The sequence below is a fragment of the Pseudophryne corroboree genome, chromosome 3, assembly GCF_028390025.1.
Source record: "Pseudophryne corroboree isolate aPseCor3 chromosome 3, aPseCor3.hap2, whole genome shotgun sequence".
In the NCBI taxonomy this organism is placed as follows: domain Eukaryota; kingdom Metazoa; phylum Chordata; class Amphibia; order Anura; family Myobatrachidae; genus Pseudophryne; species Pseudophryne corroboree.
This window is the reverse complement of record NC_086446.1, coordinates 768,320,020-768,380,967: the sequence shown is the minus strand read 5'-3', so window position 1 is coordinate 768,380,967 and position 60,948 is coordinate 768,320,020. Positions and strand designations below refer to the sequence as shown.

The 60,948-nt window shown below is 49.0% G+C and overlaps 1 protein-coding gene across 1 annotated transcript; it reads right to left on the bottom strand.

Annotated features, from left to right (window-relative positions):
• Positions 1-4,076: 4,076 nt before the first annotated feature.
• GPR162 (G protein-coupled receptor 162) lies at positions 4,077-37,474 on the bottom strand. Its single transcript, XM_063962465.1, has 4 exons — positions 35,464-37,474; positions 14,120-14,306; positions 10,857-11,041; positions 4,077-4,879 (listed from the first exon to the last, which is right to left on the bottom strand). The coding sequence occupies exons 1-4, from the start codon at positions 36,301-36,303 to the stop codon at positions 4,355-4,357; spliced, it is 1,737 nt and encodes a 578-aa protein (XP_063818535.1). The 5' UTR covers positions 36,304-37,474; the 3' UTR covers positions 4,077-4,354.
• Between the last annotated feature and the right edge of the window lie 23,474 nt (positions 37,475-60,948).

Genomic DNA, 60,948 nt, shown 5'->3' with positions numbered 1-60,948 from the left:
AATGACCCCCCATGTCCTGCTGCCAGTCCGCCTGCCCCCTCCGGCATCAACAATCCCCACTCCCTAGCCACTGCACACGGAATAAAAGCTGCTGCGGCCTCCGGCATAGATGCATATGAAAGCGGCGCAGCAGAAGTCTTTCATAGCCCTCCCTGCACCGCATACTCTCTGAGCCCCGGAGCCTCCTCTGCGTGTGATGTCACAGAAGTGCCTCCCCACCACAGCCGCGCACAGATCCCCAAAGGCCCTGACTCCACAACACAGCACCTGGCCTGCCAGCCTGGAAGCCCCGAGATGGCTAATGTAATGGATACAGTGGGTGATATCGCGGCGGGTAATGTCTGGACGGTGAATCAATGCAAAAGGTGACAGTGCTGTGCAGTGCAGTGTCACTGACACTGCACAGCACTCTCACCTTTTACATTGATTCAGCGAGTCAGTCAGTTCCGCCAGCCGCATTACAGGGAAATATACGCACTAAATAAACTACAGCTCCCAGCAACCCTTAGCACCGAAGCATTCAGGCGCTAAGGGCTCCTGGGAGCTGTAGTTTATTGAATTCCCTGTAATGCGGTGCGTTGCGACACTGGCGCTAACAATAGTGACTGGCTGCTGTGCGAGTCTCCGGGAGAGCCACTGCCAAAGCGAGGACAGCAGCCTAGCTGCTTCCAGGAGGAGAAGCAGGAGAATCATTACCCGCACCTCCCCCACTTGCAGTACCACGGGCCCCATCCGCGGCACCCGTGCACCCCCCCCCTTCTCTCCACAACCCACAGTGGCTCCGGACCCCCTCCCCCACCCACAGCACCCCTGCACCCGCCTCACCCTCGGTGGCTCCGGACCCCCACCCGCGGCACCCACCCCTCACCCACCACCGCACCAGCACCACCTCCACCCGCGGCCCCCCTCCCCCATCCGCGTGTCCCCCGCACCCCGCCACACCCCCAACCACAGCACCTACTAGGTGATTTATCAGGCCCTGCGTGCGCTGTTCACGCCGTTGCAAGGGGCTGCGACTCCTTAACCATCGCATGCCCTTTCTACGTGCAAAATTTAACCACTCCCACAATTATGATTGGAGGTAATACTCCATATAATACAACAATTGCATGCCACAAGGGCATGCAAGGGTTAAGGGGGCGTAGCCCCTCACGACGGTGTGAAGAGCGCCCGTAGGGCGCGATTAATCACCTAGTAAATAATAATAAATAAAAAAATAAAAATTTTTAGAAATAAATATAAAAAGTACAAAAATAGACTAATATATATAAAAAAAAGAAAGAAAAGAAATCCTGTGCACATACAGAGTAGCACTATATTAATGCCCCTTCCACCATATCAATGCCCCCCGTAGCAGTACTGCTTATACACATAATGCCCCCCAATAGCGGTGCCGCTTACACATAAACTGCCCCCAGTAACGGTAGCGCTTAAACACAAACTGACCCCTGTAGTGATGTCGCTTATACATGCCTCCAATAGTAGCGTCGCTTACACATAATGACCACACACACACACACACACACACACACACACACACACACACACACACACACACACACACACACACACACTCATTCTTTTTCTCTCTCTCTCTCTCTCTCCCTCATCTTAACCACCACAGGCTGGCAGGAGCTGTTGCAGATTCTCCTATAGTAGCAGCAGCCAGCCTAGCCTGGTCCCGTGTGGCCCCGCCCCTCTGTTTCAGTAGCTCCGCCCCCTTTTCATACCCCCCATTCTGACACTGTCACAGGAAGGGGGAGAGGATGCTGCAAGCTTCAATTGAAAACGTCCCTCCCAAAATGGTCACCACCTCAGAGGAGACGGTTATTAAAGATACTAGAGGAGGGACACTTACAATTGATGCTTGCAGCGTCCTCTCCCCCTTCCTGTGACAGTGTCAGAACTCGGGTAAGAAAAGGGGGCGGAGCAGAGCGGCGGACGGCGGAATGAGTGGCCTGGGCCCTCTCTTTTAGAGAGGCTGGGCCCGGGACTACTGTGCCCGCAGCACCCCCCGATGGCGGGCCTGCTGAGTACATATGCATGATTATATTTTCAGAGGGCCGACACTTCTGTATTTAAAATCCTTTTTTTTTATTGATTTTGTGTAAAATTCTAATTTTCTGAGATTTTGGATTTGGGGTTTTCTTAAGATGTAAGCCACAATCATCAAAATTATAACAAATAAAGGCTTGAAATATCTCACTTTGTATGTAATGAGTCTATATAATTAGTTTCACCTTTTAATTTGAATTATTGAAATAAATGAACTTTTGCACGATATTCTAATTTTCTGAGTTTCACCTGTATATGGTTATTATACTTAATAGTGTATACAGAAATATGATCACTCTTTTCCTTTAGTTCCACTTATTCTTTCTTTTTTCCCCTTTCTTAACATACTGAACATTACTTTAGCAGTAATTGCATAGAACTAATTATACAGCTATGTCCTCATACACATAACGTCTATACAGTGTGCCGTATGGCGTGAGATAGCGATTTTACTTTACATTTTGCATCTCATTGGTATCGCAGATGCAGCAAAGCACCACTCATGCTGCTTTCAGATCGCAAATGCCGGATCCCACCCGGTAAGAGAAACGTGTCCTTACCGGGTGGGATCCGGCATTTGCTCTGCTTTGCTGGCTTTTCGACCCGGCAATATACCGGGTCGGTTGCCATAGCAGCGGGGGGCGCAGCAGCAGCAGGGGCGGGGGTGGAGGCGGCGCTGGGAGATGAGCTCATCTCCTGCGCCGCCTCTCCCTATGCTGTGAATGGGAGCCGTGTCGCATCGGAACGGCTACCATTCACACTGCACCTGACCCTGTATTCAACCCGGTAATAACCCTTCTTTTTTACCTGGTTGAATTACCGGGTCAGGCGACCCGCTAATTCTGCAAAGTAGCTTTCACATCGCACACTGACCCGTGTCGACACGGCAATATGCCGTGTCGATACCGGGTTATTTGTGCGATATGAAAGGGGTACTAGAAACACCAGGCTGCGACTTTAACCGCACAGGACTTAAACACGTACAAAATCGCAGATAAAGCACTTAAAGCGGGATGTAATGACACCCGAATTCAGCGGCAGTGCGGGATTCCGGCCGAACACGGACGTTTTTTAAAAGGTGCAATTACTTACAAGGCAAAACCATGCCTCATAAATGATTGCCACTTAAAAAAAAAAGTCAGAGTTAGTCCGCATCTGGCCCTTGGCGTGAGAAAAAGCCGCCGTGGCTGCATTGTAGCACTTCTTACACAGATTCAGACGCAGCCGCACACAGATGTACAAGTGTCGCACATCAGATTAATCAACGTAATCTAGCAGTGTAGTTATGACGCTCACATATTTTTTATTTATGGGAATAAGACGCACATTTTGAGCAAGAAAAGATGCTTGAGTCACTCGGGACCTGGGGGGTCATTCCGAGTTGATCGCTAGCTGCATTAGTTCGCTGTGCAACGATGAGGCAAAAAAACGCACTTCTGTGCATGCGGCACAATGCGCACACGCGACGTACTATTACAACGACCGATGTAGTTTCACACAGGGTCTAGCGAAGCTTTTCAGTCGCACTGCTGGCCGCAGAGTGATTGACAGGAAGTGGGCGTTTCTGGGTGTCAACTGACCGTTTTCTGGGAGTGTTCGGAAAAACGCAGGCGTGGCTGGGCGAACACAGGGCGTGTTTGTGACGTCAAAACAGGAACTGAATGGTCTGAAGTGATCGCAAGCGCTGAGTAGGTTTTGAGCTACTCTGAAACTGCACAAAAAAATGTTGTAGCCGCTCTGTGATCCTTTCGTTCACACTTCTGCTAAGCTAAAATACACTCCCAGAGGGCGGAGGCATAGCGTTTGCACAGCTGCTAAAAACTGCTAGCGAGCGAACAACTCGGAATGACCCCCCTGGTGCAATAAGAGGGGCTATTTGCTGCGACTTGAGAAATATTGCATGAGGACACATCTGTAAAAATGTTTCGTTATCACACCTGTTTCATGCACTGCGTGCCCCTGTTTGCCTCAGTTTTTCGGCATCTTTATGCCACCGCTGTATCATGATCAAAAGACGCAGATTTTATAATCAAATCGCAATTTATTTTGTCATCTTTTGGCTAATTTTTCCAGTGTGTTTGTGGTGTGTCTATGGGGGGGCAAAGGGGTATCAGAGGAGGCGTGAGGGGTAGAGGCAGTGTCAGCTGAGTGGCCGCCTGAAGCCCTTTGCCCTCTCACAAACAGCAGGTTCGCCTGAGAAGAACATAATGAAAGGGAGGGTCCCCTACTTCCATTCAGGGGTAACTGATACAAAGGAGGTAAGTGTGAAAGACCCTGTACGCGCTCCATGGATTCTTCCTTACGAAGACACACCTTTGCACCCCCTTTCGGACAAAGAGGACCTACGGGTTTCAGTTGCGCCAAGTGGTGGGCTACAAAGAGATAGTCTTCGCTCTCCTACACCTGCCCACGCTGCCCCTCCTTCCAGTCCCTTCCGTGGGAGAGGAGAGGGCCTTTGGTTGGCGCGGACTCTGTGGGGTGTCCCAAGTGGTGAGGGGCAGGGGGTGTCATCAATAAATGCGGTGATTTCATCTCGGAAGAAGGAGTTGTGGGCCCCGCTCCCCATTCCCACAGACCCTCCCATGCCCCCTTGCAAAAACTGGTGCAAACTGCTTAGACCATAGTCTGGCTCTGCTCGTGGCGGGTGGTGCTGACTCCAGGGTGGTATGTCAGGGACCCGGTGAGGGGTGGAAGGGCTGCCTCCTCGCGACGATCCGGGCCCACCTCGTACATCATCTGAGGAAGACCACCTGAGCAAAAGGGGTGAGGTGCGAGGAGGGAATAGGTCAATTTCGTCATGTGACATCCTCCGGGAGAGAGGGGCCTGTGTAGAGAGTAACAAGGAGTCTGTTAAAGAACAAGTAAAGCTGCTATTTAATATATATTTATCAAATATCGATGTGATAAATATTTTTTGCCCACACTGACAACATAAAAAATTGAATATTTTCATGCAAACATACTAATGTGGTCTTTCTAAGAGACGAGCTTCTATAAGATTCCGTCCTGGCGAAGAGCTGGAAGAAGTGTGGGAGCATATAACGCTATCACACAAACTTCTGCTCTGGAAACTAACATTTGTGGGCTACATGGAAAAAGCAGCCAGTATTTACCCTGCACAGAAACAATAAAAATGTATTTACTCCTCTTGCAAGTAACTCTGTGTTCCAGACACAAAGTTACTCGCTTTTTTGGCTTTTCTTACAAACATGAATTCACTTATGTAGCCACCAGTGTGCTGGGGATCAGCTGCCATTATACTGTAGCATACCTCCCAACTTTGTCCTCCTATGAAGAGGGACAATCGCGCGGTGACGCACAGCGACACACAGCGTCTATTCACCGCTGCTCTGCTAAGCAGAGCAGCGAGTGCAGGAGCCTCCCAACTGCCCCCCCACCGCGGGACACTGCGGCCCGCGGGTGGGACAGCGGGACAGTCCCCAAAAAACGGGACTGTCCCGCGAAAATCGGGACAGTTGGGAGGTATGCTGTAGCACGCATCCTCCTTATTCTTCCCTACCAGTGTTTCTTCCGCAGTGGCGGATCTTGCCACGGGCAAGCAGGACTTTTGCCCGGGGCGCCGCCTTCCGGAGGGCGCCGGCGCCATCCGGAGGGCGCCGCACCATGGCAAGATCCTCCACTGTCAGTGTGCGCCCCAGCAGTGTCCCCCTGCTGTGCCCCCCTCCCGCTGTGAGAAGGGAACCAGACGCTATGCGTCTGGTTTCCCTTCGTGGCGCTGGTCCTCCCCCGCTCTGAAGGGAATCAGACGCTAAGCGTCTAGTTTCCCTTCATGGAGAGGACCTTTGGTGTGCGGTGCGCGATGACGTCATCGCGCACCGCACAGCATTGTGGCATAGACGCTAGGGGTCATAATTGACCTCTAGTGCCTATGCTGTGCTATGGGAGAGACGTCATGACTGACGTCTCTCCCATTGATCCGAGGAGAAGAGCGGCGCCGGTCTGCAGGGCCTGGAAACAGGAGCGGGGTACAGTAAGTATACTTTTTTTTTTTCCTTTTCTTCCAGCGGCGCTACAAATGGGGGGCGTGACTGACCACGCCCCATGTTAAGCCACACCCCTAACTTTTGCCCGGGGCGCCGCAAGGGCAAGAACCGGCCCTGTTCTTCCACGATGGGAGGAGAGTGATAATGTCATCACTGTGTTTTGCGTCGGCATCAGGGAGATGGCTAGACATCAGGGAGAAAACCATACTATCCCTTTACACCGGGATAATCATGATTTACACAGGTTCTGTGGCTGCCTGACATCAAACTGGCTTTTCACATGGTGTTAATCAGCCACAGAACCTGTGTTATTCATGACTGTCCTGGTTTAAAGGGATGGTATAAAAAGGCTAGATATATGCAACATTCACTGTTCTGCATACCTCCTGACTTTCTTTAGCTTTAGAATGAGACTTCTTCACACGCCTCAAAAAAGGGGACATGGCCTCACTGGAATGCATGGGGCATGTCCAGGTCCCCGGGAACTACTGGGCACAAGTTGGTGGTTGGGTCAAGGTGATGATGCAGTTGTGCCACCACGTTCCCCAAACAGCCCACCTATGTGCTGACCATGCATGCCCCCTAGGGGTAGAGCTGGCCTTCAGTGGGTTATCCATCGATGTTCACCAGCAATGGTACCATTGATGAATAACCTCAAAGATATAAAACCATCTATTAGGGAACCATTGATGGTTTGACCCACTGATGGTCATTCCTGCTTTACTATGTAATGGGCTGCGGACCAGTCAGTGAATTAGGGGTGGGGCTTCATTGGTGTTGGGGGGCAGAGCTTTGCTTTGGGTCCCAACACATTGTAAGAAAAAAAAAAAAAACGGGTTGTTCTTTTCTATCGATGGCAGGAAACCATCTGGTTCTCAACCCTCTATGGCAAACAGTGGCGGATCCAGGGGGGGGGGGGGGGGCACTCGGGCCCGTGCCCCCCCTGTCATTTGTGGCCCATTAAGTCTCAGGGCAGAGGATTTTTTTTTTTCATTTGTGCCGGCCCGGCCCCAGCAGGCTGTCAGCGCACGCTGATTTGACAGCTGCCGCTGGGACCAGAGCCGGCTCACGCCCACAGTGAGTGCAGCCCTACCTCCCTCCTCCTGTGACCAACAGGCAGCAGCGCACGGAGGCCGGGAGACGGAGCGGGCTGCAGGACAGGCTAAGGAGTCAGGCAGCGCGTAGTGGTGGACCCTGGACCGCGTGGACTGGATTTCACTTCCAGCCAGCCCAGGCTCCCCAGCGGCCACACAGAGAGGAGACAGAGGCGCCGATCGAAGCAGGCAGAGCCGCAGAGGCAGCAGCAGCAAGACGGAGACAGTGACTCACTGTGTATATCAGCCTGTCACAGTGAGTATGCTGTTTGCTGTATCGCGGCTGCCAGCCTGTGCCAGCTACCTTTAACGTGTGTGCGGCTGCTGCTGTGGCGGCGGGCACTAAGGGGGGGGCGATCCGGTCTATATGTAGTATATGGTGGTATGTGCCTCTCACACACTACCCCCACACCCTGCCCTTCACACGCTGCCTCCTGGCCCCTACCCCTCACACACTGCCTCCTGCACCCTGCCCCTCACACGCTGCCCCCTGCACCTCACACGCTGCCCCCTGCCCCTCACACGCTGCCCCCTGCACCCTGACCCTCTCACACTGCCCCCTGCCCCTCACACGCTGCCCCCTGCACCCTGACCCTCTCACACTGCCCCCTGCCCCTCACACGCTGCCCCCTGCACCCTGACCCTCTCACACTGCCCCCTGCCCCTCACACGCTTCCCCCTGCACCCTGCCTCTCACACACTGCCCCCTTCACCCTGCCCCTCACACGCTGCCCCCTGCACCTCACATGCTGCCCCTCACACGCTGCCCCCTGCCCCTTGTAGTGGGGACATACCCCATTTCTGGAAGCGCATGCACCGAAGCCACACGCAAATACACATGCCCCTTCCATGGTGCCCCCCCTATCATTTTCTTCTGGATCCGCCCCTGATGGCAAAAGTATTCAACATCGGTCATAGATCATCAATGATTTTAAATAATCTATGGTCAATGGCCATTCCTAAGGAGGGGGCAGCCAAGTCAGTAAGTATGAGCTGCGGCTGTGTTGTAGATGGGCACCATCATTATGCCCCTCCCCATAGCGGCAAAATGTCATGATTCGTGGGTCAACTGGGAGGGTGCGAGGTCAACATGTCGTGCTTCTAATTAAATTGTTTCATATTGGCTCTGCCCCCTCCCAGTTGGCCCACGAATCATGGGGCGGGGCTTAATAACACGGCTGCTGCTCTTGCCGTCTGTTGGGCGGGAGGGTACTGTGTAGGGCCTGATTTTGGCGCAGTTGCGATTGAGGCACGCGGTATCAGAAATGTCTTGGAAACGTGCTGGACGGTAACTGGAAGGCGGCTGTTAAGTTACACTGTTATAACACGACCATTTAATGGTCGTGTTATAACAGCAAATACAGAGTCTCAAAAGTGGGCGTCTCAGTCCTTGCACACTCGGGTGTACACCAGGGAAGGGCTTTCTAGCGGCATTAGCATAAAGACACAGGTGGGTGACGGCCCAAAGACACCTGCGTCCGCCTCTGAACCAGGCCGGTGGGGAGAGTTGGATACTTAGCGAGAGCCATCTCAGACCTTTGCCCTCTAGTGCATACACTATACATGGGGACACCTGCGGCACTAAATTCTGCTGAATGAACCTTTTCTGGCTTCACTTTCCCACTACAGCCTGATGCCTTGCCAGCCGCGCTGGACATATATTTTACATGAAGTGACAGCTGTACTGATCCCTTGCTGGTGTGGAGAACAGCTAAAGCTCACCCGAGGGGGACATATAGTGAGGAACATATACCGCCACTCTCTTTCCTCATAAAAAAAGAAATGACCCTTCTGAGGGGCATGCATCAGCCAAGACGCTGCAAACTGCAACTGTGAAGCACTTAACCTCTCTCTCTACTAGTGATAAAGCACAATGGAAAACGGTCCCCAAGCCCGATGTAACTGGCTAAGAATTATCGCAGCAGAGAACCTTTTTTTATAATATCATAAGTCTGAATGGGGATAAAATGGGAAGGACGCTGGTCCTGTAGCCACCGGGGAGCAATGATAGAAATTTCATATTAAACACCACTCCAGGCACCTTCACTGTCTAATTATGGGACCTCCATGCAGGGACAGGGCTTACGCCCTATCAGCTCCTGAGGCAAGGGGTGGGGGCTCGTTGAGGCTATTTGCGCAGCGGATGATAGGGGGTGAGTGATATAATGGCGGTATTATGTATCTGGGCTCTCCCCTTGATTGTGGCCCCTGGAAACAACCGCTTCCATTGCCTCCTGTAGTTATGCTACCGCCGCCATGATGGCATTATATTCCCTTACTTATAGTGTCATGATAAAAGGCTTGCATAACAGAATACAGGATGGATGGACTGGGATGTGCATCACGTGGGGCGACCTTCCTAATGAATGTAAAGGCCAGGATTGTGACAACAGTGCCATTCTCCATACTGTAGTATTCAGTGAGATCAAATAGGCGTCTACCGCTATCAATATCAGGCAATTACTGTCACATTCACAAACGCCACACAATGTTTCCGGACATAGAATAATTGTCTTCTGAGATGCGGCCAAAGCATTAGACTCTTTATCAGCCCAGGCAGAAATTTGGGTCTGGGCCTCACTTCTATAAATGGGCACAGAAGGTAAATGAATCTCTGGAGGCAAGCACTGAAGCCGCTAGACCCTTTTCAGTACCACTTGTCATGTCTATCAGCGGCCACACACATAGGAGAGAAGGCGGGAAATGTGTATGAGATAGCACTGTACACTGATGGCGTCCTGCTAGCTTTCTCACACCGACAGGCCTTATTACTGACCTCAGCACTCGCCTCAGGTTCAGCTGCTGCAATCTTTGATTTTCCTGTTTGCCCATGACCTAATCTAGTCAAGCACCAGGACTGGCGCATGTGCACAAGCGACGGCTTGAGTGTGCACGCGCAAACCCCCGGCTTCTATGAACTGCATCGGCTGCAGCCCATAGAAGCCGGATTGGGCTGACGATCAGGCAGGGAGTGGCTTCCTACAGGAAGTCATCTTTCTGCTAATCACAGCCCGGTCTGGCAGTCCCAGAGGGAGGAATCACCTCCCAATGGGACTGCCTGTCCTGCAGGTGACTGGCAGGTGGGACTTCCAATAGGAAGTCACAGCCAGTCACAGTTAAGCCAGGGCAGTCATAGACTGGAACCGGCTCAGATGAGTTCACTGAAATGGCGGATTTTACTGGGGAGGCTGCAGTCCATAGGTAAGATCTAAGACTGGTCCCATGCATTAATACCAACAGATTCACTCCCTATTCATATTCATGTATATGGCCTGCTTCTGCTCTGAATACAGTTAAATATTTTAGGCAAACTGCGCACACGATCAAGATCCAGGCCTATTATTTACACCACTCTTTATCTTATTTTCATGTAAACTTCCATCTCTCTCTCTCTCTCTCTCTGCACACAGTAATCTTCAATTAAAAATGATTGAAAACAAATGGTAATGACTATTACAAAATAAGTATTTGTATACTGATGAATCACCTCAGCAAGATGCAGATTTTTGGTAATATACCGCATGAACACTAGGGGGCAGCAGTCTGTATTCATAACTCTCAGTTTGCCGGGAGCACAGACAGCGGGGGGATTATGGGATGCAGCTGGGGCAGTAATGAGGATAGGCAGAGTAATTATTCTCTGTGACACACTGTTAGAGTATACTGACGTTGGGCCCATCGGTTACCATGGCAGTGACCTCACCTGGTGTCGGTGCACCTGTAGGTACTGGCTGCGATCGGTGGGTAATAGGATATGTCTGACAGGCAGGAATTTCCCATCTCTCAGGTCCCCTCCCAGGTAATGCGGAGGTCTCTTTATGGCAGCGCCATTGGAATCGAAGCGAACTTCGCACAGACGGCCATCTGCAAAGTCATCCCGGACGCTGTCTGTAGGGGGGTAAATGAACAGAATCACCATGGAGGTCACAGAGAAGGAGGGGGGCTGTAAGATTAAGGGGTGCATGGGCTCATGACATTGCCACGGAACCAGAATCAACTGGATCACACATAAAAGACGCTTACAGACACTAACACATAGATGTTTAACCATTTTACTGCCAGATTGTGCATGAATGATCTGCGCCAATTACCTAGGTATTCTAGGGTTCAGTATAAGTTACAGATGGACGGGATGCCGACGGTCAGTATACGGACAGCGGCATCCCATCCATCAGAATCCCGACAGCCCCCCATTTAGCCCCTTAACCCTCACCTTTTCCCTACCCTAACCCTTAACCTCCCTTGTGGGTGACTAACCCTCACCCTCCCCACTTGGTGCCTAACTCTCCCTGGTGGTGCCTAACCCTTACCCCCCCTTGTGGGTGCCTAACCCTAACCCTCCCTTGTGGGTGCCTAACCCTCCCTGGTGGTGCCTAACCCTAACCCTTCCCAGCGGCATCCCATCCATCAGAATTCCGGCAGCCCCCCATTTAGCCCCTTAACCCTCACCTTTTCCCTACCCTACCCCTTACCCTCCCTTGTGGGTGCCTAACCCTAACCCTCTCCGCTTGGTGCCTAACCCTTACCCTCCCTTGTGGGTGCCTAACCCTAACCCTCCCTTGTGTGTGCCTAACCCTAACCCTTCCCGGTGGTGCCTAACTCTAACCCTCTCCGCTTGGTGCCTAACCCTCCCTCGTGTGTGCCTAACCCTCCCCGGTGGTGCCTAACCCTAACCCTCCCTTGTTTGTGCCTAACCCTCACCCTCCCCACTTGGTGCCTAACCCTCCCTTGTAGGTGCCTAACCCTAACTCTCCCTTGTGGGTGCCTAACCCTAACCTTTCCCAGCGGCATCCCATCCATCCAATTCTGGCAGACCCCCATTTAGCCCCTTAACCCTCACCTTTTCCCTACCCTTACGCTCTCTTGTGGGTGCCTAACCTTTTCCCTACCCTAACCCTTACCCTCCCTTGTGGGTGCCTAACCCTAACCCTCCCCGGTGGTGCCTAACCCTAACCCTCCCTGGTGGTGCCTAACCCTAACCGTCCCCGGTGGTGCCTAACTCTAACCCTCTCCGCTTGGTGCCTAACCCTCCCTCGTGTGTGCCTAACCCTCCCAGGTGGTGCCTAACCCTCCCTTGTGTGTGCCTAACCCTAACCCTCCCCGGTGGTTCCTAACCCTCCCCAGTGGTGCCTAACCCTAACCCTCCCCACTTGGTGCCTAACCCTAACCCTCCCTTATGAGTGCCTAACCCTCCCCGTGGTGCCTAACCCTCCCCACTTGGTGCCTTACCCTCCCTTATGGGTGCCTAACCTTCCCCGGTGGTGCCTAACCCCAACCCTCCCATTCCCACTGCCTAAACCTAACCCTCCCCGCTTGGTGCCTAATCCTAACCTCCCCTTCTATGTGCCTAACCCTAACCTTCCCGTCCCTAACCCTAACCTTCCCATGCCTGCACCCTAAGCCTAACCCCCCTTCTGCTGCCTAAACCTAACCTTCACACCCCTCCCCCCGCGCCAGGACAGCAGCGCGTCCCGGCGTCAGGACGATCGGGATACCAGCTGTCGGTATTTTGATGCCGGTATCCCGTTTGGTACTAGTATTTCAATGCCAGGATTGTGTCCTCCCTCGGGATCCCGGCGTCGGTATATCCAAGTGAATGTTATTATGTAGCTCTCTTCAGAGCAATTAGAATGCTCTAAGGGACATTTTTGTATAGCTATATTTTCATTTATTGGGATTATAACTGTTTTAGAGTTTATTGGGATGACACAAAAGAATAAAGTGTAATGCACCATACTACAAACATGCTCTAGGTCGCACACTACAATGTATGCAAGTTATGTTTTACGGAATGATCCCCAGGGTAACATTTTACTTGCTGTTCAATTTTTATTTTGTATCAACGGCCTGGGTTAGCCTGAGTGTGGTATGGGTATGGGTCATTAGGTTGACAGTCATTAGGTCGACCTAATGACTGTCGACCTAATAATGACTGTCGACCTAATGACCCATATTAGGTCGACAGTCAGGTCAAGATGAAAAAATGTCGACATGTTTTTTGAAACTTTTTTTGGTGCCGTTTTCTTCGTAAGGTGACGGGGAACCCCAATTAGTGCACTGTGTCCCCTCGCTTCACTCGCCATGCTTCGGGCAAGGTGCCTCACTCCGCTACCGCTGCGATCGGCACAGGTTACCATTCCCAATCGTAGTCCACGTGGATCGTAAAGCATGAAAATGTTTAAAAAATTAAAACAAAACGTTCAAAATGCATGTCGACCTTTTTCCATGTTGACCGAGTCAACCTAGTGACCATGTCAACCAATAGTGGTCGACCTAATGACTGTGGACCTAATCACCGTATCCCATAATAAATCTGCAGAAACTAGTTAGACAGTCAATAGGTCACCCCATATGGTTGACAGGATTAAAAGGTCGCCTGCAAAAAAAGTCGACTGTGTCGGGTACAAAAGGTCAACAGGGTCCAAAGGTTGACATAGAAATAGTCAACACAAAAAAAGGTCGACACAAGATGCCTAAATGCGTCCATTTCACGGTCTGTGACCACGATTAGTGCCGACGTAATGCTCGTCAAGCTTCGGGTGAGGTGGTTCGCTACGCTTGCCACTGGTTACTATTCCCAGTTGTATCCCACGTGGATGAAACAAAAGTTGGAAACAAATTAAAAGGAGCAGATACTTTTGCAGTGGAAGCCGCGCCGCCAAGATGGGGCGACCATGACACATTCAGCAACGCGTTTCCACTCTGCGATGACACAACATTTACACGGGGTTAATATACACAACAGGGCTTGCACCACGTTCCCACGAACTTGGCCGTTCCCCTCTAAGTATTGGGTCCAAAAGTTCTCATGGTGGCCAAACCCACATCTGTGATGCCCTGGAGGAGAAGCAGCGCCAGTGGAGACTGTACAACTCTATAAGCGCCTGGAACGTGCACAGACATACAGTATGAGAATAGTGGCATTTATCTAGAACCTGGGCACCAATCCCAAGCCCCACGTCTCACCTTCATCCCCGCTGTCGGACAACATGGAGGCGCAGTGCTCCCACACAGTGCGCAGGTCAGCGCGGTAACGGGCACAGGACCAGATGAATGATGGAAGGAGCAGGGTCTGTGCCATGGAACACCACAGCACACATAGGACCATCCAGGGTGGGGCGCTGTCGTAGCGGAGACTGACAAAACTCACCACCTGCAACACAAGAACATTTGTCACCTATGTCTATCTGGTGGCACTTTCCACTGGAAATCCGCTCTTACAATATATATATACAGAGAGGGATGTTTCTTTTAACTAAAATATCCCATCCATTCACATGTATGAGAATTGGGACTAAAGGGGGGTACTCACGGGAGAGATGTGTGCTGAACGATCTTAACACAGACCGCTCAGCACACATCTCTCACCCCGCTCAGCACAGCGCGATGTGCTGAGCGAGGGGGAAAGCCGACGGGGGCCGCTCACTTCACACAACGGTGAAGTGAGCGACCCGCTAGATCAGGCATGTCCAAACTGCGGCCCTCCAGCTGTTGTAAAACTACATATCCCAGCATGCCCAAACACAGTTTTGCTGTCAGAGAATGCTAAAGCTGTGTCAGGGCATGTTGGGATGTGTAGTTTCTCAACAGCTGGAGGGCCACAGTTTGGACATGCCTGCGCTAGATTGAGCCTGCATGCAGCTCAATCTAGCATCGGCGATAGCGATGCGCGGGGCCGCGCATCGCTATCGCTGGAGGGCATACACACGGCAGATCCGTGCTTAAAATCTAAGCAATCTAGCAAGATTGCTTAGATTTTAAGCACGGATCTCTCCGTGTGTACCCCCCTTTAGGGCTGCGAGGGGGATGGGTGGTGCAGAACAGCATAGTGGGGGATGGGGCCAGACTGTATGGTGGTCCAATATACATACTAGTAACATATATGACAAGTTTTAATGTCTCTATAAAGGGCCCGTTTATAAAACTAATATTTGAGGCTTATTATCAGGGTCGGACTGGCCCACAGGGGTACCAGGTAACCACCGGTAGGCCCCACTGCCTGAGTGCCCACTCCTTCCTCGAGGGATCAGGTTCCAGACTGTGCACTTGTATTATACATGGTAGATATGTTGCATTACACTGCACTAAACCATTGTGTATTTCAAGCCTCTGTGTAGGCTGGCCACACCCCCTTTGTAGGCTGGCCACACCCCTAAGTATGGGCCCCTATCACTGCATTCCCCCGGTGGGCCCTTCATGGCCCAGTCCGATACTGCTTATTATTATCCGATACCTGTAGCGATCCCTCCGTTCCCTCCAGCAGCCGCAAGCCCCATAGGTTTCTATGGGGATACGGTGCTGCCAGATTTACCAAGCAGAGGGCCCCCACCGCTAACGGCATCTGAAAATGGCATTAGTCTGTTGTAGCCTATGGGCTACACATTGCATAATTACTTTAATTAGCCATGAGAGGGTTCCCACGTAACTCTCCCTGGCATTGGCGGCCTGCATGCGTGGTCAGCGGGACTGCGCATACGCAGTACTCCAACTGCCACTCCGAGCACAACGCAGGGACGAGCTCCTGCGGCTGCTGTTTGCATACTGCAATGCGATCTTGGGTGCTATTATCACACACAGATGGCATTGCAAATGCAATACTTGATAAATGGACCCATAAATCTGGAAGATCTGTCTTGAAAATAGCCAATAATGTAACAGAATAAAGAACATCTCTATAGAATACTGAGTGACTATTTTATAACTTAATAAATTCTACTACAAGATTTTTTTTTTTTTTTTAGATTTTAAAGTTTTCGGGTCATGTTAATCAGGTAGACGATATGACATAAGGGCCCTCATTCCGAGTTGATCGCTCACTAGCTATTTTTAGCAGCCGTGCAAACGCATAGTCGCCGCCCACGGGGGAGTGTATTTTCGCTTTGCAAGTGTGCGAATGCCTGTGCAGCCGAGCGGCCCGAAAAAGTTTTTTTGCAGTTTTCTGAGTAGCTCTGGACTTACTCACTTCAGTCTTTTTGGTCCCGGAATTGACGTCAGATACCCGCCCTGCAAACGTTTGGACACGACTGCGTTTTTCCAAACACTCCCAGAAAACTGTCAGTTGACACCTATAAACTCCCACTTCCTGTCAATCACCTTGCGAGCATCTGTGCGAATGGAATCGTCGCTAGAAGCAGTGCAAAACAACGATGCTCTTTGTACCCGTACACCGCGCGTGCGCTTGCACCCCATACGCATGCGTAGTTTTGCCATTTTTTTAAATGATCGCTACGCAGCGAACATCAGCAGCGAGTGATCAACTCGGAATGACCCCCATGGTACAGTGTTATCATTACTACCAAACTGCTGTGCAGTGTTACGCTGGGTTGGGCATTTGACGTGGTAAAGTTATTGCTAGATGAACAACAGTAGTTTTCAACTCCAACTCTCCAGGACCCCTAATAGTTCATCCCAACTATAAAAGAAGTCCGCTTCAATTGGGAAAGTGGGGGAAGGGGCATCTTAAAGTCGACAAAATCTCTAACGTACACTCTTTCATAATATACAATAGACAGGAGGAAAGTGGCTTTATGTGTCTTGTAGTAAAGGATAACTCCACTGAAAGCTTAAAAAATTGGTTGAGAGATAAATAAAATATGAAAAATCTTGTTTGCCTTCACTTTCCCCAGGAAGCTTATATTGGGAGGACAACGACAACTCTACAAGCAGCTTAATAAAATCTCTGTATTGCAGAGAGGATCCTCAGCCCACTAGGGAAATGCAGGAAGGGTTTCCAGTTGCTAGGAATCCCCCCCCCCCCCTTCCCAGAAAGCAGCTTAAAGCATGACCACAATAACAGTAGAAAATATATTGCAATCTAACAACATACAGTAGCAGCTCTCCGATCAAGTCTGGTATGCGTGAATTTGAGCACTCAATCAGCGCACCAGGCCAGAGAGACCAGAGAGCAGTTGCCAGCAAGAAAAGACGGGCGTCTTACCATGAGGTGGGAGAATGTGCACAATGTATGATGATTTCAACATTCCATATGTCAATATTCTGCATGTCAATATATCATACTCAACCTATGTCATGTGGTTATGACGTGTGATCTCTTTTTATGAAGCTAGAATTATATGGCAGCAGTAATAACAGTGGCACTTAAACATTACGGTCTTCTAACGATGTAAAGTGCATATGCAGTTTTATTTATAGCAGATGGAAAATAATGTAATGAATTATATTTTGAATAACATAGAAAAAAACAAGTGACACACGTAACTAGCAAATCTACTGGGAGTTCTGCCAGAAATACAATGGTTCTCAGTTTGTCCTATATTTAAGGGCTTAAATGAAACATTTCACCTGACGTGCATTATGCAGGACGCACAGCACGGGGGACGCAGATGGGTCTATTTGTACACATTTAACTGCTGGTTGCAGCAGGGAATGATCATGTTCTTTTTCTGATGCTTCCAAGCGGTCTGTGTGTATGGAGGTTGGTGATTACCATAGAAATCAATGGGGCAGATGTATTAACCTGTAGAAGGCTGATTGGCTGGTGTGTTTATCACCTTGCATTTATCACTGGTTTATCACTTCCTTATGCCTTCTCCAGGTTAATACATCTGCCCCAATCAGAGCCGGATTAACGGCGGGGCAGAAGGGGCGGTCATCCCGGGGCCCCCACACAAGTGGGGCCCCCACACACTGTCCTCACAACTGCAAAAAAAACATGGGAGTAGGAGTACAGCATTTACCTGTCTCCTCTCCGTCCTCCTCGGCAGTTGAGACGTTCCATTACAGCTGCGGCCGCCGAGGAGCTTCACTCACTGCAGTGTGTAGTCTCGCGAGATTTGACATTATCTCGCGAGACTTCACAATGCTGTGAGTGAAGCTCCTCGGCGGCCGCAGCAGTAAAGGAACAGCTCAGCTGCCGAGGAGGACGGAGAGGAGACAGGTAAATGCTGTACTCCTACTCCCATGTTTTTTTTGCAGTTGTGAGGACAGTGTGTGGGGGCCCCACATATTTGTTGCCCAGGGGCCCCCACAGACCTTAATCCGGCCCCGCGCCTCAGTGATCTCAATGGTGATGGGGGTTCCAAATGCATTCACGATCCGTCTGGTTCAGAGTAAAGGCTGGTTTAAAGCAGTCACTGTAACTCCTGGGGTGCCCTGAGCAGGATCCCCCACCAGTTTTGTATTCGCATTTGACATCTGATTGCGGGCGGTGTATGGAATACAGCCTGAAATGCCCCGATGTATAAGTCTCTAGCACCCAGGCCAGATGAGGATCCGGTCTGAAGATCGACAGTGTCTAGGTGGACAATGTTTAGGTCGACCACTATAGGTCGTCAGTCACTAGGTCGACATGGATGGAAGGTCGACAGGGTTTCTAGGTCGACATGTGCTAGGTCGACAGGTCTAAAGGTCGACATGAGTTTTTCAAATTTTTATTTTTTTTTATTTTTTCATACTTAACGATCCACGTGGACTACGATTGGAACGGTAAAGTGTGCCGAGCAAAGCGGTAGCGGAGCGAAGGCACCATGCCCGAAGCATGGCGAGCGAACGCGGTGCACTAATTTGGTATCCCGGTCACTTTACGAAGAAAACGACAAAAAAAATATCCTCATGTCGACCTTTAGACCTGTCGACCTAGCACATGTCGACCTATAAACCCTGTCGACCTAGTGACTGTCGACCTGTAGTGGTCGACCTAAACATTGTCGACCTAGATACTGTCGATAAAACGAACCACACCCGGCCAGATGACCCTAGGCCGTCTACTAGTGTGCCAATGTTTATTGGCACCTAAAACACTGAAGGGGAGTTGTATCAAGCTTTGGAGAGAGATAGGGGGAGATGTATCAAGCCTTGCAGAGTGATAAAGTAGAGAGGTTGTCCAATGCAACCAATCAGCTACGTACTAACTGTTATTTAACTAACACATCAGGGCAGGTGTATTAAGCCTGGAGAAGGAATAAAGGGTTACATTTACTAAGCAGTGATAAGAGCGGAGAAGTGAGCCAGTGGAGAAGTGGCCCTATCAACCAATCAGCAGCTCTGTATCATTTTATAGTATGCAAATTATAGATGTTACTTCAGTGCTGATTGGTTGCCATGGGCAGCTTCTCCACTGGCTCACTTCTCTTTGTCCCCCAAAGAAGTGATAAACCAGTGATAAGCGCAGATTTGAAAAATGACAGGAGCTGATTGGCTGGTGCGTTATCACCTTGCACTTATCACTTCTTTCTCTGACGTCCTAGTGGATGCTGGGAACTCCGTAAGGACCATGGGGAATAGACGGGCTCCGCAGGAGACTGGGCACTCTAAAAGAAAGATTAGGTACTATCTGGTGTGCACTGGCTCCTCCCTCTATGCCCCTCCTCCAGACCTCAGTTAGAATCTGTGCCCGGCCAGAGCTGGGTGCTCCTAGTGGGCTCTCCTGAGCTTGCTAGAAAGAAAGTATTTGTTAGGTTTTTTATTTTCAGTGAGATCTGCTGGCAACAGACTCTCTGCTACGTGGGACTGAGGGGAGAGAAGCAAACCTACCTGCGTGCAACTAGCTTGTGCTTCTTAGGCTACTGGACACCATTAGCTCCAGAGGGTTCGAACACAGGGCCTGACCTCGATCGTCCGTTCCCGGAGCCGCGCCGCCGTCCCCCTTGCAGAGCCAGAAGAAGGAGATGAAATCGGCAGCAGAAGACTCCGGTCTTCATTAAGGTAGCGCACAGCACTGCAGCTGTGCTCCATTGCTCCCACTGCACACCACACACTCCGGTCACTGTAGGGTGCTGGGGTGGGGGCGCCCTGGGCAGCAATAAGAATACCTTTTGGCACATTATGCACATAATACAGTCTGGAAAACTGTATATGTGCAAAAACCCCCGCCATTAAGCTATACAAAACGCGGGAGAAGCCCGCCGCTGAGGGGGCGGGGCCTTCTTCCTCAGCACACCAGTGCCATTTTCTCTTCACAGCTCCGCTGGAAGGACGCTCCCCAGGCTCTCCCCTGCAGTATCCTGTACAAGAAGGGTAAAAAAGAGAGGGGGGGGCACATAAATTTAGGCGCAAATAAGATAATAAGCAGCTATTGGGAAAAATCACTCATTATAGTGTAAATCCCTGTGTTATATAGCGCTGTGGTGTGTGCTGGCATACTCTCTCTCTGTCTCCCCAAAGGACTTTGTGGGGTCCTGTCCTCAGTCAGAGCATTCCCTGTGTGTGTGCGGTGTGTCGGTACGGCTGTGTCGACATGTTTGATGAGGAGGGTTACGTGGAGGTGGAGCAAGGGCAGATAAGTGTGGTGTCGCCCCCGACGGGGCCGACACCGGATTGGATGGATATGTGGAAGGTCTTAACAGACAGTGTCAACTCCTTACATAAAAGGTTCGATGACGCAGCAGCCTTGGGACAGCCGGGATCTCAGCCCGCGCCTGCCCAGGCGTCTCAGAGGCCCTCAGGGGCTCATAAACGCCCGCTAGCTCAGATGGTAGACACAGATGTCGACACGGAGTCTGACTCCAGTGTAGATGAGGATGAGACAAATGCACAGTCTACAAAAGCCATCCGATGCATGATTACTGCAATGAAAAATGTATTGCACATTTCTGATATTAACCCGGTTACTACCAAGAAGGGTATTATGTTTGGGGAGAAAAAGCAGCCAGTGACTTTTCCCCCATCTGATGAATTAAATGAATTGTGTGAGGCGTGGAGTTCCCCCGATAAGAAACTAGTGATTTCTAAGAGGTTACTGATGGCGTACCCTTTCCCGCCAACGGACAGGTTACGTTGGGAAACATCCCCTAGGGTGGACAAGGCGCTCACACGCTTATCAAAAAAGGTGGCACTGCTGTCTCAGGATACGGCCGCCCTAAAGGAGCCTGCGGATAGAAAGCAGGAAGCTATCCTGAAGTCTGTGTATACACACTCAGGTACTATACTGAGACCTGCTATTGCTTCAGCATGGATGTGTAGTGCTGCAGCAGCATGGTCTGATACCCTGTCAGACAACATTGATTCCCTTGACAGGGATACTATTTTGCTAACCATAGAACATATAAAAGACGTCGTCTTATATATGCGGGATGCACAGAGGGACATTTGCCTGCTGGCATCTAGAATTAATGCAATGTCTATTTCTGCCAGGAGAGTATTATGGACTCGACAGTGGACAGGTGATGCTGATTCTAAAAGACACATGGAGGTTTTGCCTTATAAGGGTGAGGAATTGTTTGGGGACGGTCTCTCGGACCTCGTATCCACGGCAATAGCCGGGTAGTCAACTTTTTTACCTCAGGTTCCCTCACAGCTTAAGAAAGCACCGTATTATCATGTACAGTCCTTTCGGCCTCAGAAAGGCAAGCGGATCAGAGGCGCATCCTTTCTGCCCAGAGGCAGGGGTAGAGGAAAGAAGCTGCACCAGGCAGCCAGTTCCCAGGAACAAAAATCCTCCCCCGCTTCCTCTAAGTCCACCGCATGACGCTGGGGCTCCACAGGCGGAGCCGAGTGCAATGGGGGCGCGTCTCCGAAACTTCAGCAACCAGTGGGTTCGCTCACAAGTGGATCTCTGGGCTGTACAAATTGTATCTCAGGGATACAAGCTGGAGTTCGAGGCGACTCCCCCTCGCCGTTACCTCAAATCAGCCTTGCCAGCTGCTCCCAGGGAAAGGGAGGTAGCACTGGCGGCAATTCACAAGCTGTACCTCCAGCAGGGGATAATCAAGGTTCCCCTCCTTCAACAGGGACGGGGTTACTATTCCACAATGTTTGTGGTACCGAAACCAGACGGTTCGGTGAGACCCATTCTGAATTTAAAATCCTTGAACACTTATATAAGGAAGTTCAAGTTCAAAATGGAATCGCTCAGGGCGGTTATTGCAAGCCTGGAAGAGGGGGATTTTATGGTGTCGCTGGACATCAAGGATGCTTACTTGCATGTCCCCATTTACCCACCTCACCAGGAGTATCTCAGGTTTGTGGTACAGGATTGTCATTACCAATTCCAGACGTTGCCGTTTGGTCTGTCCACGGCACCGAGAGTATTTACCAAGGTAATGGCCGAAATGATGATACTCCTTCGGAAGAAGGGAGTTATAATTATCCCGTACTTGGACGATCTCCTTATAAAGGCGAGGTCCAGAGAGCAGTTGTTAGTCAGCGTAGCACTCTCTCGGGAAGTGTTGCAACAGCACGGCTGGATTCTGAATATCCCAAAGTCGCAGCTGATTCCTGCAACGCGTCTGCTCTTCCTGGGCATGATTCTGGACACAGAACAGAAGAAGGTGTTTCTCCCGGTGGAGAAGGCCCAGGAATTGTCATCTCTGGTCAGGGACCTCCTGAAACCAAAACAGGTGTCGGTGTATCACTGCACGCGAGTCCTGGGAAAGATGGTGGCTTCTTACGAAGCAATTCCCTTCGGCAGGTTCCATGCAAGGATCTTTCAGTGGGATCTGTTAGACAAATGATCCGGATCGCATCTTCAGATGCATCGGTTGATCACCCTGTCCCCAAGGGCCAGGGTGTCTCTGCTGTGGTGGCTGCAGAGTGCTCATCTTCTCGAGGGCCGCAGATTCGGCATACAGGACTGGGTCCTGGTGACCACGGACGCAAGCCTCCGAGGATGGGGGGCAGTCACTCAGGGAAGGAACTTCCAAGGACAGTGGTCAAGTCAGGAGACTTCACTACACATAAATATACTGGAACTAAGGGCCATTTACAACGCCCTGAGTCAAGCAGAGCCCCTGCTTCAAAACCAACCAGTGCTGATTCAATCAGACAACATCACGGCGGTCGCCCATGTAAACCGCCAGGGCGGCACAAGAAGCAGGATGGCGATGGCAGAAGCCACAACGATTCTCCGATGGGCGGAGAATCACGTGCTAGCACTGTCAGCAGTGTTCATTCCGGGAGTGGACAACTGGGAAGCAGACTTCCTCAGCAGGCACGACCTCCATCCGGGAGAGTGGGAACTTCATCCAGAAGTCTTCACGCAGATTGTGAACCGTTGGGATCAGCCATAGGTGGACATGATGGCGTCCCGCCTCAACAAAAAGCTAAAAAAATATTGCGCCAGGTCAAGGGACCCTCAGGCGATAGCTGTGGACGCACTAGTGACACCGTGGGTGTACCAGTCGGTTTATGTGTTCCCTCCTCTTCCTCTCATACCCAAGGTACTGAGAATAGTAAGAAAGAGAGGAGTAAGAACTATACTCATCGTTCCGGATTGGCCAAGAAGACCTTGGTACCCAGAACTACAAGAAATGATCTCAGAGGACCCATGGCCTCTGCCTCTCAGACAGGACCTGTCACAGCAGGGGCCCTGTCTGTTCCAAGACTTACCGCGGCTGCGTTTGACGGCATGGCGGTTGAACGCCGGATCCTAACGGAAAAGGGCATTCCAGATGAAGTGATTCCTACGCTGATAAAGGCTAGGAAAGACGTGACAGCACAACATTATCACCGTATATGGCGAAAATATGTTGCTTGGTGTGAGGCCAGGAAGGCCCCTACAGAGGAATTCCAGCTGGGTCGATTCCTGCACTTCCTACAGTCAGGAGTGACTATGGGCCTAAAATTAGGATCCATAAAGGTCCAGATTTCGGCCCTATCTATTTTCTTTCAAAAAGAACTGGCTTCACTGCCTGAAGTTCAGACGTTTGTTAAGGGAGTGCTGCATATTCAGCCCCCTTTTGTGCCTCCAGTGGCACCTTGGGATCTTAACGTTGTGTTGGATTTCCTGAAATCCCACTGGTTTGAGCCACTGGTTTGAGCCACTTAATTTAGTTAAGCATATAGTTATTGCTTAACTAAAGGGTTATTGTTATGAGCCATCTGTTACTGAGGCTCAGTTGTTGTTCATACTGTTAACTGGGTATGGTTATCACAAGTTGTACGGTGTGATTGGTGTGGCTGGTATGAGTCTTACCCTGGATTCCAAATCCTTTCCTTGTTGTGTCAGCTCTTCCGGGCACAGTTTCCTTAACTGAGGTCTGGAGGAGGGGCATAGAGGGAGGAGCCAGTGCACACCAGATAGTACCTAATCTTTCTTTTAGAGTGCCCAGTCTCCTGCGGAGCCCGTCTATTCCCCATGGTCCTTACGGAGTTCCCAGCATCCACTACGGATTACGAGAAATAGAATTACCGGTGAGTAAATTCTTATTTTCACACTCCTTTATCCCTTCTCCAGCCTTAGTACATCTGCCGCAAATGTATGAAATGACATTTAGAATCTGAATGGCTGTTAGGAGCAGATTCTCTGTGTTATCTCTCTCCAAGGTTTGATAATATCTCCCCTTGAATGAATTTTAAGCATTTGAGAGAGGTATGTCGGAGAAACTGGCTGTTTTGACTGGGCCTGTACAGACACAAAGGGGAACAAAGAGGCAGGGCCGGATAACTTAGGTGACAAGGCCCCAACCTAGGCCATGGCAGGTCCAACTTCTTCAGGAACCGTCAGCTGCTACCTGTGAGAGACACCGGTCACATAATTGGGGCCTCTATGATTATTAGGAGCAGTTTTGTGTTTTGTTTACTCAAATTCACAGCTTCCAGTTGCCTAGTAACCGGTGACGGCGGACACACATCCACCTATGTGTCCACTGCTCACTGCGAGCTCAGAGTGCGGCTGGGGTCGTTTTCTAGCTTCTTGGAAGCACAAAGAGGCTGATTTACAGTATGGTGGGGTGATCAGTTGCTGTATAAGGTGCTTTCCGGTTATGTTGGGAACGGTCTTTTTTTTTTTTTATTGTGATTATTAAATACATTTTCGAAGCTTGAAACAAATCACAGGGAAAATGGTCGGCGCGCCATTTTTCCAGTGATTCGAGCATGCGCAGTAGAGAAGTCCCCGTGAATAAGGTGCAGGCGCCATGTTCCCGGAGACCTGCGCACGTATAGTAGTCTCTGGCACAAGGCCAGAGTCTACTGCGCTGCCAGAGAGGCGGGGCCGCAGGGATCCCGCACACAGGCACTCTCTTCTATTAAACCGCTCCTGGGTTGTGGTTCATTAGTATTTAATTATATTACATAAACAACCATGTTTGTACTGGCAACAATGTACAGTCTAATTTCTGTAATAAAGCTTTATTTTAATTTATTTTACTCGAGCTTCAATTAATTAATTAATTTATTTATTTATTGGGACTTATTATAGTTCCAAATTTATGGGCATCGACGGACATCGGGATGGATAAATGAATGCCAAAAGCCCCATAAGTACTCATTTAAGGTGAGTGCAACCACTATAAGGGGTGTTATTCATGTGACCAGCGGTCGGGAGACCGACGGTCATATGACCTCCACCAACATCCCGCCCCCTCACTATCCCGACCAACAGGGACTTTTTCCACTTGTGGGTGTCCACGACACCCATAGAGTGGGAATAGAACTCGTGGCGACTGCAGGTCGCCACCGAGCCCACAAGGGGCTTGCTGCACTTGCCCCTCCCTGCTGGGATCCCAGCGTCGGTATGCTCCCGGGATCCCGGCGTCGGTCTCCTGACCGCCGGTCAGCCATACTACACCCACTATAAGCGCTTGCATCCATCACTGGGTTTGGAAGATATACACTGTGATGTTTCACTTTCATCCCATCTCCGGAACCACAATACTGAACATGTAAAGAGGACTATCGCAACACATACATCACAACTGAGCATCTGTGGTAAGTACAGTGACAGCCCTTTATAATACACCGAGACCGGACAAAGCCCATCACCAGAGTTCTGATCTGCAGAACAAAGAGCAGGACCATAACAAGCACCTGTCAAGGGAATGCTGGGGGCACAATTGTCCCTGGCCCGGATGCCCTGACAGAGAGTGGAGGGCCTGGGCTGCCCGCTGTTACCGTCCGCTGCCTGCTACAGAGAGTGCTCCCGCTCTAAGTATTGAAAATGTCCCTCCCAAAATGGGCGCTGCCTCAGAGGAAACAGATATTTTAAATGCTAGTGGAGGCGGTGGCCATTTTGTGAGTGACATTTTTTTAAAAGGTTGAAGGGGGCTGACAGGGGTTCTCCTGACAAACGAGCAAAACCCCTGACAATGAACAGAACCCCTGAGAGCAGTCACTGTGGCATAGGGCATTTTTACTATGTGGGCATAATATGGTGACAGGGGCATAACTGTGGGGGCATAATATGGTGACAGGAGCATTACTGTGTAGGGAATAATATGGTGTCAGGGGCATTACTGTTTGGGGCATAATATGGTGTCAGGGGCATTACTGTGGGGGCATAATATGGTGTCAGGGGCATACTGTGTGGGGCATAATATGGTGACAGCGGCATTACTGTGGGAACTTAGGGGTCTATTCACGAAACAGTGAAAAGTGTGGAGAAGTAGGCCATTGGAGAAGTTGCCCATGGCAACTAATCAGCATTGAAGTAACATTTAGAATTTGCATACTATACAATTGTACGGAGCAGCTGATTGGTTGCCATGGTTCCACAGGTTCACGTCTCTACTCTTTCACTGCTTCATGAATAGACCCTTAATACATACTTGCCTACCCTCCCGGAATGGCCGGGAGGCTCCCGAAAATCGGGTGACCCTCCCGGCCCCCCGGAAAGGTGGGCAAGCCTCCCGCTTTCCCCCTCGGCCGCCCGCAGCAGAGAACAAGCGGGCGGCCCGAGGGGGTCCGATGACGCGATTCGCGCTGAATCGCGTCATCGTAACTCCGCCCCCCGCTATGCAGCGGCTCGTTTCTCTGCACAGCACAGCGGGGGGCGGAGTCACGATGACGCGACCCTGATGTTACGCCCCCGGACCGCCCATCCTGCTGCAGGCCACGCCCCCGGACCGCGTATCCTGTGCCGCACACGCCCCCCATACACCTACAACGCTGCCTCCTCCCGGAGGAGGAGGCAGCAAAGTAGGTAACTATGCCATACTTGCCTACTCTCCCGGAATGGCCGGGAGGCTCACGAAAATCGGGTGACCCTCCCGGCAGAGGTGTATCTAGGGGTCCGAGCGCCCCTGGCAAAGTAAGGGACTGGCGCCCCCCCATATTTGTAATGGCGAAGGCTGAAAAAAGCGCGTGGCCACTCAATAGTACCCCAAATTCAAATTACACCACACAGTAGTGCTCCTTACTCACATTACACTGCATTACATTCATCTAAGTGTGAAGAAATGATGTATTTTGGAAGGTGAATAGTCAGAAGGTACCTATAGCCATTATAGCGGTTTGTGGCACACACATAGTCACTGCAGGGGCTATGTAGCCTCCAGTTACGGAATGAGCAAGAAGTCGGTAATGAATGGGTTGATAATCCTAGAACTTGGTATTATTAAAAGCAACAGGTAAAGAGCAACAACTCGCAGCCATAATGTCAAGTGATTAGGACAGGAGCTGAGCAGCCGATATACCCAGGGCTGGCACGAGCAAAAAAACTTTGGTAAGTGAATATATATTTTGGCGCCCCTTAGTGAAATATATTAGGGCATGGCTTCATATGGAAGGGGTGTGACCACAGAATAGTATCGTACCAATGAACACGGAGGGAGGCGGCAACAGTGGGCAGTGAGACGGTACGTTTATAGTTTACTTTTTATGGCACTGGGCAGCAGGCAACAGCTGCCTAATCACCAGCAGCAGGCACATGGCACAGAAAGTACACAGCATGCACTTACCTCAGACTGGGAGCAGAAGCACAGTGCCCAGCAGAGCTCCTATGTTCTTTCCGGCCATGTGACCCTCCTCCCTAGCTCCGTCCACTCCGGCTCTCTCTGTCATAGGTACATACTTGTGGGCAAGGTTATAGATGTGTGCGGTCATCCGTGCATTACAGTGCTGACTGCGGTGCTTATTGCGAACATGGATGTTAGGCAGGGACTCTTCTAGCCAGTAGGTCACCGATCCTCCCGGACTCTGCCTGCAGGGGTATCCTGCCGTCTCTCCCTACAGAACCCGCCCAGCACCGACTCACTCTCTTCCCTGCGTCTGCACTCATTCTCCCTCTGCACCTACACTCTCTCCCCAGCACCTGCACCCACACCATGCACCTGCACTCTCTCCCTTGCATCTACACTCTCTCACTGCACCTACAGTATATCTCTTACGCCTGCACTCTCACCCTGCGCCTACACTCCATCCCTTGTGCCGGCACCTACATTCGCTCCCCAACACCTACATTCTCTCCCCTGTGCCTTCACTCCCTCCCCTGTGCCTGTACCTACACTCCCCTGTGCCTACAGTTCCTCCCCTATGCCTGCACTTTCTCCCCTATGCTTGCACTCTCTACCCTTCACCTTATCAGACCTGGTGCTCTTTGCAGCCGCATACTCTGCCTAATGGTAGAACCGGCATTTGATACTGTATTGCACTCTGAAAGCAGGGACATAGTAAAGGTGGGTACACACTGGCTGATATATCGGGCATTCTATTGTATGGCCGATATATCGCGGGTCTGTCGGCCAATGTGTACGGCCTATATGTCTGTGAACTCCGTCGTTCACAGACATATCGCGTCGGCCATGCAGCACAGCCTACGGCCAATATATCTGCTGATATATTGGCGCATCGCTGTGTACGATGCTGCAGTGGCCGGCGGTGATTGACAGCTGAACTGGGTGGGAGTGTGTACACGCCCGCCCAGTTCATGACGTCAGTCCCCGGCGGATCGGGTAGTGTGTATGCACAGCACACTGCCCGATCCGTCCATAGATATATCTGCCGATCAATTGATCTGCAGATATATCTATCAGTGTGTACCCATCTTAAGACATGTCTAATAAAGAATAAGAATATATGATTACTTAGAAGCAGGTAATACAGAAAGGGGCTTGCCTGGGCTGTGCAATGGTCAGTGTATAGTACACTGTGTAAACCAGGTGTCTCAGGCTTGGAACTCCCACTCCACCCATCATTATCCCCCCTCCTCAATTCCCTCCAACCCTCACTTGCATTTACTATCACCAGCAACATCCTGTCCTGACAGAGCACACTGCACCAGCCACCCGTGACCAGATCATGCCTCCAGCCAGAACGATAACAGTTTTTCTGTAACCCCTTCCCTACCAGGCAGCACAGACTATGTGCTCACGTCCTGACTAGTAATAAAGCAGCACAGACTTCACTGCACACTGGCTGCTGCTCCCTCTCACCATCTATCACTCGTGCCTGTGCTGACATGCAGGCTGTGAGAGGAGGGACGGAGGGGTAACAGCTGCCAGAGGATTAGCCCTGCCACTGCCACATTATGTTTTTACCACCACCGCTGTACTCACACGTCTCAGCGGGTCACTCACTCACTGTGTCCACAGCTTACTTCCTTGAACATCCCGCTGCTGCTGACAAGTACAGTACACGCCTACTCTGGGCATACAGCCAATAGGCATGCAGCTGTACCAGGCTAGGTGGCTTCTGGGAGTTGTAGTTTGTTTCGTTTTTTCGCTTTGTGCGGCCGCGGGTGGCACCGCTGGGTGGCGCCCCTCCTCTGCTGGCGCCCCTGGCGAGTGCCATCCTGGCCAAAGCATAGATACGCCCCTGCCTCCCGGCCCCACGGAAGAGCAGGCAAGTCTCCCTGTTTTTCAGTACCCCCCTGCCCGGCCGCCCACTTTGAGAGTAAAGTGGGCGGTCCGGACAGTAGATGACGCGATTCTTGTTGAATCGCGTCATCATAGTTACGCCCCCTGCTGTAAAATGCCGGTTATAGCGGCATTACAGAGCGGGGGCGTGGCTTAAGCAGTGTCCCGCTGTAACCCCACCCTCGTTCTGCCTCTGCCCCTCCTCCACCACACCCCGTTACGCCTCCTCCTCCTCTCATCATTGTTCAGCCCAGCCCCTCCACTGAGCCGTCCTGGCAGCTCTCTCCCGGAGAGAGCTGCCAAAAAGTAGGTAAGTATGACTCATACTCACAAACAAAACACCTGCTTGCAACTTCTCCTGCTCCCTCTTCAGGAGATATCACATAAGGAAACAAGTATATTATAAATTTGCACTGAAATGTGACTTTTCTCTGCACCGTAACAAAACTAAACATTATTAGTGTCTTTTCGATTATTTAAGAGAGAGACGCAGCACTGCTTAGTGAATAGGGCCCAGCGAGTCCATCCAGACATAAATCTGCATTACAGGCTGTAAAGCCACAATCTGCAGCTTAGCTGACATCACTGCTGCATGTCAGACTGACAGTCCCATATCCTGGAGCAATCCTGCTACTCCACAGCTGTAATTAAATGACAGCTCCCAAGACAGTGCTTGAGGTCAACGACCTGTGGGTCTGTGTCCAGCCCATGAGAGCTAACACTTAATAGTTTTAATAACTCCATGGGGGGGGGTGGGGGTGCAAGCTCGCAGCACACGTGGGGTTAACTGATGCACAGCACCAACTGCTTCCAAACTGCTAATTAAGTCAAACAGATTATTACGTTAATTGTTAAAATAATGAAAGTGGTTGGGTGGAAGAAAATAGACATAACACAGCAAGGAATCCAAGGGAGACGGACAGGAGGAGCAGATGATATTCAGCAGGTAACCAAGATCAGAAGAACAGGAGGAAGAAAAGAAAAGCAATGGAAAGCTAAAGCCGCAGGTAGAAAATGAAATCGCTCAGGAGTGAGAGTTACTGGAACATCGGGGACACCCTAACCTCCGGAACGTACCTCCCAATGTTTATAAAAATCAGGACAAAATAAAACTCACCTAAGATTCCTCCTAACCAGTGTTCATGGAACCCTAAAGCTAGACACATACCGGAGCGATGGTGAGATTCAACAATGCGATATATCGTATTGTCATAGACACTACACAATTTGTTGTACAGTGACGCGATATATCATTACATTGCTTAATTTAACATCACGCATCACTGGTTGAACATGTGCCTCATCAGATGGGACAATGCAATGAACGCCATGTGCAAACGATACATTGAGTGTACACACGATATCAGGGTTGCGCAGATCGGTCGAAAATGACCAAGATTGCACAATATATTGTATAGTGCATAACTGCATACTCAGCTTAACAGTGCAGGTTTTCCAGATCATCTAGCTGGAGCACAAGTGTGTTAATTGAGTAATATAATAGATCTATAAGTGGTACTAATTATTCTTGAGCATACTGTACCTCAGGCATTCCCAACCGCGGTCCTCAAGGCACACCAATAGTGCAGGTTTTAGTGATATCCAGGCTTCAGCAAAGATGGTTAAATCAAAATAACTGAGGTACTAATTAAGTCACCTGTGTTCAAGCCTAGATATCACTAAAACCAGGACTGTTAGTGTGCCTTGAGGACCGAGGTTGGGAAACACCGCTGTACCTGGTAAACACGTGTTGTTAGGGTTCCATGAGGACAGAGTTTGAGAGGTTTAAACCTTGCGTAAGCCCCCCAACCAAGCCCACATTCCCTATAGGTAGGCTTGCCATAACCTCCCAACATGACCCTCTCCAGGAGAAACACAATCCTCTCCTGGACTTCCCTCTTCATTTATGATTGCCAGCACCTGTGTTGGAACGCATTTCTTAGCAATTAACTAGTTCAACACAGGCTATGGGAATCATAAAGTAAGTAGGAAGTCCAGGAACGGAACGTGTTGTCCCCTCTGGAATGGGTCATGTTGGGAGTTATACATAATGTTCCTTTAATCCGGGACACCTATGAATTACACAGGTTCTGTGGCTGGCTAAATTCAAGCCTGCATTTCACCTGTTTTTAATCAGCCACGGAACCTGTGTAAATTATAGGTGTCCCGGATTAAAAGGATATTATGGCAAGCCTACCTATAGGCCAGCGGTTCTCAGACTCGGTCCTCAGGACCCCAAATAGTTCACGTGTTCCAGATCACCTAGTAGGTGCACAGCTGTAGTCATTACTCACTGACACATTTTAAAAGATTCACAGGTGCAGCTCATTATCTCACTTGCGATTCTGTGAGGAGACCTGGAAAACATGCTCTGTTTGGGGGCCTTGTGAATAGGAACAGTCCTAACAAAAAAGTGGACAAATGGAAGGTATGCTGGGAAAAGACCACAAGCGCCAGCGTCAGTAAATAGATCAAATGAGAACATATTCATTAAACCTCATAAGCTAGATCTACCAGAACTCCGAGGGAATGGGTAAAAATCCTGATTAGCAGTGAGGGCCTGAAACGTAGGTGGAAGTGGCATAAGGAGAGAGAGAGAGAGTAATGTATTGTGAGTTTAATTGCTTTCTGTGGGGAGCTGAGAAACAGAATTGAGGATGTGTAAAACATAAGACACCCTTAGTAAGGGACCAGGGTGATTAAAGCCAAAGGGCGATTAGAGACGCACCAAGTTCTACCTTTTATACATGTTTGATGCGTCGATACAGAGCTTCTGCCAATTTAACCTCAATTCCTTCTGGACCCCATACGTGGCAATTAGTTTAATTCCTCAGATCATCAATTACCTCATTATAACTACTGAAAGTGTTCCTAGTGTGAAAAACATCCAATCCATTTTACATATCCACCCAGTGAATAGACCACTAATACCCCCTGCCAACCCCGCACCCTCCCAACTCCCGGCAATGAATTCTATTGTCCAACTCGCTGACAGTGACGAATCTCTTTACATGTTGGTATCAGAAGCATTATTACTCAGAGGATGCCCCCCTCGTCACCTGTCGGACAGATCTTGATATGAGCCTTTGTTTGGAGACATTAATTGGGCCCTTCTCTTTTGAAAGCAAACAACCCATGTTCGCCAAGTCTCATTATAATAGAACCCCTCCCCCCCATTCCTGTTATTAGTGAGGTTACGGAAAGCCATGTCTGAACCCCCTCAGGCTGTCCTACGTCTTTCGTATAAATGGGTACTCAAAGCCGGACCCTCTAATTCATTCTCTCAGCTGTTTGTCATTTATGTCTGTTGAAATTCCAACCGCATCTGTTCTTAGGGAAATAATGCACATTATAACAAAACGTAATGTACTGACCCATAGCAAGCTGTCATTTATCTAGTACAGGCTATAAAATTATGGGTTGCTATTGGCAACTTCACCTTTGATACACCCCACTCCTTCCCAAAGAGTGTAAATGGGTTAGCAAGCCAAAAACCAATTAACAGAAAGATATATGGGAACACGAAGCATCAGAGAGAACAGACAGAACCTTGCTTCCTTCGGAAACATGTTGCAGACATCAACTGAATGGATGAGTCGATACTGGGCATTACCCATGGACCTCACAATCCTCAGAAAACAATTGTGATAGGTGCTGACACTCCGGATCAGTGAGATTAAAGTAATAAGGAAAGATTGGATATGAAAGAGAAAAGGTTTGAACAACAAATTATTGGAACAAGAACACGATGGAGACAGATTATAAGAGGAAACGAGAGAGAGGGTTCCGAGACAGCGACACAAGGAAGAGAAGCAGTGAGTGGGAAGACAGGAGATAAAGAACATAAAAAGCACATTGTGTAAAAGAAATGAGTAGGAGTTTAATGAGGAGAAGGTATATAGCGGGAGAAGGTGTGAGAGAAAGGGCGGCTGAGGTAGGAGAGGCCTAGTGTAAGTACCATGGTGATAAGGGGGAAATGTATCAAGCCTAAATAGTGGATAAGTGGGCAAGTTGGCATAGCAGCCAATCCGCTTCTACATATCATTATAAGGAATGCGCTTGATAAGTGCTAGCTGGAAGCTGATTGGTTTATGGGCAACTTCTGTACTGGTCCATGGGGGTCATTCCGAGTTGTTCGCTCGCTAGCTGCTTTTAGCAGCATTGCAAACGCTAGGCCGCCGCCCTCTGGGAGTGTATCTTAGCAGAACTGCTACTAAATAATTCCCTGCAGTTTCTGAGTAGCTCCAGACCTACTCACAGATTGCGATCACCTCGGTCTGTTCAGTTCCTGGTTTGACGTCACAAACACGCCCTGCGTTCGGCCAGCCACTCCGGTTTCTCCAGCCACTCCTGCGTTTTTACCTGGCACGCCTGCGTTTTTTAGCACACTCCCTGAAAACGGCCAGTTTCCGCTCAGAAACACCCACTTCCTGTCAATCACAATACGATCGCTCGAGCTTGTGTAAATCTACTAAGTTTTGTGTTAAATTACTAAGCGCATGCACATTTTCCACCTAATTGCTCCGTTGCGAAAAAAACGGCAACGAGCGAACAACTCGGAATGACCACCAATGTCTCTAATCTTTAGAGGTTTCACACATCTTCTCCCCAAGGTCACTATAGGGAAAGAAGTGTAACAGTCAGTGACGTAGTTCTCTTTTTGTCTAGGAATTTGTAGAGGTTTTTAAGGCAGTAAATAAGTGTCTAACTAAGACGTTAATTTGTGTAGTCAGAAAGTTCAGCAATAATTGCTTTTTAGTGGTTTTAACTGCAAAAAGAAAAAAATCTAACGGTGCATATGACTGCATCAATCGTACTGGCGTATGTTTGGCTCAGGAGCACACAAAGTGTGTAGACATACGCGTGTGATATGCTCCGCAAATGGGTCGGTGCGTTCAACTGCATCAGGCCCGCAGTCTCGGTTTACTGGGTGTGGGCTGCTACTGGCTGCAGCTCTTCTGTAATTGCAGATGTAGGCATGCTGATCGCGGGTGTGACTATTCGCAACAGCGACTGTTTTGCAACAAGTAGCGTACCCGTGTATAGGCACATGCAAGTGTCGCACCCACGATCCATAGAGAATCATCTGATTTACTACAAATTTATTCTGCAGCAGAAGAACGACCCCAAACATACAGCCAATATCATTAAGAACTATCTTCAGTGTAAAGAAGAACAAGGAGTCTTGAAAGTGATGATATGGACCTCACAGAGCCCTGATCTCAACATCATTGAGTCTGTCTGGGATTACATGAAGAGACAGAAGGATTTGAGCAAGCCTACATCCACAGAAGATCTGTGGTTAGTTCTCCATGATGTTTGGAACAACCTCCCTGCCGAGTTCCTTCAAAACCTGTGTGCAAGTGTACCTAGAAGAATTGATGCTGTTTTGAAGGCAAAGGGTGGTCACACCAAATATTGATTTGATTTAGATTTCTCTTCTGTTCATTCACTTTGCATTTTGTTAATTGGTAAAAATAAACTATTAACACTTCTATTTTTTAAAGCATTCTTACTTTGCAGCATATAATATTTACCCTGAACTCTTACGTCCCTCCCGGCAGAGCCAGTAACAGGGTGTTTGTAGCGGTTTAGTTACCACTACATAAAATAATTGACTTAACTGCTGCCTACTGACTTTGAGGACTTCTTCTGGCTTTGAGTAGCCCGGGCATGCACCAATCAGTTTCAATTATGTCATAAAATCTACCAAACCCCCACCAATTGGTATGAGAAACCCGCATTACCATGGATACAAAGAGGAAGAAAGAAGGAATTAGAAGTGAAAGAGAACACAGTGAAATGTACAACATACAACAACCCAATTCCCCCAAATCTCACCAGTATGGGTAGCCCAGTCAGTGCATCATAGAGCAACACAATGCCCCCAACCAGTCCGGTGACCTGCGCTGCTGTCCTTGGCGATTCTGACCCATCCAGTGACGAGCGTCTCTTTCCCTGAGCATCTTGTACCACAATGGCCGGAACTTCCATCATCCCCTCTGCCCCGCCTTCACCTGCGCCTCCTCTCTGCCCCGCTGCAGGGCAGCAGCAAGCATGGTACAAAGTCACCCCCAAGCACCCAAGACCAGTGCCCACCCCTCCCAACAAGAGTAACTGGAAGCACAGGCCAAACCCCAAGCCAATCCGACTAGCCAGGAAATGGCAGCCCCTTGTGTAGAATCGGCGGGCGTTGTCATGCCACCCAATAGATGGCAAGGTGGAGATCACAAAGGAAGCTGCCCAAATTCCCAGTGCTCCTTGGAGTGCCTGTCTCCGTGCACCGCCCAGCCTGTAGCTGACAGGCCAGCGCACCATCCACATCCGATGGTAAGAGAGACAGGCCACAGTCAGGCAGGTGGACAGCGCTAGTGTGTAATACGTGGACACAAACACCTTGCACAGACCCTCATTCCATTCATAACCCGGCGAATGTCTCCGTCTCAGCTGCACCACAGAAAACAGTGACAGGGGCACAGCGGCCATGAGTAAGTGTGTTCCTGCCAGCAGGCAGAGGAGCAGTTCCAGGGGACGAGGCCGCTGCCCGCTCCCACCTCGGCTGGCTAGACTCAGGATGCTCCAGCCATTGGCAAGTAGCGAGAGGGCACCACATGCCAGCCAAGACACAGAGTTGTTCTGATATAGCTCATCGGCCTCATCCTGGTCAGAGGCCCGTGGCATCTTCTGGGCAACGGTTCTACTTCTGTAGGTCACTTCTTCACTTTCACAGTCACTGTTAGGGGTTTTATTCACTTTGCTGACTTTGTTACGTCGTAACCCTAATCCACCCCTGCACTCTCACCTCTGACCCCTGTACTCTCACCTCACCCCTGCACTCTCACCTAACTCTCACCCCTGTACTCTCGCCTCACTCTCACCCCTGTACTCTCACCCCTGTACTCTTACCTCACCCGCACCTCTGCACTCTCACCTCACCCTCACCCCTGCACTCTCACCTCACCCTCACCTCACTCTCACCCCTGTACTCTCACTCTCACCCCTGCACTCTCACCTTACTCTCTCCCCTGTACTCTCACCTCACCCTCACCCCTGCACTCTCACCTCTGTACTCTTACCTTACTCTCACCCCTGTGCTCTCACCTACTCTCACCCCTGTACTCTCGCCCCACTCTCACCCCTGTACTCTCACCTCACTCTCACCCCTGTACTCTTACCTCACCCTCACCTCTGCACTCTCACCTCACCCTCACCCCTGCACTCTCACCTCACCCTCACCTCACTCTCACCCCTGTACTCTCACTCTCACCCCTGCACTCTCACCTCACTCTCTCCCCTGTACTCTCACCTCACCCTCACCCCTGCACTCTCACCTCTGTACTCTTACCTTACTCTCACCCCTGCACTCTCACCTAACTCTCACCCCTGTACTCTCGCCCCACTCTCACCCCTGTACTCTCACCTCACTCTCACCCCTGTACTCTTACCTCACCCGCACCTCTGCACTCTCACCTCACCCTCACCCCTGCACTCTCACCTCACCCTCACCTCACTCTCACCCTTGTACTCTCACTCTCACCCCTGCACTCTCACCTCACTCTCTCCCCTGTACTCTCACCTCACTCTCACCCCTGCACTCTCACCTCACTCTCTCCCCTGCACTCTCACCTCACCCTCACCCCTGCACTCTCACCTCTGTACTCTTACCTCACTCTCACCCCTGTGCTCTCACCTCACTCTCACCCCTGTACTCACCTCACTCTCACCCCTGCACTCTCACCTCACTCTCACCCCTGTACTCACCTCACTCTCACCCCTGCACTCACCTCACACTCACCAATGTACTCTTACCTCACCCTCACCCCTGCACTCTCACCTCACTCTCACCCCTGCACTTTCACCTCACTCTGAACTCTGTACTCTCACCTCACTCTCACCCCTGTACTCTTACCTCACTCCTGCACTCTCAACCCTGTACTCTTACCTCACCCCTGCACTGTCACCTCACTCTCACCCCTGCACTATTACCTCAATCTCAATCACTACCACCCCTGCACTCTCCCTCTCACCCCTGTACTCTTTCCTCACCCTCAGTTACTCTCACCCCTGTACTCTCACCTCACTCTCACCCCTGCACTCTGACCTCGCTTTCACCCCTGCACTCACTCTCAATCACTACCACCCCTGCACGCTTTCCTCACCCTCAGTCACTCTCACTCCTGCACTCTCACCTCGCTCTCACCCCTGCACTCACTCTCAGTCACTGCCACCCCTGTACTGTCACCTCACCCTCAGTCACTCTCACTCCTGCACTCTCACCTCGCTCTCACCCCTGCACTCACTCTCAGTCACTACCACCCCTGCACGCTTTCCTCACCCTCAGTCACTCTCACTCCTGCACTCTCACCTCGCTCTCACCCCTGCACTCACTCTCAGTTACTCTCACCCCTGTACTGTCACCTCACCCTCAGTCACTTCCACCACTTATCTCTCTTGTGTCTTCCTCTTTCTGCAGTCTGCAAAACCTTCTATCTGGGACACAAAAGCTCTCACTCCTCAAATACTGATCCTCCTCACACTGTCCCCCAATCAGTCGGGTCTCTCACTCACTTTCTCTTTCTGTCAGCAACTATAATCGCCCTGCTGATTACTACCCCCATTCTCTCTCTTTTCACAGCCTCAGTCCCTCTTCACTGTCTCGGCCATTTGTACCCTCCACACCAACTATCTCACCCAGCTTTTCATTCTCCGCTGTCTCACTCTTAACCTCCAACGCCGACCTTTACATCCAACTCAACTCACCCCCTTTACTTAACGCTGCTCCCCAGTCTCTGACCTAAATGACTCTGTCACCATTAACTGACTCTTATTCCCACTCTCTGACCCGTTATCAGACAGCTCTTCCAGCACCCGCAGCTGGCTCTTTCTAACACGCTCTGTCTGCCAACACACTACCCCTTTGTGACAATGGTTACCTCAGAATCCCATTGACCTCATCTTTCTCGTAGTCTTTATCCTTTTCCTGACTCTTTCTCCTCACACACCTCTTTTTCTTCCTTTCACTTTCTCTCACCATCCACTCTGACACCCTCAGTCTCTTCCCACTTTACCCCTCTCTGTCCCTCACAGTCTCTCCAAGCTTTAAAGTGATTTAAATGTGACTCTCATCCATCACTAGGTACCAGGTGGCAACGGTAACTGGGTCTTATATCCCAGGACTACAATTTCCTTCAACCTCCTCTGACTTTGTCTTTCTTTTGCAACCGTTGGGTGTCTCTTCCTCCTAACCTACACTTGCCGTGTCTCAAAACACCACCTCTCCATACTGTGTCTGCACCGTCTCTCCGTGTAAGGTGTCTTTTTGCAGCTGTCTGATCCCTGTAGGTAGTCCGCATGCAATCTCTCGTTCTGTGTGTGCTGTCTCTTGCACTCTGTGCTTTTCTCGTTTTCCCCCTCTGATCCTGAGTGGTGTCTCGGGAGTTGCACAGAGACTTGTGATAATTGCAGTGAATCTCAGTTAGAGTGCTCATGCCACATCTAATGCCTGACGGGCAACCTGCGAGGAATGTCTCCTGAGGAAAGACAAAGGAGAATATTACTTTTGTGCCAGTCTTGAGTCTCACACACATTATAGTTGTCAGTAGCGATGGGATAATGGGAAGGAGATAAAACTATTGGGAATTGGTAATAGAAAAAGGCCAGTTCTACTTGATCTAAAGCAGAGGACTCAAAAAAAAATGGTCAAGATACAGCTGTCAGGCTGTTGTGGAACAAGTGGTTGGGAGGGCATGCAGGCACTTGTAGTTCAACAATGACTGGGTATGAATTGACCAGGTCAGATCATGCCATTCATTGGTCTTTCTTTATGCCGACAAGAAAGAGCCCACTCGTGTGGAAATCCTCCTGATAAGTGATCTTAGGGGCCAATCCTATTTGGTGCAAAGGGGAGAGTTGACGTTGCAACGGGATGGAAATGCCAACTCGCTGCCCTGATGTCCCAACCTTCCTGCAGACTCACAGAGCTTTGTACGCAGTCCTGTGGGGCTGTGAACAACCATCTGCGAGTCTGGAGGTACCGTACGTGCGGCACACAGCTGCACTTACTCATGCTGACAGAAAATCGCACCTATTAGGATTGAATCCCTTAGTGTAATAATGTTTAATAAGCAGTAAATGTAAATCGCACAACTGACATTAAGTTGTTGCCAGAGTGAAGGAATTAGGGAGAAATGTGTGGCTCAGCGGTGGAATGAGATGAATGAAACACATGGGAATGGCCAATGTCTAGCGGTGGCTGTGGGTACATTTTTTGGAAACGTTTTTGGCTGTGATGATCTATGGACGGATCACTAGCAGTGCTGAAGTGACCACGGAATCTCATCCTGTGTTGCAGTTTTGCGATGCTGGTACAATCCATCGGGTGGTCTTCAGTATGCCGACTGTCGGGATCCCGGCGCACAGTATACAGGCGCCGGAATCCCAACAGCCGACATACCGACACTTTTTCTCCCTCGTGGGGGTCCATGACCCCCCTGGAGGGAGAATAAAATAGCGTGGTGAGCCCGCAAGGGGCTCATTTGCGCTCGCCACGCTGTCGGTATTCCGGCGGTCAGGCTCCCGGCACCGGTATGCTGGTCGCCGGGAGCCCGGCTGCCGGCATACCATACTACACCCAATGCATCACCTTAGAGAGGACACACGTGGACAAAAAGCTTAATATTCCCTAACCACTTAACTGGCTAATATTTTTGCTCTGAAATTGTAGTTGTTCTTTAATTTATTTAATTAGATTATGCAAATCTATTTAAAACTTATCCCACACTAATTTAGATAAAAAACACACACGCACGCACGCGCACACACACACACACACACACACACACACTTATTACTATTACTACCCCCCCCCCCCCCCCCCCAGAACATCAGTCACCGATATAGGGGATTCGGGATTCGTCAGGGATGGATGCAGATCTCGCTTCCATATACTCACATGCTGGGGACCGCCCAGCACAGGGCAAGGCCAACCAGCATGTGCGTTGCGCCACCCCACTATGCGTTCGCAATTTAATTGCGAATGCATCGATTAGAGGACGACCCTTGCCTGCGCTATCCGACTCCATCTTTTGTTTCACACTAGCTGCGTGTGACGTCAACAGTCCGGACATGCCTGCGTTGTCCGGACCACGCCTTCCAATCCCCCTGGGTTGATGCCCCCTCATCCGATGGCTGCTGCTGTCAATCATTATGCGATTGCTTACTTGCGGGATGCGATCGCATGGTGAAGGGTCGCGCATGCACAGTACGGCCGGTGCACGTGCGCAGACCCTATGGATGCGGCCACTGCATGCGAACGCAGCGGCTATATCCATCTCTGGATATCCCCCATACTGGGCTACCAATGATCGGAACATTGCGATATATGGAGCTGCCGGGCATACACTGGGAGACTGGGGTAAGCTTTATCTATGTTTCCCTGATTACTGCTTTTCGGGCAGCCTGAAACTATTAATTAGACACAGTTATTAAATCAATAAAAAAATAGTCATTGCAGGCAGGTAACAATATTTTTTCAAAGGTTCTCTTTAGAACTCCATCACAGCAAGGCGGCCGGGAAACACATCGATCAGTACTGGATAGCCATAAAATATAATAATAAATAAAGGTGACGATCTCGTGTTAGTACTGCAGCCTGCTAGGATGATTAGTGTCATTTGGTGCGGTGGATCTGTCCCTGGTCCATTTGGCTCTGCCTTTGCCGATAACACGTGGAAGTATTGCTGCGTCGTGGGTTTCCCTGTTGCATTTCATTTAAAAAGCTTCTGGCAATTATCACTGTAAAACCTGTACACAACGATCAATCATCAAATATTCATTGTGTGCCTGAAATATGTCACACGGTATTTATTATTATCTCCTTACTGTAAGTGCTGCATTATGGTGATGTGGCCACTGTAACTCATCATTAAAGCTTAATGCACCTGTTTTTTATTTTCCAGTCCTCCGGGTGTATGAGTCTGGAGAAGCTCTACCACCTTGTCAGAGGCTCATGGGAGCAGCGGGGGCTCCACCACTGCCCGGGGGCCCGGGAGAGGCAGAGGAGTCAGAGATCATGGAAACTGTCACCAGACAGAACTGCTCCTGCACAGAAACGCGTGAACCGGGCACAAATCTTATCACAGACTGGTTTGCAGAATTTGTGCAAACATTAGAAAATTTGCTGGATTTTCTCCCGTTTCAAAATCCCAGCTAATTTCCAGATAGCCAAACAAGATGGAGCTCGTAGGGCTGAAATGGAGGACTTCTGAACGGGGTTTAGCTTTTCTTGAAATTGTAATATGGTGATCTATCCTGAAATTCTACTGGTAATAGTGTGATATAGCCTGACATTCTCTAGTAGTAATATGGTGATCTGTCCTGACATGCTCCAGTAGTAATATGGTGATCTGTCCTGACATTCTCTAGTAGTAATATGGTGATCTGTGTTGACATTCTCCAGTAGTAATATGGTGATCTGTCCTGACATTCTCCAGTACTAATGTGGTGATCTGTCCTGACATGCTCCAGTAGTAATATGGTGATCTGTCCTGACATGCTCCAGTAGTAATATGGTGATCTGTCCTGACATTCTCCAGTAGTAATATGGTGATCTGTCCTGACATTCTCCAGTAGTAATATGGTGATCTGTCCTGACATTCTCCAGTAGTGATCTGTCCTGACATCCTCCAGTAGTAATATGGTGATCTGTCCTGACATTCTCCAGTAGTAATATGGTGATCTGTCCTGACATGCTCCAGTAGTAATATGGTGATCTGTCCTGACATGCTCCAGTAGCTAGTAATATGGTGATCTGTCCTGACATGCTCCAGTAGTAATATGGTGATCTGTCCTGACATGCTCCAGTAGTAATATGGTGATCTGTCCTGACATTCTCCAGTAGTAATATGGTGATCTGTCCTGACATTCTCCAGTAGTAATATGGTGATCTGTCCTGACATTCTCCAGTAGTAATATGGTGATCTGTTCTGACATTCTCCAGTAGTAATATGATAATCTGTCCTGACATGCTCCAGTAGTAATATGGTGATCTGTCCTGACATGCTCCAGTAGTAATATGGTGATCTGTCCTGACATTCTCCAGTAGTACTAGTAATATGGTGATCTGTCCTGACATGCTCCAGTAGTAATATGGTGATCTATCCTGACATTCTCCAGTAGTAATATGGTGATCTGTCCTGACATTCTCCAGTAGTAATATGGTGATCTGTCCTGACATGCTCCAGTAGTAATATGATGATCTGTCCTGACATTCTCCAGTAGTAATATGGTGATCTGTCCTGACATTCTCCAGTAGTAATATGGTGATCTATCCTGACATTCTCCAGTAGTAATATGGTGATCTGTCCTGACATTCTCCAGTAGTAATATGGTGATCTGTCCTGACATGCTCCAGTAATATGATAATCTGTCTTGACATTCTCCAGTAGTAATATGGTGATCTATCCTGACATTCTCCAGTAGTAATATGGTGATCTATCCTGACATGCTCCAGTAGTAATATGGTGATCTGTCCTGACATTCTCCAGTAGTAATATGATAATCTGTCCTGACATGCTCCAGTAGTAATATGGTGATCTGTCCTGACATTCTCCAGTAGTAATATGGTGACCTGTCCTGACATTCTCCAGTAGTAATATGGTGATCTATCCTGACATGCTCCAGTAGTAATATGGTGATCTATCCTGACATGCTCCAGTAGTAATATGGTGATCTATCCTGACATTCTCCAGTACTAATATGGTGATCTGTCCTGACATTCTCCAGTAGTAATATGGTGATCTGTCCTGACATTCTCCAGTAGTAATATGGTGATCTATCCTGACATGCTCCAGTAGTAATATGGTGATCTATCCTGACATGCTCCAGTAGTAATATGGTGATCTGTCCTGACATGCTCCAGTAGTAATATGGTGATCTGTCCTGACATTCTCCAGTAGTAATATGGTGATCTGTTCTGACATTCTCCAGTAGTAATATGGTGATCTGTCCTGACATTCTCCAGTAGTAATATGGTGATCTGTCCTGACATGCTCCAGTAGTAATATGATAATCTGTCCTGACATGCTCCAGTAGTAATATGGTGATCTGTCCTGACATGCTCCAGTAGTAATATGGTGATCTGTCCTGACATTCTCCAGTAGTACTAGTAATATGGTGATCTGTCCTGACATGCTCCAGTAGTAATATCGTGATCTATCCTGACATTCTCCAGTAGTAATATGGTGATCTGTCCTGACATTCTCCAGTAGTAATATGGTGATCTGTCCTGACATGCTCCAGTAGTAATATGATGATCTGTCCTGACATTCTCCAGTAGTAATATGGCGATCTGTCCTGACATTCTCCAGTAGTAATATGGTGATCTATCCTGACATTCTCCAGTAGTAATATGGTGATCTGTCCTGACATTCTCCAGTAGTAATATGGTGATCTGTCCTGACATGCTCCAGTAATATGATAATCTGTCCTGACATTCTCCAGTAGTAATATGGTGATCTATCCTGACATTCTCCAGTAGTAATATGGTGATCTATCCTGACATGCTCCAGTAGTAATATGGTGATCTGTCCTGACATGCTCCAGTAATATGATAATCTGTCCTGACATTCTCCAATAGTAATATGGTGATCTATCCTGACATTCTCCAGTAGTAATATGGTGATCTGTCCTGACATTCTCCAGTAGTAATATGGTGATCTGTCCTGACATGCTCCAGTAGTAATATGGTGATCTGTCCTGACATTCTCCAGTAGTAATATGGTGATCTATCCTGACATGCTCCAGTAGTAATATGGTGATCTGTCCTGACATGCTCCAGTAGTAATATGGTGATCTGTCCTGACATTCTCCAGTAGTAATATGGTGATCTGTCCTGACATTCTCCAGTAGTAATATGGTGATCTGTCCTGACATTCTCCAGTAGTAATATGGTGATCTGTCCTGACATTCTCCAGTAGTAATATGGTGATCTATCCTGACATGCTCCAGTAGTAATATGGTGATCTATCCTGACATGCTCCAGTAGTAATATGGTGATCTATCCTGACATTCTCCAGTACTAATATGGTGATCTGTCCTGACATTCTCCAGTAGTAATATGGTGATCTGTCCTGACATTCTCCAGTAGTAATATGGTGATCTATCCTGACATGCTCCAGTAGTAATATGGTGATCTATCCTGACATGCTCCAGTAGTAATATGGTGATCTGTCCTGACATGCTCCAGTAGTAATATGGTGATCTGTCCTGACATTCTCCAGTAGTAATATGATAATCTGTCCTGACATTCTCCAGTAGTAATATGGTGATCTGTCCTGACATTCTCCAGTAGTAATATGGTGATCTGTCCTGACATTCTCCAGTAGTAATATGGTGATCTGTCCTGACATGCTCCAGTAATATGGTGATCTGTCCTGACATTCTCCAGTAGTAATATGGTGATCTGTCCTGACATTCTCCAGTAGTAATATGGTGATCTATCCTGACATTCTCCAGTAGTAATATGGTGATTTATCCTGACATGCTCCAGTAGTAATATGGTGATCTGTCCTGACATTCTCCAGTAGTAATATGATGATCTGTCCTGACATGCTCCAATAATATGGTGATCTGTCCTGACATGCTTCAGTAGTAATATGGTGATCTATCCTGACATTCTCCAGTAGTAATATGGTGATCTATCCTGACATTCTCCAGTAGTAATATGGTGATTTATCCTGACATGCTCCAGTAGTAATATGGTGATCTGTCCTGACATTCTCCAGTAGTAATATGATGATCTGTCCTGACATGCTCCAATAATATGGTGATCTGTCCTGACATGCTTCAGTAGTAATATGGTGATCTGTCCTGACATTCTCCAGTAGTAATATGGTGATCTATCCTGACATTCTCCAGTAGTAATATGGTGATCTGTCCTGACATTCTCCAGTAGTAATATGGTGATCTATCCTGACATTCCCCAGTAGTAATATGATAATCTGTCCTGACATTCTCCAGTAGTAAGTAATATGGTGATCTGTCCAGACATTCTCTAGAGGTAAAATTCTGGTTCTAGATCAATCATGACCTTCCCCTGCTGTAATGTTATAGAATTTCACTCAGTTACCATTGGCCTATCATGATTTTTTTATTTATTTGTATTTATTTTTTTATTTTGGAGGGGGGGGGGGAGGTTGTGAGAGTTCTTCTGTTTTTTGTTTTTAAATTGTCAATCATTTACATGGCAATACCAGGTTTTCAAGAACAGAACTCTCCCACAATCTCTCACTTCCTGATTCTCACACCCTAGTACATTCTCCCCTCTCTCTTAGGGGGAGATTTATCAAACCTTGGAGAGCGATAAAGTGGATAGAGATGAGATACTAACCAATCAGATTCTGTCATCTTACAGGCTGTGTTTGACAAATGACAGCAACAAGCTGATCATTTCTCTCCAAGCTTTGATAAATCTCTCCCTTAGTATTACCTTTGATCTATCCTGACATTCTTTTGTCAGAGCCCCATGCAGCCACAGTGACAAATCTGTATTGTGCGCAGGGTTTGCAATGCACAAAGGTGTATGAGTGTGGGGGCCCTACTAGCTCCACGACTCATCTGCCAATCCTGAACCCATGAGGTGCATTTAGGGGGATTTCCAGCTGCCCAGGACCACTGGTGTTGAGGAGGGAGGTGGGGGGTGGCTTGTACTAACTAGCCTGGCATGGGCTTGTTAAAGTCACAGCCCTCCAAGTGTACTTACCTTACTTGGAGAAGAGGGTCCCTCCTCCTCCACAGTGCCATCTTCCCAATGATTTCTTCAGGAAGATGACGCCGCACAGGGAAAGCAAAGACTCCGAGTCTTTGCTCTCTAGTGCACACGATTCTTTGTGATATACTGTATATTTTACGTAGGCGGAGTGGACACGCCCTCTCTAATTAGGCCACGCCCCTATAGTACCTGACCTGGTGTCGCTCTCTACTGCCGTGCCAGGACCTGCCAGTTTAATGCATTCTGCCATAGATCTTAGAGATATGTGCCTACTCTCCTTTTTATTGCAGTGTCTGTTCCCCTTTTCTTTGAAACTTAACATAGGTATTCTACAGGTGGTAAATAGGAAAACTATGTAATTAGAATTTCAATAAACCTCCCCTAAGGGGATGAACAGGGGGTTGACATAATGACATCATTACCGATGCGTGGCTTGCACTGCGTGAACGATAACGCCCAAACGGACAATCGGATCAAAATTTGGATTGCACCTCCAGAGTGTAGAATTGAATAAACTACAAAAATGGTCCTTTCACGTTTTACCGTATCTGCTACGGGTGCTCCTCGGGTAACGCCAAGAACCATGGATTAATATTTACTTACATTAAGACGTCTCATATTTACATCTCTATAGATTTACCTATTTATTAACACTCATTTATATGTACAACCGTGAAAATCAGAAACTCTCGTGTGAAGAACGGGTAGAGCAGCTAGTTGTTAATATTGTTAATTTAATATCAGTGATCGGTAATGTAGAAAAACTTTATTAATTATTATTATTATAATTATTATTATTATTATTAATAAGGGGTCTCTATTAATGAAATGTGGAGCTACTAATATTTTTGGAATTGATGACTATTAATAAATTGAGGTGGCCAATAAATCAGTGTAGTTTCTCTGTATTGATAGTGATGACTAAGGGGTCCATTTACTAAGTCTTTGTTATGCACACCAGTGCCTGCAGGAAAGTACTGGTGTCAGGACTGTTATGCACTCCAGTGCCTGCAGGAATGTACTGGTGTTTGAACTGTTATGCAAAACAAATGGACTTACAGACAGACTGGGGAATATGACATAACGTACACAGAAGGTGATAGGGTAACAAAATACACACAAAGTGAACAGAGAAGCCCAGAGGCTAAGGAACTGGGTATCTCCCTTGTATTAGAACTGCTCAGATGAGAAAAGCAAGATGTTGTGTTTTAATACGTAGAGAACCCGAAATGCTGTTGCTAAGGGCAACAGCAAAACCCTAAAGGGTTACCAACGGGTGTGACAGTAAACTCCTTGGTCAGAGATGGAATGATAGACACAAGGAGAGTCTCCACAATCCTAATTCTCACTTGCAGTGCACAGGTTCAGCTTACTGCCACTAAACTGACCCCTGACACCTAGCAAAGTGAGACAGGATTAGACAGGCAAGTCTTAGAATACAGCCGCAAACTTGCTAAGTTCACAGAGTAGTAACAGAACCCCAGCAAGCTAAACGACTGACTCCAGTCTTACTGCTAGGTCTGGATTGGCAGAGTGTAATACCAAATCCCCAGGCCTATTTGCAGTAAGCAACAAACAAATACAAAGCTACACAGTACTGGCTAACTTTCAGAAACTGACTAACCAACAAAGATTCAGCAGCATCTGCTTACCCTGAGAAGAGGCCTTATAAAGCAGGTGCTGTCCACGCCCCACTCAGACCTCACAGACTATGAGCACAAAAACCAGCACCGGATCCCCTGCCATGCACAGAGCCTATAACCACTGCACAGCAAAAGACCCGAACCGGAGTATCAGCTGCGCTCAGGTCACTCCGCTAGCACTTGTCTCCCGGTTGCCATGACGACGTGGCAGCACAGGGCAGGAGACCCTAACAGTACCCCCCCTCTGACGAGGGGTCAAAGAACCCCTACCACCGGGTTTATCGGGGAACTGCGAGAAGAAAGAGCGTATCAGTCTGGGGGCATGAAGATCACAACTGCGCACCCACGACCGCTCCTCCGGGCCATACCCCTTCCAGTGCACCAAAAATGACAGCCGACCCCGAACCACCTTGGAGTCAAGAATCCTTTCAACAACAAACTCCCTCTGGCCACGTATCAGAAGAGGGGAAGGTCTTCCACTGGAATAAGGATTACTAATCGCCCGTTTTAAAAGGGAACAATGAAATGTTTTATTGATACCCAAAGAACGGGGCAGATCTAACTGAAATGCCACCGGATTGATAACCCTGGTGATCTTATAAGGGCCGATGAACCGGGGGCCTAACTTATGAGATGGCTGTCTCAACTTCAAATTCTTGGTAGACAACCAGACGAAGTCTCCTAATTTGAAGCTGCAGGGTCTTTTCCGCTTATCAAAAACCCTTTTGGTCACTAATGACACAGACACAAGGGCTTTCTTCACTTTCCGCCAAATACCTCTAAGGACCGAAACCACAGAGGAACCACCAGGCGTGGAGTCCAGGGGGTCAAAAGAATTGGCCTTAGGATGATGCCCATACACACAAAGGAAGGGAGAGATCCCTGTAGCAGAGTGAGCCGCGTTGTTATAGGCAAACTCCGCCATGGACAGATGAGCAACCCAGTCAGTCTGACACTTGGAGACATAACACCTGAGGAACTGCTCCAAGGACTGGTTCACCCTTTCAGTCTGCCCATTAGACTGCGGATGGTAGCCCGACGACAAGCTGACAGAAATCTGGAGATCGGAACAAAATGCCCTCCAGAATTTGGCCACAAACTGGGATCCGCGGTCAGAGACCACATCAAGTGGCAACCCGTGGAGACGCACAACATGCAGCATAAATAATTCAGACAGGCGTCTGGCCGATGGCAGCCCAACCAGTGGAACGAAGTGCGCCATCTTCGAAAACCTGTCAACGACAACCCAGATGGCTGTCATCCCCGAGGATTTGGGCAAGTCCACCACAAAATCCATTGAAATGTGGGTCCATGGCTTAGATGGGATAGAGAGTGGATGTAATGGGCCAACAGGAACCCCTCTAGGAGTCTTATTTCGGGTACAGATGTCACATGCCCGAACCCACTGATCCACATCCTTAGCCACCGAGGGCCACCACACCGCCCTAGATAGCAACTCCCGAGTTCTGGCAATACCCGGGTGACCTGCAGACTTCTTGGCATGGAATTCCAGGAACACTCGCTGTCTTAACCTAGGAGGCACAAACAAAAGACCTACCGGAAGGTCTGGAGGAGCCTGCTCCTGTGCTCTAAGGACTAATGATAAGAGGTCCTGGGTAATGCCCACTTTAATACATGATGGGGAAACAATGGGCAACGGCTCCTCGGTGGTCTCCTGGATTGGAGCAAAACTCCGCGAGAGCGCATCAGCCTTGATGTTTTTTGACCCAGGGCGATATGTTATCAAAAAATTAAAGCGAGCAAAAAACAAAGCCCATCGTGCCTGCCTGGCATTGAGACGCTTCGCTGACTCTAAATATGCCAGATTCTTATGGTCAGTGAGAATTGAGACCACAAACTTAGCCCCCTCAAGCCAGTGTCTCCACTCCTCGAGTGCATCCTTAATAGCCAACAATTCCCGGTTACCCACGTCATAATTCATCTCGGCAGGCGAAAATTTACGGGAAAAGTAAGCACAGGGATGAAGGCGATTATCAGACACTCCCATCTGAGAAAGCACTGCCCCAATACCCATCTCAGAGGCATCCACCTCCACCACAAAAGGACGCTCTGGATCTGGGTGTCGCAGCACCTTGGCCGAAACAAATGCCCTTTTGAGACGGGCAAAAGCCGCTTTAGCCTCACAAGACCAGTGAGCAACATCCGCCCCTTTCTTAGTGAGTGCCACCAAGGGCGCCACTATAGACGAAAATCCAGCGATAAATCGTCTATAAAAATTCGCAAAGCCCAGGAAACGCTGAAGCGCCTTCAAACTAGTGGGCTGCACCCAATCCAGGACTGCCTGTACCTTGGAACCCTCCATTTGGAAACCTTCTGGGGAGATAATATATCCTAGAAATGCGATTTGCTGAACTTCAAATTCGCACTTCTCCAGCTTCGCCCCAAGCCGGTGGTCTCTGAGTTTCTGGAGGACTAAGCGTACATGCTTCCGATGTTCCTCCAGGGAATGGGAGAAGATTAGGATGTCATCTAAGTATACAACTAAGAATCTATCCAAATATTCCCTGAGCACATCATTCATGAAATCCTGGAAGACTGCCGGGGCATTACAGAGCCCAAAAGGCATCACCAAATATTCATAATGCCCTGAGTGGGTATTAAAGGCAGTCTTCCATTCATCCCCCTCTCTTATTCGGATTAGATTGTACGCACCGCGTAGGTCAATCTTAGAAAAAATGGTGGCAGTACGAAGCTGGTCAAACAAGACCGAAATGAGAGGCAGTGGGTATGAGTTTTTAATCGTGATACGGTTCAATTCCCTGAAGTCGATGCAGGGTCGCAACGAACCGTCCTTTTTACCCACGAAGAAGAACCCCGACCCAACTGGAGACTGTGAAGGTCTGATAAATCCCTTAGCCAAGTTCTCCTGAATGTACTCTGCCATAGCCTGAGTCTCAGGACGTGACAGGGAGTACAACCTGCTCTTGGGAAGCTTAGCATTTGGCAACAAATCAATGGCACAGTCATAGGGGCGATGGGGAGGTAGTACCTCTGCACTTTTTTGGAGAACACGTCCGCAAAATCTGCATAACACCCTGGCAATCCTGGCAAACTTAGCTGCGAGAGCCTGACTGGAAGGCTCAAGCAACTCCTGAAACAATCAGTACCCCAACTAAGAATCTCCCCAGAGACCCAGTCAAATTGAGGATTGTGGGCCCTTAACCAGGGTAACCCCAACACCAATGGGGCAAAAGTACAGACAGTCACATAAAAGGACAATTTTTCAGAGTGTGTGGCTCCAATAAACAAAGAAATCTGGCTAGTGCAAGAGGTAATTTTACCTTGGGATAATGGTTCCCCGTTTAACCCACAAATCTCAATTTCCGATGCCAAGGGTACTAAGGGAACAGAGTGTTTCAGGGCGAATTGGCGGTCCATAAAAACCCCGTCGGCCCCACTGTCCACAAAGGCCTCAGTCTTGACAGTTTGACCGAGGATCTTCAAGGTCACCGGAATGATAAAAGTCTTCTTGGGAAATTCTGACTTCTGGCCTGACAGGATATTTCCCATCACCCTCAGGCCCTGAAGTTTTCCGGCTTTTCTGGGCATGATACTACCACATGACCTTTATTCCCACAGTACAAACACAACCCCTGCTGTCTCCTCCGCGTCTTCTCACGCGAGGAGAGGCGGGTAGCCCCAATCTGCATAGGCTCCTCGGAAAATTCCTCAGAGTCTGAGGATCCCTTGGGAAGGAAGGAAATCTCAGTCTCCCTTTCAAGCCTACGCTCTCTCAGCCGTCTATCCACCCGGATGGATAACTGCATGAGCTGATCCAAGCTATCAGGCAAGGGATATTGTACCAGTTGGTCCTTTATCTGGTTAGAAAGACCTCTTCGGTACTGGTGTCTCAGGGCTGGGTCATTCCACTGGGTATCATGGGCCAACCTCCGAAACTCCGTACAGTAAACCTCAACTGGCCTTCGCCCTTGCTTAAGGATCGAAATCTGAGCCTCGGCTGAGGCCGTCTTGTCAGGGTCATCATACAACATGCCCAGTGCCGTAACAAAAGCATCAACACTTTTAAGCGATGGACAGTCAGGCTGCAACCCATATGCCCAGACCTGTGGGTCTCCTTGTAGCAAGGATATCACTATGCCCACCCGCTGAATCTCCGACCCAGAAGACTGAGGCCTAAGCCGGAAGTATAGCTTGCAGCTCTCCTTGAAACAAAAGAACTGCGAGCGATCTCCAGAAAAACGATCCGGGAGATTTACTTTCGGCTCCTTAACCCCTGCAGGTGCTGCTGCTGCGGGAGCTCCGCCAGCAGCCTGGGAGGTGTGCATTTTAATGGACAAATCATTAAATTGTCGAGTCAGGACCTGCACCTGATCGACCACCTGTTGCAACGTATTTTGAGGGGTATGCTCCATATTCCCACAAAATTTCAACAGGAGTATTAGGCTGCTGAATATGTTATGCACACCAGTGCCTGCAGGAAAGTACTGGTGTCAGGACTGTTATGCACTCCAGTGCCTGCAGGAATGTATTGGTGTTTGAACTGTTATGCAAAACAAATGGACTTACAGACAGACTGGGGAATATGACATAACGTACACAGAAGGTGATAGGGTAACAAAATACACACAAAGTGAACAGAGAAGCCCAGAGGCTAAGGAACTGGGTATCTCCCTTGTATTAGAACTGCTCAGATGAGAAAAGCAAGATGTTGTGTTTTAATACGTAGAGAACCCGAAATGCTGTTGCTAAGGGCAACAGCAAAACCCTAAAGGGTTACCAACGGGTGTGGCAGTAAACTCCTTGGTCAGAGATGGAATGATAGACACAAGGAGAGTCTCCACAATCCTAATTCTCACTTGCAGTGCACAGGTTCAGCTTACTGCCACTAAACTGACCCCTGACACCTAGCAAAGTGAGACAGGATTAGACAGGCAAGTCTTAGAATACAGCCGCAAACTTGCTAAGTTCACAGAGTAGTAACAGAACCCCAGCAAGCTAAACGACTGACTCCAGTCTTACTGCTAGGTCTGGATTGGCAGAGTGTAATACCAAATCCCCAGGCCTATTTGCAGTAAGCAACAAACAAATACAAAGCTACACAGTACTGGCTAACTTTCAGAAACTGACTAACCAACAAAGATTCAGCAGCATTTGCTTACCCTGAGAAGAGGCCTTATAAAGCAGGTGCTGTCCACGCCCCACTCAGACCTCACAGACTGTGAGCACAAAAACCAGCACCGGATCCCCTGCCATGCACAGAGCCTATAACCACTGCATAGCAAAAGACCCGAACCGGAGTATCAGCTGCGCTCAGGTCACTCCGCTAGCACTTGTCTCCCGGTTGCCATGACGACGTGGCAGCACAGGGCAGGAGACCCTAACAGTCTTGGAGAAAGATAAAGTAGAGAGACATGGCAATTAGGAGCTGGTTGGTTAGTACTTTATCTCTCTCCAAGGCTAAGTAAAGAGACCCATAATACCTTTGTATCTACTTGGTGGGAAAGAGGCATGTTTAGTAAATTTGGGTACCATTGATTTAATGTTGGGGTGACACAGGGTTACTTTAAATTGCATCATAGTGAATCTTGCCATCACACCCTACTGCTCCGCCCACTTCCACCAGTGAACGATGGGAGTTGCCGGGTTGTGGGAGAATCCCAGGAGAGTGGGCAGATATGCTTTGCATGTAGCCGACAGATGCTGCACAGTCGTATTTTTACACTGCAGTTTAGATGTGAGTTAGGACACGCCCCTCCCACATCTGTCTCTGCACATGTTACATCTGCCCCCCCTGCAGCACACTATGGTTTTGCTGCGATAGGAGCCCATCCCTGCGATGCAAATGCAATCACTTGTGCTTTCAGTGTCATGATGGGCCTGCTTTACTGCGCTATGGATCCCTCTCCCGTTAACTTTGGTGATCTGCTCCGGAATGTATAGCAGCCCCCATAGAAACCTAAAAACACTTAAGGTATACATTCAGAAGAACCTTAATATTTGCAGGTAGATCCCGAAAACGTGTTTCAGGGCATAGGGCCTTATTCAGTTTGGATTGCAAATTCTGCTAATTAGCAGAATTTGCAATCCTTTTGATTGCATGCTGGGGGACGCCCATCGCTGGGCAAGACCGCCCAGGAGGCTGACCGCTGCCTCCCACCCTTCAACAAGCAGAAAATGCGATTTCATCACAATTTCTGCTTGTTAGCAGAAATGAAGGTTGCCTCTTGCCGGCGCAGGAGGCCCGTCGCCATGTTTCTGATCGCAGCGGCTGCGTGTGACGTTACGCAGCTGCTGCGATCACGCCCACGTCACGCCCCCCGTTTGTAAAACGCCACCCCCGTTTGCCAGGCCCCCGCACCACTCCGTCTCCGCCTGATTGACAGAGGCGATCGCATTTTCTGCGCCCCCCCCCCACGCATGCGCCTACATCTTTTTAGCAATTTTTGCGGTTGGATCATGTTTTTTGATCCAACCTGAATTAGGCCCATAGCCTGCAAATATTATTTGATAAATAGGCCCCATGTCTGAATTAGCATCAGATCTCATACACCAGTGGTTTCCAAACTTTTTTGAATCACGGCGCCCTAGAATATCAGAATTTTTTTCATGGCACCCCTAGGCCAAAAATTTCTTATTGAGAAATTTAGAAAGAAATATTACATTAAGTAGATGGCGTTTATATGTCATCCTTAGGGTCAGTTGTGTGGTGAGGGACAAAATTTGTTTCTGTTTGGCCACATATTTTATGACTGGCAGCCACCAGCACTGGTTTTGCCTATTATATTGACCATGAATCAGGGCCGGCTCTAGGCATGTTCGAATAGAGCGGCCGCGCAGGGCGCCACTCTTAATGGGCGCCACGCGCTGGCGCCGCCATATTCGATGCTGGAGCCGGCCCTGTGTGTGTGCTGCTGCAGCATTTGGCGGTCGCGCTGTGTATGCGCGCTGCGCGGCGCCGGTATCTAACGTCAGACGCCGGCGCCGCGCATAGCCCGCCTGCACAAGTGGCCGCCCGCCCGCCAGCCCGGACCCAGGCTCAGGCTCACTCGCCCGGCCTCCCGCCCGCCCGCCAGCGCTCCCACACAGGCGGACAGCAGTACTCCTCCCCAGCGCCGCAGGTATTTTTTTTTTTGGGGGGGGGAGAGATCCGCACTGTGGGGGCATTTCTGGCACACAGGGGGCATTTTTGGTTATGTGGGGGCATTTCTGGCACTGTTGGGGCATTTCTGGCTCTGTGGGGGGCATTTCTGGCACTGTGGGGGCATTTCTGGCACTGTGGGGGCATTGCATATCTGGCTCTGTGGGGGCATATTTGGCACTGTGGGGGCATATCAGGCACTGTGGGGACATATCTGGCCCTGTGGGGGCATATCAGGCACTGTGGGGACATATCTGGCACTGTGGGGGCATTTCTGGCACTGTGGGGGCATTTATCTGGCTCTGTGGGGGCATTTATCTGGCTCTGTGGGGGCATTTATCTGGCACTGTGGGGGCATTTCTGGCACTGTGGAGGCATTTCTGGCACTGTGGGGGCATATCTGGCACTGTGGGGACATATCTGGCACTGTGGGGACATATCTGGCACTGTGGGGGCATTTCTGGCACTGTGGGGGCATTTCTGGCACTGTGGGGCCATTTATATGGCTCTGTGGGGGCATTTATCTGGCTCTGTGGGGGCATTTATCTGGCACTGTGGGGGCATTTCTGGCACTGTGGGGGCATTTCTGGCACTGTGGGGGCATATCAGGCACTGTGGGGACATATCAGGCACTGTGGGGGCATATCTGGCACTGTGGGGGCATATCTGGCACTGTGGGGACATATCTGGCACTGTGGGGGCATTTCTGGCACTGTGGGGGCATTTATCTGGCTCTGTGGGGGCATTTATCTGGCACTGTGGGGGCATTTATGTATCAGGCACCGTGGGGGCATTTATGTATCAGGCACCGTGGGGGCATTTATGTATCAGGCACCGTGGGGGCATTTATGTATCAGGCACCGTGGGGGCATTTATGTATCTGGCATTGTGGGGGCATTTATGTATCCTGCACCGTGGGGGCATTTATGTATCATGCACCGTGGGGGCATTTATGTATCAGGCACCGTGGGGACATTTATGTATCTGGCACCGTGGGGGCATTTATGTATCTGGCACCGTGGGGGCATTTATGTATCTGGCACCGTGGGGGCATTTATGTATCATGCACCGTGGGGGCATTTATGTATCAGGCACCGTGGGGACATTTATGTATCTGGCACCGTGGGGGCATTTATGTATCTGGCACCGTGGGGGCATTTATGTATCTGGCACCGTGGGGGCATTTATGTATCTGGCACTGTGGGGGCATTTCTTGCACTGTGGGGACATTTCTTGCACTGTGGGGGCATATCTTGCACTGTGAGGGCATTAATGTATGTGGCACTGTGGGGGCATATCTGCGCTGTGGGGGCATTTATCCATCTGGAACTGTGTGGCCATTTATGTAGCTGGCACTGCTGGGGGGCATGTCACGTGTAGCTGGCACTGCTGGGGGGCATGTCATGTGTAGCTGGCACTGCTGGGGGGCATATCATGTAGTGTTCCCGCTAGGCGTCTGTGGCTGGGCAGTGTGTCTCAGTGCTCTACCTGGCGCAATGTGTCTAACGTGCTCTTATAGGAGGTTCTACCTGGTGCAATGTGTATTAGCTGCACTACTGTGTGGTGTAATGTGAATTGCCACTATAATGTGGCTACGCACCTTCCCCACGAAGTAACTCCCCTAAATTTTTGCTGCGCGCCTTCGGCGCGCACTGTCCATGCTTTAGCGTGTGGAAATGGGAACAACAAGCATTACAGTATGTACATCATTTTGCCCACCTAACTTAAAAATGTGCCCTCCCTGTGATCAGCAACCTGCCCTAAAAAGTGAACACTAGCACGTGTAGCTGGCACTGCTGGAGGGCATGTCATGTGTAGCTGGCACTGCTGGGGGACGAGACCACGCCCACTTTTTCAGGAGGCCACGCCCACTTTTCCAAGAGCGCGCGCGCATGGGGGGGGGGGGGGGGGCGGCACTTTTACATTTTCTCGCTCAGGGTGCTAGTAGGCCTGGAGCCGGCCCTGCCATGAATAATTTGAATTGGTCCTGGACCACCAACCCAGGGCACCCCTGCAAGTGACCCGAGGCACCCCAGGCCACGCCACACAGTTTGGGAACCTCTGTCATACACAGTTCATCTATATTCTTCACCCAATCCTGTCAGTCAACAAGTAAAAGTTCCTCAAACACAAACATACGTCAGTTTATTTTTGTTCGTTTTTTAAAGATGGATGGGTCGATTCAGGGATGGACGCTAACGGCACAGGTTGCACACCTGTGCTACAATATGGAAGAGACGCAGGTTGCGCCTTAAGTAAAAAGACGTCCACGGCCGGCTTCTGTGGTCCGCTGCTGCGTCTGCGGATCTAGTTATATCTTTATGCTAGACATCGATGTTTTACGATCTGCACATGATTGACATGCTGCTGGTATTTGGGGGCGGAAACTGGTAGCGTTCCAGAAAATGTGGCGTGTCGGCCCAGTTTTCTGGGTGTGCCAAAGCCAGTGGCTGCACATGTACTTGGACGCAGATTCAATGGCCACGATGGCGTTACATCCTCCTTAGCAACCTGGGGGTCACTCACAATCCACGGACGCAGCAGGAGATCAGAGGAGCCGGAAATGGGCGTCTTTTTACTTCAGACGCCTCCTGTGACCTCCTTTAACAGGTAGCAATACTGGATAGTACAAGTACTACGCATGCCATGGCAGTGAGTTACACAGGGGGAGAACCACAGGGCTGCGTACAGTGATTTATAGTGGTTCCATAATGTGGGATTAGGAGACACAGATGTGCGGTGCTGCAGTGTGGTAGCTGCATTATATACAGTGATGTAGGGGGGTGTAAGAGTGATAGATCACTGAGCCACAAGGATTATAATCATGGTCTATCTTATGTCATCTTGCAAACACAAGATAAACCCCAGCAGACTGTGAAACACAACTCCATATGATATATTAAAGGCCGTTGAAAAGACTACAGTACAAGATGACTGGATGCAGCCGGGGAAACCTTTGCCTCAACCCTCTAATACGCCCCCCAATTACCGGTAACCACCAGTGATCGGTTAAAGAGTATCCGGATGATTGGTCAACCAGTATTAGGTCGATAGTCAATATGTCGACCCCATATGGTAGACATGCATTAGGTCATCAGGTACAAATGGTTGAAGTGGTCAAAAGGTCGACATGTAAACTGTTGACGGTGCGTAAAGTTGACAGGTACAAAAGGTTGACTGGTACAGATAGTCGACAAGACAATGGTCGACGCATATTGTTCACACACATTTTCCTCCCAATTTTCTAATTCTTTACCATCCACGTGGACTACGATTGGGAATAGTAACATCACATAGGGTTACATGTGGTTTAACGGTGAAAATGTTTAAAAAGTATTAATATGCGTGTCGACCTTTTTTTGTGTCGACCATTTCCATGTTGGCATATTGACTGTCGACCTTTTGATCACGTCGACCTGTTGCACGTCGACCATATGGGATTGACCTATGACTGCCGACCTAATACTGGTAAACCCAATGACCCACACCCAGAATGACCAGATGACTTCCTTCCATTATTATATCAGAGATCCTTTATCCCTGCTCCCACTGAGGCATCACTGAAGCCATTCACTGACCAATCACAGACCAGCCTTTCTGTCAGTGTATGAGGTACGGTAGTGCCTGACAGTCCTCACAGACAGGGGGCGCATTACATCTAGCAGCAAGGTGCACAGGAATATTGTTCTGGTCCTGGTGATAGTTTCAAAGATGACGGTATAATTACAGGGGGATTAGAGATGAGCGGGTTCGGTTTCTCTGAATCCGAACCCGCACGAACTTCATGTTTTTTTTCACGGGTCCGAGCGACTCGGATCTTCCCGCCTTGCTCGGTTAACCCGAGCGCGCCCGAACGTCATCATGACGCTGTCGGATTCTCGCGAGACTCGGATTCTATATAAGGAGCCGCGCGTCGCCGCCATTTTCACACGTGCATTGAGATTGATAGGGAGAGGACGTGGCTGGCGTCCTCTCCATTTAGATTAGAAGAGAGAGAGAGAGAGATTGACCTGATTTACTGGAGATTAGGAGTACTGTAGAAATGTAGAGAGTGCAGAGTTTACTAGTGACTGACCACAGTGACCACCAGACAGTGCAGTTTTATTTAATATATCCGTTCTCTGCCTGAAAAAAACGATACACAGTGACTCAGTCACATACCATATCTGTGTGCACTGCTCAGCCCAGTGTGCTGCATCATCTATGTATATATCTGACTGTGCTCAGCTCACACATCTTATAATTGTGGGGGAGACTGGGGAGCACTGCAGTGCCAGTTATAGGTTATAGCAGGAGCCAGGAGTACATATTATTATTAAAATTAAACAGTGCACACTTTTGCTGCAGGAGTGCCACTGCCAGTGTGACTGACCAGTGACCTGACCACACTGACCACCAGTATAGTTAGTAGTATAGTATACTATATTGTGATTGCCTGAAAAAGTTAAACACTCGTATCTGACTGTGCTCAGCTCACACATCTTATAATTGTGGGGGAGACTGGGGAGCACTGCAGTGCCAGTTATAGGTTATAGCAGGAGCCAGGAGTACATATTATTATTAAAATTAAACAGTGCACACTTTTGCTGCAGGAGTGCCACTGCCAGTGTGACTGACCAGTGACCTGACCACACTGACCACCAGTATAGTTAGTAGTATAGTATACTATATTGTGATTGCCTGAAAAAGTTAAACACTCGTCGTGTGACTTCACTTGTGTGGTGTTTTTTTTTTTATTCTATAAAAAACTCATTCTGCTGACAGACAGTGTCCAGCAGGTCCGTCATTATATAATATATACCTGTCCGGCTGCAGTAGTGATATATATATATTTTTTATATCATTATTTATCATCCAGTCGCAGCAGACACAGTACGGTAGTTCACGGCTGTAGCTACCTCTGTGTCGGCACTCGGCAGTCCGTCCATAATTGTATACCACCTACCCGTGGTTTTTTTTTCTTTCTTCTTTATACATACATACTACTACTACATCTCTTTATCAACCAGTCTATATTAGCAGCAGACACAGTACAGTACGGTAGTCCACGGCTGTAGCTACCTCTGTGTCGGCACTCGGCAGTCCGTCCATAATTGTATACCACCTACCCGTGTTTTTTTTTCTTTCTTCTTTATACATACATACTACTACTACTACATCTCTTTATCAACCAGTCTATATTAGCAGCAGACACAGTACAGTACGGTAGTCCACGGCTGTAGCTACCTCTGTGTCGGCACTGGGCAGTCCGTCCATAATTGTATACCACCTACCCGTGGTTTTTTTTTTCTTTCTTCTTTATACATACATACTACTACTACATCTCTTTATCAACCAGTCTATATTAGCAGCAGACACAGTACAGTACGGTAGTCCACGGCTGTAGCTACCTCTGTGTCGGCACTGGGCAGTCCGTCCATAATTGTATACCACCTACCCGTGGTTTTTTTTTCTTTCTTCTTTATACATACATACTACTACTACTACATCTCTTTATCAACCAGTCTATATTAGCAGCAGACACAGTACAGTACGGTAGTCCACGGCTGTAGCTACCTCTGTGTCGGCACTGGGCAGTCCGTCCATAATTGTATACCACCTACCCGTGTTTTTTTTTTCTTTCTTCTTTATACATACATACTACTACTACATCTCTTTATCAACCAGTCTATATTAGCAGCAGACACAGTACAGTACGGTAGTCCACGGCTGTAGCTACCTCTGTGTCGGCACTCAGCAGTCCATCCATAATTGTATACTAGTATCCATCCATCTCCATTGTTTACCTGAGGTGC

Bases quoted from the DNA above. Each gene is read 5' to 3' on its own strand.
- GPR162 (XM_063962465.1), bottom strand. From the start codon at position 36,303: ATGCCACGGGCCTCTGACCAGGATGAGGCCGATGAGCTATATCAGAAC. The intron at 14,307-35,463 runs GTGAGATTTGGG...CTTGTGTTGCAG, and splicing joins TGACTGGGCTACCCATACTG to GTGGTGAGTTTTGTCAGTCT. The intron at 11,042-14,119 runs GTGAGACGTGGG...ACCCCCCTACAG, and splicing joins GTCCGACAGCGGGGATGAAG to ACAGCGTCCGGGATGACTTT.